This window comes from Galendromus occidentalis, unplaced genomic scaffold (assembly GCF_000255335.2).
Source record: "Galendromus occidentalis unplaced genomic scaffold, Mocc_1.1 scf7180000077488, whole genome shotgun sequence".
Classification (NCBI taxonomy): Eukaryota; Metazoa; Arthropoda; class Arachnida; order Mesostigmata; family Phytoseiidae; genus Galendromus; species Galendromus occidentalis.
Genome location: NW_003805476.1, coordinates 440,754 through 501,701, shown reverse-complemented (window position 1 = coordinate 501,701; position 60,948 = coordinate 440,754). Strand labels below are relative to the sequence as shown.

At 52.1% G+C, this 60,948-nt stretch overlaps 9 protein-coding genes across 9 annotated transcripts; 6 read left to right on the top strand and 3 right to left on the bottom strand.

Annotated features, from left to right (window-relative positions):
• Positions 1-295: 295 nt before the first annotated feature.
• LOC100897932 (keratin-associated protein 19-2) lies at positions 296-798 on the top strand. The gene is made up of 2 exons (XM_018640598.1): positions 296-351; positions 439-798. The coding sequence occupies exons 1-2, from the start codon at positions 337-339 to the stop codon at positions 682-684; spliced, it is 261 nt and encodes an 86-aa protein (XP_018496114.1). The 5' UTR covers positions 296-336; the 3' UTR covers positions 685-798.
• Positions 799-4,799: 4,001 nt separating this feature from the next.
• Positions 4,800-5,764, top strand: LOC108864579 (venom nerve growth factor-like). The gene is made up of 3 exons (XM_018640554.1): positions 4,800-4,808; positions 5,042-5,467; positions 5,600-5,764. Exons 1-3 carry the CDS (start codon positions 4,800-4,802, stop codon positions 5,762-5,764), a joined length of 600 nt encoding a protein of 199 aa, XP_018496070.1.
• Positions 5,765-7,388: 1,624 nt separating this feature from the next.
• LOC100899798 (transmembrane protein 151B) lies at positions 7,389-14,470 on the top strand. Its single transcript, XM_029112256.1, has 8 exons — positions 7,389-7,439; positions 9,841-9,966; positions 10,670-10,882; positions 11,086-11,209; positions 11,304-11,411; positions 11,590-11,751; positions 13,600-13,798; positions 13,906-14,470. Exons 1-8 carry the CDS (start codon positions 7,389-7,391, stop codon positions 14,312-14,314), a joined length of 1,392 nt encoding a protein of 463 aa, XP_028968089.1. The 3' UTR covers positions 14,315-14,470.
• A 2,890-nt stretch (positions 14,471-17,360) lies between these two features.
• On the bottom strand, positions 17,361-19,382 carry LOC100899656 (fatty acyl-CoA reductase 1-like). Its single transcript, XM_003746139.1, has 6 exons — positions 19,320-19,382; positions 19,004-19,225; positions 18,666-18,870; positions 18,336-18,565; positions 17,764-18,228; positions 17,361-17,546 (listed from the first exon to the last, which is right to left on the bottom strand). Exons 1-6 carry the CDS (start codon positions 19,380-19,382, stop codon positions 17,361-17,363), a joined length of 1,371 nt encoding a protein of 456 aa, XP_003746187.1.
• A 1,861-nt stretch (positions 19,383-21,243) lies between these two features.
• On the top strand, positions 21,244-25,522 carry whd (carnitine O-palmitoyltransferase whd). The gene is made up of 6 exons (XM_018640593.1): positions 21,244-21,346; positions 22,412-22,502; positions 22,780-24,484; positions 24,623-24,800; positions 24,916-25,225; positions 25,361-25,522. The coding sequence occupies exons 2-6, from the start codon at positions 22,425-22,427 to the stop codon at positions 25,424-25,426; spliced, it is 2,337 nt and encodes a 778-aa protein (XP_018496109.1). The 5' UTR covers positions 21,244-21,346; positions 22,412-22,424; the 3' UTR covers positions 25,427-25,522.
• A 111-nt stretch (positions 25,523-25,633) lies between these two features.
• Positions 25,634-29,797, bottom strand: Cul4 (cullin 4). The gene is made up of 6 exons (XM_003746040.2): positions 29,379-29,797; positions 28,454-28,629; positions 28,041-28,343; positions 26,639-27,919; positions 26,245-26,517; positions 25,634-26,121 (listed from the first exon to the last, which is right to left on the bottom strand). Exons 1-6 carry the CDS (start codon positions 29,455-29,457, stop codon positions 26,026-26,028), a joined length of 2,208 nt encoding a protein of 735 aa, XP_003746088.1. The 5' UTR covers positions 29,458-29,797; the 3' UTR covers positions 25,634-26,025.
• Positions 29,798-30,960: 1,163 nt separating this feature from the next.
• Positions 30,961-32,138, top strand: Taf9 (TBP-associated factor 9). Its single transcript, XM_003746138.2, has 2 exons — positions 30,961-31,255; positions 31,502-32,138. Exons 1-2 carry the CDS (start codon positions 31,111-31,113, stop codon positions 31,873-31,875), a joined length of 519 nt encoding a protein of 172 aa, XP_003746186.1. The 5' UTR covers positions 30,961-31,110; the 3' UTR covers positions 31,876-32,138.
• Positions 32,139-33,241: 1,103 nt separating this feature from the next.
• On the bottom strand, positions 33,242-35,280 carry PIG-M (Phosphatidylinositol glycan anchor biosynthesis class M). Its single transcript, XM_003746137.2, has 3 exons — positions 35,018-35,280; positions 33,910-34,870; positions 33,242-33,827 (listed from the first exon to the last, which is right to left on the bottom strand). The coding sequence occupies exons 2-3, from the start codon at positions 34,594-34,596 to the stop codon at positions 33,297-33,299; spliced, it is 1,218 nt and encodes a 405-aa protein (XP_003746185.2). The 5' UTR covers positions 34,597-34,870; positions 35,018-35,280; the 3' UTR covers positions 33,242-33,296.
• Positions 35,281-40,725: 5,445 nt separating this feature from the next.
• Positions 40,726-41,523, top strand: LOC100899230 (cAMP-dependent protein kinase catalytic subunit alpha-like). Its single transcript, XM_003746136.1, has one exon. The coding sequence runs from the start codon at positions 40,726-40,728 to the stop codon at positions 41,521-41,523; it is 798 nt and encodes a 265-aa protein (XP_003746184.1).
• Positions 41,524-60,948: the final 19,425 nt, after the last annotated feature.

Below are 60,948 nucleotides of genomic sequence, written 5' to 3'. Positions count from 1 at the left end.
TCTGTTTGTCGGACGGGACCAGAACTTCGTTCCAGCTTCGACGAAAGTCAGAAAAAGCATCGATTCTCGTGTCGTCGTTTCCCACGTGTGTTCTGTCCAGGCAAGTACCGGGGGCGAGCAAACCTCAGCCTTCGGTCCACAGAAAGCACAAGAAGTAAATTGTGTTCGAGAAACTCTGTCGATGTCCAACATCTCCTCCTTCCGGTGACTCAAACAAGAGAGGGTGCGTTGAAAATTGTCGAGGGCCGCCGCCGGACTCCTCGGTATAAATACTCGCTGACCGCTGATCATATTCATCATAGCTAACCAGCTGCTGCATCACCTGATAGACTCGACATGAAGTTCACCGATGTAAGAGCCGCCTCGGAGCCCTTCTGACTCTCGTGCCAGAGTTCTCGTCCTCTGTCCCAGCTCTCGACTAACATAAAAGTGTTTCAGATCTTCGCTGTCTTCTTCGCCGTCTTCTGCATGGCTTCAGCCTCCTACGTAGGCGTAGGCGCTCCCTACGCCGGCTACGGAGTCGGATACGCCGCCTACGGTGTGCCAGTAGCTGCTGGCTACGGAGTGTACGGAGCTTACCCTGCCGCGTATGGCCTTGGCTACGGCGGATACGGCTACGGCTTAGGATACGGCGCCGCCTACCCGGCTGCCTACGGCTACTACGGACTCTTGAAGAAGAAGTGAGGAGTGGACTTGGCCGAAAAAATTGTTTCATTCTCGAGGCGAGCACAAAATAAAGCCATGAACTCATTTTGCGATGTTTCTCAATTCTCGCAAAGTAGATCGAGTTCTCTGTCACGCGATCATTGAGTCTCGAGGTTTCGATTCCGAAATTCCGGATCTATTTCGTTCTCTTCTCCGGCGGAAATTGATCACCAGCTTGAGGTTCCTCTAGAAGATTCCGGCTCGTGACATGACGGAAGGATTCAATCGAACGATTTTTCGCGCGATGATCCTCTCGTCAGAACAGCTCAATGATTGAGGAACAACTCAAGTTGTTGTAGGCTTTCATTCGAAGGGGGTAGGCGAAGCGGCGGGGCACCTGGAGCACAAAGGCTGTAGTGTCCACTGAGATAGACGTCGTTGTTGATTCAGCTTGCGATCTGTTGGGCAGCCTTCAACGATGTCCTGTAAGCCTTTAGAGCTTGATTCGATACTGCTTGCCGGTACAACAAGAAAGACAGGATTCTCCTCTGAAGCGGCTCCCGCGTTGAGTGACTGACTGACTGACTGAGTGACGGAAAGGCCGAATGGTGGGCGGGCGAGCAGTCGGTGGGCCGGTCGGTCGTACGAGCAGGCAGTCCGACTGGGCTTGCATCTCGTGGCAGGAGCACAAACGGAAGTCGAGATGGCGGCGGAGGACAGGCAAAAGGGAGAACAAAACGAGAGTCACGTTCAACCGGGCGTAAAAGCCGGCGCCGCTCTGGAACATCAGAACAGCGGTGACTTCCGCCTCGAGTCCGCGATGCATCCGGTCTGTTTATGTTTATTACAATGCATCAGCCTCCTTCTCATAGTCACTCATCTCACCGCAGTTCTGTTCTCCTGTCCGCTCCCTTCTCCTGCTCCTCTCCTTGATATTTCTGCGGCACCCTTGCCGACCTCACCGTCAAGCGGGAGAGAAGCGCCCGCAATATGAAGTCCGCTTCCGGTAACGTGCCCCCATACATCAACACCTGCGCTGGCATCCTATCGGACAAGCCATGCTTTCCAAAAGATTTCTCCAACGGAGGCAAAAAGTCAATCTCACTCAACAACCGGACGACAGAGCAGTTCGCGCCAGACGACACTCCACAGACGAATCGGGAGCCGCCTCGTCGTGCGAGGAGGGGCGGGTGAGGGGGGGGGGCGGGAATTATGGAGGAGCGAGTTTTCGGATTGAGTTCTCATTCAACGATCGACTCCGATCGCTCTGTATCTCAAGCGCACGCCGCGGCATCGTCCCGGCAGGGCGATCGTCCCGCATTCTATCGCACAGAAGCCGAGCCCCAGGCGACAGGTGATCTCGGGAGGAAGGCTTAAGGAGTGGCTTCGAAAAATTCGAGAAACGGGGAGGAAAGTGGACGGAGACGAACAGGAACGCCCTTGATGGAGTCCTGACGTGCGCTGACACATCACTCGAGCGGGTCTCTCCTCAATTTCGAGCCAATGCGAATACAGAACTGCAAACGAAGGCGCTCTAATGTGTTTGGTCGGTACGCAATCATTCCATTTCAACACTTGCTCCACCTGCTGTTTTAAAGACAGAGTGAGCTGTCCAAATGAACATTGCAATGATTACTTAAGAAACTCTGCACAGGCCGATCGCACGATTCTCTGTCGGTGGAATACGAGTCTCAATCCTCCTCGCGATCACGGGCCGTCGGAGCTGCTCTCCCGTCTCCTGTGGGGCTCGCTTCAGCGAGAGTATTGTAGGACAGGCGAATCGCGTTCGACGCTCTACGAGCGGCGATTCAAGCGGAGTATACGACCGATCGCATTTCATCTGTCCGCTCCAAGCTCTTGTCGGTTCTCATGAGTAGTTCCGAATGAGACAATAATTACCATCGAGGCTCCTGGAAGAAGGGGAAGGACGAAATGGAAAAGACGATCCGGAGAGATATATTTCCTAGCAACACGCTCCTGCGTCGAACTTGTTGAAGGTCGCTAATTCGAGAGTTCCAATCGACATGGGATCTCTCTAAAGTTCGCCTCCACTCCAAACGCTCAAGAGACATTTATCAAAACCATCTGTGGATGACTCCTTGGAGCGTTCCGCTTCTTACTGTCATCACACAATGCCAACCTGCTGAGAAGATGCGGATGTCTTTCGAAGAGTGTAGTGCTTCAGACGGATCGCTTTCAAGGCAAGAGTCAGTCACTCTGGACGCTCGATTAGCGGGAATTCGCGATTGATTCAACTGAGCATTAATTTCTTTGATAATTCTGATCTCGGGAAATTTCATGTCCAAAGCGACGATTCTCCTGGGCGGCGCTCACTGTCGGCATGTTCGATTGCTCGGATGATAACTCGAATCGCTCGCCGCATCTCCTCTCGAGGGAGCAACCTGTCCAGAGCAAAGGTTTACCTAAAAAATCCGCAGAGAATAATGCTTAGTTTGCTTTTCATCCCACGAGTGGAAGCGCAGCATAAAGATGGACTCCAACCGGCAACAATGCAGAGCGCTCTATTTTTGTCCTTGGAATCCTACTGGGAGAAATCCGAGAAAAGAGAAACTTGAGACGGCATTCTTAAAATCGAGAGGCGGACACCGTTTCTTATGTCTCCAGTCGAAAGCATCAACCGTGGGGGCGAGGCTCGTTTCGAGCAAGCGCCGATCCTACGGATTCTTTCCAGAGTCTCAGAAAGTGCAGTTGGCCACCCTGTGATCTCCCAGCTCTCTGATTTCTGCCTCCTCGTCGATTCTTACCGTTTTTTTCTTCTTTCGATCGTTCCGAGGAAAACGAGACGCCCGTTCCGGAGTCTAACAGTTTTCGAAGCTAGGTCAACAGTCATCTTGTCGGCTGGAGCCGAGATTCAATAAAGCGCAGCTCAATATTAAAACATCGTTAGTGCTCCTCGGAGTCAGGTCTCACGGCGACGGACCGATGTGATTAATGTTCTTGTAGTGATGTTGAATCGATCTTGGAGTGAGTTTGCCACAAACTGAAGAGAGAACAGCTCACGACGTTCCACTTTCTTCCTCGTCCCTAGAACGAGTGCTTGTCGAACAGATGGATGAACGTACGAAGCCCCGGGACGCGTTCCTCCTCCATTCTCCGATCACAAGCACGACGAAGTCCATTCTACTCCATTGAATCCAGCGAGCGATTAATTCCGTTTTTCGCATCTGAGTTCAGCCTCAGCTCAACTTGTACTCAAAAACAGAAATCGAGTAGTATTCCGTGACCAGACGTGACCGGGTCATCTTGTCATGGCAGCGGCGGAAACTCTGAAGTTTTTAGGAGCCGTCGTCGAATGTTCGGGGCTGGAATCCGTACTTTTCGCGATGCAGCAATGCATAATTCATGCATCGAGCAACATCGCTCTGTTTGAGTTTCGTGGAGTCTGTCGACGAGTAGGCGGAGTAGAGGAAGCTTGCTAGAAAGGTGGACATGAGGGTAGGTGGTAGTTTGCTTCGTCCAGGGGGGAGCGGGGCTTGTAGTAGTCGTCGTCGTCGTCCTCTGAGTAGGCGCGTGAGTTCGCCCGCGTCCAGCGTAGTGGTTCCATCCGACGTAATCTGTCACTTGCAGGCGGCATAGCGCGCTGCCAGCCTAGTTCAGAAGACGCTCCAAGCAACAAAATCTATGGCTCGTTTTCCATAGGTGCCATGCAGTCGGGCAGCTAGCGAGCACGAGACCGATCACTTCAGAACAGCAGTCTTGCGTGACCTGCCTATTTATCGCGAAGGTACGGGGGGAATCCACCGCAAATAAATTCTTCGAGAAAAAGATAGCGGCGTACTACTGTTGTATCTCTGCGTAATGAGCTTTTTTCCTCCCGATCCCGTCTGCTAGGTCTGAACACCGATTTCCGGGGGAAGAAATCGTCACTCGACTCCCGGAGTTGTGGCCAGCGCTGACCGATCGATCGATTGAGATATCGTTTATTTTTCATCGCGGGCGGTTTCCAAAAATATGTATCAAATTGCTCTCCAAGTTGATAATTAGTCTATTATTTGCGTCCCGTCTCGGGAAAGGTCGAAGTTCTTTCGCAGCCTCCCTCTCTGAACTTCCGAGCTGAGGCAAATTGATCTCGAGGGGTTCAAATCCCTATAAGAGTCGCGGTCGGCTCGACCGAGTCTCAGAGTCTTTCAGCCATGGCAAAGGTGAGACGGACGTCGAGAGGATCCTTCAGTGTATCCGCTCGCATTACGGAATTCTAACGACGCAATTTTAAGGGAGCTGTGCTTTGTTCGGTTGTTACTCTCTTCACGATCTCCTTCGGTCATCGCGTACCCTACGACTTCATTGGAGATGTGAGTTCCGTACGGAGACGAGAGCCCCAATGTTCAAAGCGGCTCGAAAATTTATTGAATGCCGATCATGGACTATCTTCCAGGATTTCGACTTGACCGAAAGGCGCCCCTTCGATGACCAGCTGGCCTCCGTCTACGATCACGATCTGATGAGCATGGACCTCCCCATTCGGAAGGGTCTGGTTCGCTTCGCCATCGAGAAACCTCAGAGGAAAAGGTCGGCTCCACGGTCATCGAGGGTCAGATCTCTCGCGAACTTCGTCCGCAAACGAGCGGACTCCACCAAGTCTCGGGAAGTTTGCCCAAGTTTCTCGGATTGGGTCACTCGGACCGAAGCCGAAGATCCGTACGGCAACCGAGTCACTGTTCTGGAGCACGTGCCCATAAATGGAACCCTGGTACGCCAGTACTTCTACGAGACGTTCTGCCATGGCATCGAGTCAACCGAAGAGAATCCGCGACCTCTGGAGAAAAGCCAACACCGCGAATGCCTAGCCATCGACAAGGGAGTAAGTTCCGACCCGTCCAGGACAGACTGAGCTCCAATAATATTCCTAATTCGAAAATATTTGAAATCTGTCGAACGAGAGAAAAGATTGCCAACTAAGAACCAGAGTGCGAAAAATTCCCCGCGATTTCAGCAGTGGAATTCTCGCTGCCGCGAGAACTACATTTGGACCTATGGAAAGGTGCTGAAGGAGGACGGTAAGCTAGGCTGGAGCGTGATTGCCATCCGCGGATCATGCTCGTGTGGTGTCAGCCGAAAACCTCACAAAGGAGGTAACTCATTCGACGAGTCCGAGTGAGGCTTGGAAACCATGTCAGGGAGGCCACCACGATCAGCCCCGTGCTCTATTCAGTCAGTCTCCTCTCTGGTACCTCTCGATATCGTACGCATGAAGAAGAACGCTGAGGGCCGATTTCGTCCTATATCTAACTCTGACTGCGTGACCGTGCGTCGAGTCAAGATACCCAAGTCGGACATCGAGAGGCGATCCTCGAATTCCACCGAGAGCAACTTAACCATAATAAATGTCGTAAACCTTCTCGCAATTTGGGATCAATTTCTTCATTTCAATCTTGAGAAAAATGAGATTCCAGATTGCCATGCAGTCTCGATCTCCATTCGGTATTGGATTGAATAAATTATGGGGAAAGTGTCGCGGTTCCGCCGGCTGTTCCCGAGAGAACAAGAGAAATAATTGAGGGTATTCGAATTCTTCGTGGACGGATTCAAACTCCGAGGACGTCTCGCGCCGGTTCAAAGACTCTCAGCTGCGTGAAACGTAGTGGAATGCATCCATCCGTCGTGCTGCGAGTTGAATGACCCTCTCTCGCTCAGAACATCGAAATCAAAACACAACCTGTCCCCGGGTATCGCGACAGGCTTCGGTGTTTGTCACCAGTCTGGTCTGTGTCGCCGAGCTTTCCAGGAGCCGAGCGAACACCGAACGCGAGCTCCTCTTTGATGTGACCGCCCGCGCAAAAGAAACGCAGAAATCGCGAGAGGCTGTGGATCAAGTCATCATCTCTTTTGTCAAAGATTGCGTTGCTGTGTGGGAACTCATCACCGCTGCTGTTGCGAGTGCTGTTCCAAATCAAGAGACTCCGAGCTCCTGAGCGTAACTAGTCAGCCCAGACGCTAGTCCGAAGCTGCTCAGAGGAGGAACTACCGAGTGAAGGAATTCCCTCAGACTTCGGCCGCACAGCTCATGACAGTCCTCCGACGGAATCGAGACAGACCAGGATTGATGCCACAGGAGTTCTCCGGGGTTCGTCCCAGCTGATGGGTTCCGCGAATCGCCAGGACTCGCCGTGAACAAGAAACGGAAAAAAGCTCCGGCTCTCCATCGAAAATTACTTCAAGGATGATCATTGACGAAAACTCCGACGTTCGATTCCTCTTCGGTTAAGACCAGTCAGTCTGTGAGATCAACTGCGGGTGTCGAAGCGACGCGTATGCTGGAAGTGGCTGTGATTTGTCAGGCTCAGTCGATGACAGATGTGTGAAGTTGTAATCCTGCTCACCCCGGGGCCATTTCTTTGAAACTATCGAATTCAAAATGAGTGCTCATCTGAGCGACCCAGAACGGGATAAGTTCGGCGTTGTCGAGTAGTAGTGGGTCGATCGAAGTACCCGTAGCGTGCGAATTCGTCAGCTCTCCAAGCAAACGAGTCATCCGGTCGAGTGGTGTCGACCTATGTCCGTTGGGAGATATTCTGTCCGTAATCTTTCGGAAGATCTTTCGTAAGTTATACGCGGACAGCTAGCCTTGCAAGTGCTCCGCTAGGGGGCGCATGATATGTCCTAGGATCGATTGTAAATAGTGGCTCGTTCGTCGTATACGTTGGGTGGTGCCAAAGCTCAGAGAGATGAAATGTTAAGTGGTCCAGGATAGCGGTGGGCCGTGGGCTCCGGGAACGGTGGTGATGGTGAACTCCAGACGGGCCAGCGCGCCCGCTAGCTCCGCACTCAACCAGGTAACCCCCAGCGTTTAGGTAAATTCTTCGGATCCTCCTCTAGGAGAGAGCGGAGAGCAGTCTCTTTTCCTCTGGAGACTGACCTAACGGGAGCTGGGGATCCACGATTACCCTGAGCGACCGAAGTGCCCCTACGACGCGATTAGTCATTCCTACTGACAGTGATCTTGGTGAAAGATAGCGTAACATTCCCGCGTAAACTAAGATTAGTCGCAGTAGCTGTAGTTCCTGAGCCATCGTCGACCTTGTGCAGTCGAATCGACGTAGCGACATCGAAGGAGGCTGAAACTCTTTTTCCTACGTTTAAGTTTTTATATATCGGTGGTCGGCGGCGACCTCAACGAACATGATCAAAACGACAATTTACAATGAAACGGGACGAAGTGTCTCCTTGGCACTGCGCAAAGAGCTCACCGTCGAACAAGCCAAAGCTCAAGCGTTGTCAGAACTATCCAGCCCTACGAATGAAAGCACTCGTAGCAGCATCAAATACGGCCAGCAGTACAAACTGGTTTCTTCGAAATCCGGTCGTTCTCTGAACGACAGCAAACGACTCGAGGACGAAAAGCTCTATCCGAACGATGAGCTCCTTCTCCTCCGGAGATACGCGCAGGAGGATCCCGCTACGGGATGCTCGACGTCTTCGTCTCCGACCGAGCAAGCCGCAGTGAAACAGACGGCGCCCGCAGACGAAGAAAAATTCAAAGCACCGAGTCCCAGTGAAATCGAAGCAGCCACATCGAACGTGCCTCCGGCCGACATCGACCGACCCAACAACGAGCCGCCTCCCAAGGGCGAGCATCGCAAGGAAATTCAACGGATCATGGTCACGCTCGTCGAGTACTCCGAGATCCTACTGAGGGACCATCCGGACGTGAAACCGATTTTCGAAGGTCTACGGGCGAAGATGCAGACGTATCATTTCGCAGGCGAACCGATCGTCGACCCCGCACTCATAAAAAGATTGACAGACATGGGTTTTGAGCACCATTTAGCAAAACGTGCCTTGATTGCCAAAAAATCTTGTCCCGCATCCGCTCTCGAGCTGCTGCTCTCCGGACAACACGACGCACTTTTCGCTAAACCGATCACGGGAAAGAGTTCGAAGGTACCGAAGGCGTTCGCGATGCTCCAATGCTTCCAGGAGTATCGACGCAAAATGTTCAAGGCCAATATGAAGGCTGTGGAAGTTCTCAAGGACATGGGATTCTCGGAAGAAGACGTCCTTGACGCTCTTCGAATCCACTCAAACAACCGGGAAGCTGCCTGTCACTGGCTATTGTCCGATAGGAAAGCCACGCCGGAATATCTCGAGGTCGGCCTTGACCCAGAGGGAGCGATTTACAAGGCCATTGTTGCGAACCCGGTCATACAGCTGGGACTCTGCACTCCAAAGGTTTTGATGGCCCTGTTGCAAGTTCTAGAGAACCCACCGTGTCTGAAATGGTGGATCAATGACGCGGATACCGCTGCCCTACTCAGCCATCTGTTCCGGATCTACCATTCGGAAAAGGCTTCTCTGCACGTACAGTGACCGAGCCGCGACTGTCCTACGTCTCCCCTCCTTAAGGAGCCCCCTTGAGACGGACGTTGGCCGGAAGACGTGGGGAATAAATATTCTAACTCGACCGGGGCCACACAAGCTACTTATCTGCGATATGTTCAATGTAGTATCCGATCGGTGGTGACGGAAGAAGGAACCATAGCTAGCGTCGAGCCGATCAAGAAAATTCATCAATATATGGATACATACGTAAATTGTAAACTCCGAGGCGTGTCACACGCGAGTCGTGAAGACAAATCTCGATTGATGGGCTCGAAGATTTTCACCGTGAACCATCGTCGTTAGAGACGGAAAGAGGAGCAAAGCTTTAGTGCATTTGCGGCGTGATCAGGTTGTCCGAATTTCACAGCTATAGTCCCCAGGTGGCGGCACTGAGAATAAAAATTGTGCAATATTTACAACTCGACTCCGAAAGACCAGTTTTTTCCCCGAATATACGTCGCAAGTAAAGGCTTCAAACTCCAATGAGAACCCTCTGCAATCCCGTCGTGGGGCAAGCGGGATGTGCATTGTATGAAAGGAAAAAGAAGAGGCTACATATTCGGACGGAAGAAAAATAATCCTCTGACACATCAGGGATCCCATGAGGTCCCGACGGTTCGGCGCTCTCGAGTGCTCCGACTGTGATCGGGGAGGGGAGGGAGTCGGCCAGCTGCTCACACCAGACATCGTCCCCACTACACACATACATAGGTTATCTACAGAGGTCCTCGGCTGACAAGACGACCAATTTCGATTCCGGAGGCTCGATCAGAAAGTCTGGATGTTAGTTCGCGCCGTTCGCGGCAGCCAGTCTCTATTTTTAGAAACTTCTATCGAGTTCTCTACTCTTTCCAGTTATCGGCGCCCTCACCCAACGTAATCATCGAAGAAAATGAAGAGGTTCGACCACAGAGACGGAAACTGGCGCAATGTCTCAAAGAAGGAGCTCATATACGATGTCTTCTGTTGACGCTCATTCAGGTCTGTGCATTCAGGTGGCCCTCCTCGCTGCAGAGCAAGCAATACGAATCGTGTCTGCTCCTATCGAAACGGTCCCATCTCCGAGTGCCCTCTTCCCGGGATATTCTCGGGACGCGGTCGACTGGCTGAAATCGCTTTGCTGCGAGAATACCGAGAATTTTCCAGATTCATTAGCCACGTGCGCATCTTACAACGAATCGTTCTATTCGGAGTCCCGAGGAGGTTCTTTGAGACGGGCGGCTAAACACTCGATTACCTGTTTGCCGCGTCTCTCGAGCATCGCCGTGTCGCAATCACCGACCGAGTGAAATCGTCGACCCGATCCAATGTGATCCAGATCACGGGGATGGGGAACGGGGCCTAATCCGAATTCTCAAGCAGCTCGGGCCTATTTTTAGCTTGTTTCGATCCGGACTTTTCCTGCGCGCTTAAGCAGCTCAAGCTATACTCGGGGTATTTGTTGTTGTCGACGGTCTTGGTGGTAGTCGAGAAACTCGGGAACCAGGCGAGCCCGAGGGGGTGACGACAGCAGAGAATCTCTTGATCGTTCTGGAATGCTTGCGTGGAGGGGAATGGAAACTCGCCGGAAAGTTCGGCGTACGAAAGCTTCATCCAGAGAAGATGAATAGCGGCAGCTGCAACAACGAGAACATGGAGAGCATTGTGGTTCGAGGGACGTGGAATGAACTTTTTCCACCCGCAGGTGGCGTGTTTGACTGCAATTCTTTGGTGCCGGCTGTCGGTTGTCAAGAGGTACGTTATCGACTATCGTACAATCCCCATTCGGAGACAGGTGCTTGCCTCACCTTGCGGCGAGGCTCAACTATATCTGCCACTCGCCGTGCTCGTTATCGCTTACATAGCCTACCTCGTCGAGTGCTATCACTGTGCGACTAGATTGCAGCTTTTATACAAGGTTCGTAGAAGTTCTTGAACCCCTTTCCCCCATCCCTGAGCTCTTGGAAGTATTTCTCGACTCCTCCGCCTGGACGGAGCTTATACGTGAATTCGGTAGGGCATTCGCGGCTCCCCCCTGGACAAATACCGTATTATGATGCCCTGTAACGAACTCCCCCCACGAAGTGAGGCGGCTAACTTTAGGTCCCGTTCTGAACTCAGGTGAGCTCAAGCACTGTGTATGCGTACATCAACCAGATGCGGGAAGCTCAGCCGATCATCTGGTGGAAGGCGACCTGTTATCATTATGTTCGTCGAAACCGCCAGGTTATCCGCTACCGGAATGGTAGGTCCTATGTGCCCAACATTAATCGGGCTTGGCGTTCACTCCATCCGTGGAGTCCCGAAGATGTCATACAGTAGAGTGTCGATATTTCCAGGCGAGGCCTACGCGACAAGCCAGTCTTACTACGAGCGAGTTAATACACACACCTGCGGGTCATGTTTCTCCTACCAGGGCGTTCGTGACATCAGTAAAAAACTCGTTGGTAAGCCTTAGACGTTAATAACTTATCACTAATTGCATACCGCGTATCGTGAGCTCGTGTTCAGAAGTGTTTCGACCTCGCTGCCGGTGCGCAAACGTTCTCCCCTCATTAGAGAGCGGGTGGGATAAGGCGGGGTGCGAGAAGGAAGGTAGAATTTGACCTTCGGCTATCCATATAGGTTTGGAGGACCACCCCACTACGAAGATCCGCCTGGGCAAGGGATTCGCGTTCGCCAATCTCAACTCCGCACAGGACTTCGAAGAACAAAGGGCACGCTTCTTCGGGGAGCAGGAGAGGTTGGATGATTACGTCGAAATGCGCGAAGGACTCGATTTAGCAGGTAAGGAGGATCCACATGGCAATGAAGGGGAAGCGCTCTCGCAGGAGAGTATGGAGATTTGTCGAAAAGCCCGTGGACGCATAGGCTCGTCTTGCGCGAACGCTCCTCGCCCGGAGCTGAATTCGGTAGGGCGTTTGCGGCTTTCCCTTCACGCGTTGACTCCTCGTGAGCCGACCGGACGAGACGATTTCCAGGGTTTGTCGTCGAGCTTTCGTGGCAGGATGGGGATTTCCCCTCTTGACGAAGTTCATGCTCAATATCCTCCATCCGATTTCGAGTCAAATAAGAAGTTTATCGGGTGATCAGGTAATACGTCCATGCAGTCTTCTTTCTCTCGAGCCGGATACGAAGGGCTAACCGGCTAGCTATTCCTAAAAGGTTCGTGAAGAGATTGATCCGCGGCTCCGGCCGGGGTCACTTTAACCTCGAGTGCTCGCCGGCACTGTGCGCTACAGGGAACCGGGGAGGGGGAGACTGGAGCATCAAAGAGAGATCCACGCAACACTCCTGAGTCGTTTTAAAGAGTTTTTAAGACGAAACAAGAAACACTATCCAACTTGCTGCCCGGCTGACTGCTAGTCGCTTGCTTTCCTTTGTTCCTTCCCGTAGTGAAGATGACCGGCCTCCTCCTCACTGGGTTCCCTATGAAACGTTCGGTGAGAAGATCCCCACTAGATGATGACTACCTAAAAACTCATGGGGGTTCACAACTTATTGATTAGATCCCGTACAAAAAGTTCGCTGCAACATTCCATCGACTGAAGCGATCGATGTCTTTACGCTCAGCTGGATTTCGAGCAACTCTTCTGGAGTGCTCGTAAGCCTATTAGGACGCTGCGGAGCGTGGGTATCAATCAATAGAAGGGCAACAGAGGATTAGTACGGGATGAAGTGGAAAACGCTCGCGAAAACAGTTCTCAGTCCTCAGTCACGCTTGAGTTGACCGCGAATCAGGGAAGCGCGCACCTGCTCTGACTGGGTTACGTGTATACTCGCAATACCGTATTTTACGGGAGACTTTATTCTCTTAGGACCCTCACGGGCTCTCGAGTTCATCACCGAAATACGGGCGAATTTCCGGCCTGACCCGTCCGAAGAAGGTCGGGGCTCATGGAGCGATGACTTCGCCGAAGAATTCCGTCGGATCCCTCGACTCTGGGCGCGGACCCGAATAAAACGCGCGTTTGGTACCGAATAGCCGTGGGGGAATCGCCTCGGCAAGCTTTTAGGCTGATCACTCCTCAGAGAATTAAGGGGTGTTGTTGTTGTCGAGGCTGCTCCTCGATCCGCCAGCGCCGTTCTCCTCATCCTTCTTGAACGATCCTCCCGGTCCGCGATCCCCCCCGTCGTCCTTGGTCATTTTCCGAGCTCTTCGTTGTCTCTGAATAGAGCGTTCTCAATCAGGCAAAGAGGACGATCAGGCTCCATTGTTGCGTTTCTTTCAAACGGCTCGTACCGGCTCCGAGCAACACGGAGACTTGAAGTCCACTCTTGCATTCTTTTCTTTCTCGTCGTTGCGGCCGTCGTCTGATAAGCAGTGTCGTCGACGGGATGGGCGGCTCGTCCACCGGGGCAACAAAGAGGCTGGTTTGGGGGAAGCCGACCTGGCGGCTGCCTGTCTGCCTGCCAGCCAGTCAGCAGTCAGTAGGTCCGTCCGTCAATCAGTCAGTCAGTCTGCGGGACGGACGACCCAGTCGACGAGCACGCAGGCAGGTCCCGTCCGAGCTCGATTGACAGCAAGCCAGGAGTAGAAAGTTTTCTCGGGAGGCGGAGGCAACACGGAGCGATTTAAAATGAGGACGATGCCGATGAATTGACCCTTTGTATTTCTCCCCCTCTCCTTCTCAGGGTGCAGTTTCGAGGAGTATATCGTAGCTTTCGCAGACAAGCTTCCATGGTATATAAGTCAGACAGGCTTCTGGCTGCTGTCGTTCGTGCTGCTTTCATGGCCTCTGAGACTGTTCATAGAATATCGCACTGCTCACGTTCATGTGCAAATCACCAAACTTTTCGGCGATGCTCATCAGCCTTCACTCTCCTCGACCAGGTGAGAGTGGGACTTGATTTACTCTTCTCGATTCGTCTTCCGATCGGGAAACCGATCAACAGAATCTCCGTTCGTCATCTGATCTGATCCCGCCACCTCTCTTCCAGCAATCCGTCTATGACAACGTGCTTGAACTCGCCCGATACAATCGACAATCACACGCTTGAACCCATGTCGTATTCGGAGGCCCTGCTCTATCGAGAGCTGGGAGACATACAGGACCTAGACAACCAGGATGCGCAGTCGAACGTTAAAACGAATTCGCTCTGCGGCCGGCGCTCTTGGGGAGGCTATTCCAGTCCAGGAGCGACATCGCACGAAATCCTTTTCTACGAGCTCCCTTCACCACCGTCGTATCTGGACGCAATTTCTGCGGAAGGCGGATCCCTACCGCCGGCAGGACCTTTTGGTATTCTGAGAAGGTCTGTGACGGATCGCGATTTGACGAGCCGAGTTTTCGCAGGCTCGAACATCTCAGATAGAAATACAAGGTGGAGCCCCGAGACCCTCCTCTAGCATCAGCCAGGGGCAGACAGGGACCCAACGAGATCTCCTCCACGACGGCGCTCTTGTGATACTTCTGATATACAACACTCGTTTCACCAATAGTTTTCCTTCTGCTACTCATCGCATCATCAGCATCGCTCATATCCCTATTGGACATACCGGGAGAAGCGGGTAAATGGGAGCTGGAAGCTTCGGTCGTCATAATGCCGTTCTTCCTTCGCTGATATCGCCGCCAAGAGGAGAGGGTGTCCTGCTGGGGAGGAAGTTCATTCCTTCCTCGTTGGATTCTGACCATAGGGCAGGACGAGCTCTCTTGCACGCGTTGCGATCGCTTGCCACGGACTTTGATTCACGCACTCAATCACCAGGTGGAGCTTCGGAGCTCATCGTGCATCGCACATCAGCAGCTAACGCCACGGATATCAAATCCTGGGGAATTACAGACGCACCGATTCCCGACTGAACTCGATGTTCGCCTCGTGATACGAAACAGGACGAATCAACCGGTCATGAATCTATTGACGACTTCCTTCAAATCGGAAGTGTCTCGTCTCAGAGAGGCGAGTGAATGCTTCTGGAGTCTAAAATGCGTTGTAAATTCTCAAATCTGTGCTTGCTTCTGATAACGACCCCACCCGGTCGAAGCCGGAGCCAGCCCATTAATTTCGGATCATCCAGCACCCTTTCTTCTACTCTTTCATAGTTCTGATCTGAGGGCAGATCAATGTGTTGAGATCGGCTGACTTGTTCCGTCACCGGAAATGTCGGTTTCGAGGGAGAGAACGGGATCTTGCGTACAATTTCTTGAGAGTGCTCCCATCCCCGAGTGTGTATAAAATGTTTGTTGAAGCTTTGTCAATCTGTAAACAGTCGGATAGACAGACGAATGCGCGCGGCTCCAAGCGCAAAGCCTGAAACATCAAGTACCTTTAGTGAATCCGCCCAAGCACGATATCCTTCCTTTCGTAGGGTAGGGAACAGTGAGCTTTTACGGAGAGGACTTGATGCGGAGAAACCCGAGAGACTTTAGCTCATGTATCAAAACCAATCAGTAGCGGGGCAGGTCGCGGAGATTGTTTGGGCAGCGGGAATGTGGTAAGGATTCGAAATGATTAGAAAAGGTTTGAATGATCTGTCACGGAAGCTTTGCCGAATCATTGATAGGAGTTCTTCCATGAAGTTCTATGAGAGCGCTTCGTATGCAGTTGAATGGCTTCGAGGACCGTATTGAATTTCCTCAAGCATCGGTCCTACCTGGAAATCCTCAAGAGCAGAGACGAATACACTTGCTTCGAATCCCATCTGATTCTAGTCGGATCATTACACTCGATTCCCGAAAAAGCGGAACTCCCCAAATCTAGTCAGCGCAAGAGCATAGTGCGATTGGAGGCTAGACAGAAAATCGATATTCCAGCATCGATGGAATAGCGTCGATCACTTCGGTGCTTGAAGACAGGATCCAATCGGAAATCTTCGTCCGAGCGAGTCATTCGGGCAGGTGGAAAATATCAGCTCGTTGTAATCGATCTTATCGCGAAGGAGAAGTCCGAAGATAATTTCTTTAACTCGATGTTGATTTCAAATTCTGACACGCTGGATTGCGTGGTACAGCCCTCAGCGCGCTTCCGATGTCGCACTGTTAAGCGTTGCAAGTGTTTATTCGTGTTGAATTGACCGTTAGATCGGCTGAAGGCGAACGAAAGCAGAACCGTGGAGACGGCGAAAATGAATATATCCTCAAATAAAGCCTTACGTATTCCAGGAGAGCACTCGCACCTTTTCTCCTCGACTTTCCCCCCAGCTCTCCAGGCTATTCTTCGTGCTCTCGAATATTCAACTAATATATAAAGTAAATTGTTTTTGGCTTTGTTCCCCTCGATGCGCGTCCAAACCGCTGGACCGATTGTCTGGAAACTTGCGCAGTCTGAGAGTTACATCGAGGAGACGGACATAGGCATACCAAAAACCGCCAAGAAAGAAAGATGAAATTGATACTAAGCTTTTTCCGCATTTCGAACAAACATCGTCGTTTTGTTTGGACTGGCGGGTGACTCGAGCAGTCATTGAATCATAATTCTCATCATATCTATATCCTCATACGAACGGGAGGAGAAGCTGGAGAATGACGGGATGAAGAAACGCGGGAAAACAAACGAACGGGCTTTCAAACCGGAAAAGCAATGAGAAAGAGAAGGCAAAAAAAGACGGCACAAGGTTCAAAACGGGAGAAACGGGAGAAGGAACGAAAGGGACAGGGAAAAACTGGAGAAGGGTCGGGGGAAAACTGGAGAAGGGTCGGGGGAAAACTGGAGAAGGGTCGGGGAGCAACTGGAAAAGAAATGGGCCAAGGGACGCCCACAGAAACTGAATGGTACAAGGGAATATGAATGGAGAATTTGACGCGGACACGGGCGGAACGACACGTCCTAAGGAACGGAACAAGGGACGGGAAAAGGAAAGGGAAAGGGGGCGGAATAAATAATGGGAAGAATGACGGGGGAAAACGAGATACGGAACGAGGGAGTAAACAAGAGGAAGGATGCAGGAATGGACGGCACAAGATCAAAAATTTTCCATTGAATCATGGTGTCAATGCTCTCATACGAACGCCGAAAGGAACGGGAGACGGTACGGGGAAAGAGACGGGGAGGGAGACTGGGGAAGCAACGGACAAAGGGACGCCAGCAAAGACGGGAAGGTAGACGGGGAAATCAATGAATTTGACGCGGATACGGACGGAACAACGAAAAATCCACACTCTATCATAACACCAATATTTTCATCATCATGCGCATCATTCACTTCACTCAACCCATTCCATGCGGCAGCAACGCGCCGCTGGGCCCGGCCAGTTCACATCTAATCGTAGGGAGGCTCGCATAAATAATCCCGAATCGGGAACACCTCCCTTGATCACCCCGGTATCTGGCTCGCATCGAAATCATTATAGCGACTGGAGATGGTCGAAATTCCTTCTATTGATGGCTGAAGTCCTAGTAGTGTGTAGGAGGAATGGCTGATGCGATGGCCTTCAGCATTCCTTCGAGTCAGTTTCCTACAGTTTCGTCGTTGCCGGGTCCTGGACACCATTCGTCGTTGCCGCTCGATTGTTCCCATCCGAAATTGACATTTCCGTGTTCCTCCTCCGAGCTTTGCGGTCTTCAGCGAACCGCCACAGACAGAGGGCGCTATCTTGCAGGAATGTTGGCCAATCGATTGCCGACAGGTCCGTATTGAATATCTGCAAATGTATCCCATTGTGTCGAGACAGTCCAGTTGTTGAGCTCGTCTTTGGCGGATATTGATCAGAAGTACGTGATTTAGCCGAGAGCCCGGCAAAGAGCCAGGCGACCATGGATCGAAGTTTTCGACCCAACCCGCTCTCACTTCGCGCCTAGCAACGTATCGATATTACTCGGATAATTTTTCTCGCTAGTCCTCGAAGAAGAAAAACTCACATGTCTCTCGTGGGGTGGTATTTCTTCGCTGAGCTCGCGAACATTCTTGTACTCGAAGAAGATAGTTGTCGAAGTGAAATACTCAACCATGGCACATCTGACTTTCCCACGCAATACCTTGCGTAGGGGTCGGTCCGGATTCCTCGTGAGGATATTGAAGAACTGTTTCAGGAGCGCAGGAATAAGGAATAGGAAGATGAAGATCAGCTCTGAGCGGATGCGACTCGAGGTGAGCCGGAGCTTGCGCGACGGCACCTGATGCTCCAAGGCGCTGTTGATAGCGCGGCCGATTGTAGCCATGGAAGGTGCTGTTCGACTGTCCGAGCAATTGTATACAAGGTTCTCCGGTCGTACATTGCGTCGCCAAGCCGCTCCCAGAACGACGTTCGCACACACATCCACGGGAGCAACGGCCATCGGACTATTCATTGCTGCATGCAAGGGAAGGTTTCGACCGATCTCGCTCTAAGATGAAAACAGTCGGATGAAACCTTCACGACAAGATTTATCATGCATCATGAGATCATAATGTGAGTCGATACTCTCCAAGATATTTGACACGAATCACTTACCAGAAGAATGAGCGAGTTGAAACCGTTGAAATTGTCCACCCAACCGCGTGAAGGGGCTGCGAGAGAGCCTACGATGGTAGGAGGTCTGACGATCACATGTGGCAGACCCGATGACGCCACAAGGGCTTCGGCATGCTGTTTCGAGAACGTATAAGTATTCGGATGTCCACGCAAATTCCATTTCGAAAGCGATGCGGGGTCGGTTTCATAGGCACGCAAGAGATTCTCAACTGAAATCCGATGATAGTAATCGTAATCGAGTAGTTTCCGAGGGAGAGTAGTTCGACTGCCATCAAAAGCGCCCGGAGCTTGCCATTGGGGTCCACTTACGTGAAACGAATATGTGTCTGTACACTTTCTCCTGCACGACCGCCAAAGGGCAGTTGGAGTAAGCGGTCGAGACGTATACGAAGCAATTCAGTCGAGGCCACGACTTCGCCAGGAGCAGTGCTTCGAGAGTGCTGATCAGATTCAGCTCGACAACAGATCGTAGCGAATGCTCAAATCTGACTGAAGCGGCATTGTTGATATAGACCTGCACGGTATCGAATTCTCAAGGTCAGTCTGATCTGATATTTTCTCTCCTTGTCAAGTGTGTCTTATTCAGAATAGAGGAATCAAAGGAGGGCCCGCGTCGCAATCCCTGTTATAAGTACGTAGCACCGTACAGAAACTTCACTTCGGAGATATGCCTCGTCGACGTGACTGAGACCGAGTCTCGGTTTCGATATGTCTCCTTCCAAAACCACAATGCGCGAATCGACGGTTCTCTGGAAGGGGTCCTCTGCGAACAGCGCCTCGATTCTGGAGTGAGGTGTTTGACCCTCGCGCGGCCGCACGATCAGGAAAACTTTGCGAACCTTGGTCTTCAAAAGTTGGTGGAGGATGATCTGCCGGGGAGGATAGTCTCATTCCACTTCCCTCATCACAGATCACAGAATCAGGAAGGAGATATTTCGTCAGATGGCTCACCCCCAGACTCACTTTTCCCAAGAATCCAGTTGCTCCCGTAAGCAGAATTTTTTGTTCCGTGTAGTAATCTTGCATGTTTCTCGCTCTACGGGAACTGCTTGAGCCGTTTATCCTTCCGAAACAGTAATTGAACGATTTCGGGACGAAGGCGGATGGAACTCCCTCTCCACGATTGCTTCCTGTGGACGCGCATGTGTTATTAGCAGTCGCTCTATGCTTTTATCACCCTAGAGCTTTGAGCATCTTCGTTAACAACAAGTGCTCCCCGATCTTGAAGGTCAGCTTAACCCTCTGGTCTGATCCGAGAACTTCCTGCGGTAACGAGATCTGCCTACAACGATGATGACTAGACCAGACAGATTGATGATGAAGACGTCCCCTCCCTGAGGATTGAGCTAAACTCACAGATGCAGCTCCCAGAACACCATACCACATACAGGGAGAACATAAGGTCGATCAAGTCGACGACACGTACTGCCATGAAAGCTCAAAAGGTGATGGCCCCGTAGATCGACGGTGCCCGAGGGCTACCGTTGTTCACATCTGGGCTCATGCGGAACTTTCATCGGAAGTTGCTCGAGCTGCAGAACTGCTGAGCTCGCATTAGTCGCTTACATCATTAAAATTGACACCAATGTCGACAGTGTCGCGTCCAGCAGTTGTCATCAGACCTGATCATAGCTGCGTAGGCAAGGTCTAAACTCTTACAGTAGATGCCCCTGAGAAACCCGGCAGGTAGTGTCAGAGACACCGCGGTATACATAGGCTTGGAACGTCTCCTGTGTTCGATAGCGTAGGAAACCCATCTCGATGATTCAGATCTGGATTGCCGTTCAATTCCAATGAACTCGGCTCCGTTTGATGTGAGCGAGGCCCTTTATTTTGGCGGGAATCAAGCTTTTCTATATGGCAAACCGGATGATGGGATCGGGAGGCGACTCTTCTGGTGCTATGATATATTCATCATACATATCTAGCCGGGGCCGGCGGCGCGTTGCTGTCGCATGGAGGAGGTCTCCTGAAGTGAATGATGCTGAGAACGAAGCGAAATCGAACGGCGCTCCCCACGCTGCTTCGGCTTCAGGAATCTTGCCGCAGCGATGGGATACGCCTAGAAATATATATGTTTTCGTACCTCTTCACGGGGCGGCAGATCCGGCGCTTTTTCCCATATGTATGCCCCAGACTATCACGGAATTCATGCAAGGTTCTTCGGCCGTGAATTCCGTCGTTCAACATTGAAACCAGATCATGATAATTTGAATGATTACTCTACTAGATCTCAACTGCGAACCAGATTTCGCTACACGGAGACGAAGCTTCTGGAAGTTACCCTCAGCCACTTTTGAGGCGTTTCACAACAAAGCTGTGACTCATGGATCCGGACTTCGTTTCACCCCGACGCCCCAGCCTCCCTCATGATCTCATACCTTCCCGGGATTCTCACCACCCTGAACATTCAATATTATGCGGTGCTTCCATCAAAAGTTGGCTTGTTGATCTAGTACCGCAGTGATAGGGTTCCACGAGAATGAGCGACTGAGGTGATATATCTGAACTCTGAGCACTAAGCCAGTCGCCCAGCGCGTTAATCCCGCTCACATAGAATCCCGGGGGCAACGAGAAGTCTTTTGCACCCTCTGAGGAATTCGCTCTTCCGTCTTGATTCCAGAGCCCCCGGTACGAGCTGAGGGCTGACCGCCCGACTAGGTCGCCTCCAAATCCGTCTGTCGCTGCCTTTTGATGCCGTCTGGCAATGTCTCTGACGACTGCGCCATGAAGCGAGAAAACGAGAAAGACACTGCAAGCGTAGACAGTGCGAGTTTCAGGCCAGCAGAGTCGACCACCGTCCCGGTAGTGTTCTCCAAGAATACCCTTTCCGGGTACTTCTCTCCGCTTTGTGGTGACGGGTCCTCCGCCTGGGCAGCGAGAAAGCGAGCGGTGATGGTGAACTGAACCCAAGAACATTAACCAGGGCAATCTCGGAACTTGTCCCATAGTCCCAGAGTGAAACAAGTTGGAGAGACTACCATCTTAAGGTGAGGGCAGCAGAGGCGAACTCGAGCCGCGCAGGGGACTTGAGGATTCTACTCCGGGCTCTTACCGCGCGGTAACAAATTCGAGCAACAGTACCGACTACGTCATGGGTGGAGGACGAGCGACGCACATTGAACGGGGAATAAGCGTGAAATCAAACCAAGTCGAAAAACCAAACTCTACGCTCAGAATGCTCAGAGGGGGTCGGAGACGTACCCGTCGAGAACACCCACCTTGCTTCCGGACATGCATTGTTCTTTGGAGTGAATCTCGGCGCACCTTGACCCTCGGACTGGTCCAACCTTTGCACCGACGCATGCATTAAGACCGCTTTCCGAAAGAGGAAAAAGGAGTTTTGGGGCGTGCGATCCTTTTGGACACCTTTCAACCCATAATCGCAAAGCCTTCCTTCAGCACACTTTACCGCTTCGCGGCGTGACCATTCCTGAACACTGCCGCCGCAAACATGGAAGCTCGAGAACATGATCTCCTAAAAAAAAAATTCCCTGGTTCACGGAAGCGTTCTCATAATGAGCACCGGTTGCTCTCCATTTTGTCAACAATGACGTGTTCTAAGCAACTATAATTAGACACTTTCATATAGAACAGGAATCGATCCTCCTCCCCGCGGCAGCGCCTTGAAGGGAACACGATCGAGTGATCTCGGGAACGACCTGTTCAATCCGGGAACCGTAATATCAACACACAATGATCTATGGGGATTCCTTAGCCGCGCGTGTGTGTCTCAAGTGTTCTACCTACCGAGATGACGTCGAGAGAGTCGACGCACTTAAAGCTGGCAGAAGGGCCCCTTCTAAATAGATCCTGTAGACTCTCGTGTCGAAGAGTCATGCCACGTGCATTCTAAACTCATTCTTCCCGGTCATTGTCCACTCTCGGCGAACGGAGTATATGAAATGGGGATTCACTTTTATCGTTGCGTTCGATGCGACAGGCTCCAGGATTCGATTTCGATTCCGTTCACTAGGATCCTGACTGACCTCAGCGTTGTGCAACGCTCCCCGTGAACCTTCAACTCGGGTCAAGTTCGCCGCACTTACTTTCAGGTGATCCTCCATTATGGCGGAGGCCCATTCGGCCGTCGCCTTCAACTTTTCTGTCACTCACGAGGGAGTCTCGATAGACTATGACTGGGAGGTAAGCAATGCAGAACACTTACCCATCCGTGCCATTCCCTGTCGACCGGAACCTCTTGATCTTACTTACTTAGTCTGAGGCACAAGTGGAATTAACGAATCATTCGGTCGAAGTCTGCAGAGCTGGTTCGAATTTATTGCTCGCAGACGTGACTTAGAAAGTCACTGTCTTGGCTTCCGAACAAAACGTTCAGCGAGACCGATCCTAAAAATTAAAGCCAGACATGGAAATTCTCAAATTGTTCGGCAGAGAAGTTCTGAGTTGGCCTTTCTTGCAGCTCTTCTCGATTTTGTGTAAAGCCGGAGTCCGGTCGTGGAAGAAGAGCATCTCCCGACTCGTCAACAACATACGCAACGGGCTCTACCCAGCTTCTCACCGTTCTCTGGTTCTGGTCTGGACTGTGCTGTACGGCGGGGAACTGTCGAAACCAGGCTTCGATTTCTCGTTCGGTGCGAGCAGTCGAGTGGAAGGCTTCGTTCCGCAACACCTCGCCGAGATCCATCCGCAGCTACCGCGATGTCTCGCAGTTTTCGTCACCGGCGTCGGAATGTGGAGCTGTCTGTCGGTATTCCGACGCTACATGCTCAAAGCTCTGTTCAGCTACAAGGGCTGGATGCTCGAGAGTCGAGGGAAGAATAGCAAGGTCTCACTAGCAACCCGCCTGTGGTTCGTGGCGGTGAGGATTTTCGAAGGATCGTCGCCTTTGCTGTACTCGTATCAGTCGTGTTTGCCGAGTTTGCCCTTGCCATCCGTAGCGGATACGATGCAACGCTACCTCCGCTCTGTCAGGGCGCTCTGCAACGACGAGGAGTTCGAGCGATTGACGAAACTCGCGCAGGAATTCCAAGCGGGTCCCGGCCGGCGATTCCAGCGCTACCTGTGGTTCAAATCCTGGTGGGCACCGAACTACGTGACCGACTGGTGGGAGGAGTTCATCTATCTGAGGGGCCGCAGCGCGATTATGGTGAACTCGAACTTTTACGCGGCGGACGCCATCCTCATGAAGGTCACCACGAATCAATGCGCTAGAGCAGCGAATTTGATCCACGCCGCGTTTTTGTTCAGGCGTATGATCGACTTCCAGACCCTGAAACCCATACTTCTGCAGGGCGTGATCCCGCTGTGTTCGGCTCAGTACGCGAGACTGTTCAACACGACTCGTGTGCCCGGGGTAGAAACCGACCGCATCCGCCATTCGCACGATTCGACCCATATCGCGGTTTACCACAAAGGTCGTTACTTCAAGATAATCACGCATTACAGAGGACGTCTGCTGTACCCTCCGGAGCTGCAAAGACAGCTCGAACAAGTGGTGGTCGATGACAGCAAACCGTCGTCAGCCGAACTCTACCTCGGTGCTCTGACGGCTACCGACCGGGTGACGTGGGCCGTCGCGCGGAAAGAATACTTCCGTCGCGGGATCAATAAACCGTCCCTCGACGCGATCGAGAGAGCTGCGTTCGTGGTCATTCTCGACGACGAAGACCTCGTCTACGATGAAAAGGATCCCGACAAACTCGATCATTACGCTCAAATGCTTCTCCATGGCAAGGGATTCGACAGATGGTACGACAAATCGTTCAACATGATCATCGGGAGGAACGCGCGTGCGGGAATCAACGTGGAACACTCGTGGGCCGACGCTCCCGTGGCGGGCCACTGTTGGGAGTACTGCATTTACACGGATCATGCGAGATTGGGCTACGACGAAGATGGCAATACCAAAGGATACAACGAGTTCAACAGTAGAGAGCTTTCGATCAAGGAGTTGCCGAGACCGATTCGATTGAAATGGGATATCAACGACGATTGTCAGAACGTTATTTTCAAGGCCAAAGCCGATGCGGATAAAATTCTTTCGGATGTCGATCTTCACGTTGAGCGATTCGCCGAATACGGTAAACGAATCATCAAAAAGTGCCGAGTGTCTCCGGATGCGTATCTTCAGATGGCTCTCCAACTCGCTTATTTCCGTGACCAAGGTGAGCTCATATCAGGGTTCCTTTGCGGGCGGGGGGGGGAGGAGATCCGGAGATCCGGAATTTTTTGGTTTGCCCGCGGTTCCCGTCCGCCCCCGGGCTGAGTGGGACCAGCTAGTTCCTAATAATTCTTCGGTCCAGGGAAATTCAATCTGACGTACGAAGCATCCATGACACGTCTCTTCCGCGACGGCCGTACCGAGACCGTTCGACCCTGCACCATGGAGTCTTGTGAGTGGGTGAGGAGCATGTTGGATGAGAAGGCAACGAAAGAAGAGAAGAAGCAGAAGCTCGTAGACGCTTGTAATACCCACCAGATGTGAGTCTATCGAATTTTTGTCGTCTATCCTCCGTGCACTCGATTTGGAGATTTCGAGAAAAAACCGAATATCGATGAATATCAACGATTGGCGAGTATTTTGTCGATTTCGCAGGGGCTACCAGAATGCCATGTGCGGCAAGGGAATCGACCGACACATGTTTTGTCTCTACGTCATCTCGAAGTATCTTGAGATAGATTCCCCGTTCTTGAAAGAAGTGCTCTGCGAGCCCTGGCGTCTCTCCACGTCTCAAACTCCTATCAACCAGACTGGCTTCTTAAATCTGGACGATCATCCTGAATGGATCGCTGCGGGAGGGGGGTTCGGACCAGTGGCCGACGACGGGTATGGCGTTAGTTACCTGATCGCTGGCGAAGATAACTTCTTCTTCCACGTGAGCTCCAAACGGAGCTGCCCTCAGACGGTAGGTTTCGATTATGGTCGATTCGAGCGACGCGACGTTGCGTCTACCGTATCCGAGGGATTTGGATTCCTTGCGGTTGTTCAGCGAGGATCTACGCAACGAGAGCTCAAATATAAAGCAGATCGATATTTACAGGACTCGACCCGCTTCTCGAAGAATATTTCTCAAGCCTTGCTGGAGATGCGGGATATTATCGTCTGAGTCCAATGTCCTGACCTCGTCCCTACGTATAAGCCTCGCAGGATTTAGTTTCTTGAGTTTTAATAGCGCAGAATTGTACATAGAGATTCAGCTGATCGATAAAGGTATCATCCCGTCGGTCGGGAGATTGCTCATAAATACCGCGTTCTGACTTGCAGAGAATTCGTGCACGAAATCCAACGATCGCCGCCCCATGGAGAGAGAATATCCTTATTTTTTTTATTCATAAGTTCTCAATGGTAATTTCACACTCCACCAAATCTCCATCAGTCAGCCCTCTCGACAATGCTTCGTGATGGTATTTACAGGCCAGAAAAAAGACCCAGGTCGGAAATTAAGATTTTTCCGCACGGGATGATTCGCAATGGGGACGATGATTGAAAGTTATTAGTGTTCGCCGTCGCTGCGGTCCGCGAGCGGTCCCTCGCGATCATCACGACGGAGGCTCACACTGTCATCGATTTCCTTGTGTACAAAACAACTGAACAAGCGTTCGGAGAGTTCAGCGAAAGCATACAGTCTCCGCAGTATCACATCCATTGAAATTTCGGTCGTCTTCCACTCGTCGTCGGACTATTCCACCACCGTTATGAGCCGTATCAAGCAACGTAGTGGTATTTGCTGCTACTTTCCCGATCGCGTTCCAAATAATCTCTTTCGATCAGACATTCGATCCGCTTCTTCAAGTCGCCGGCCTGGAAGACGGAAGGGTCCATGAGCCGAGGACTGATAAGCGCCGAAAGCTACTGAGCTTCCTCATCGTAATTATCATCCCTCCTCGCAATCTGGGGCTTCGATACCGAAACGGACCAACTCACCTTCACGGGGAACTTCAGCTGCTCGAAGAGCTCGCCCAATAAAGTCGTGTGTACCATGCACTTGCGCGTTTTCATGATTCGTACGATAGCTGCGTCGATCTGATACTGTCGATCCTGGAAGACCCTTTCATGAGTTGAGCTCTGTTCTTCCTTGGTTTCCTTCATCTGGACCTGATTGATCTTTATCCGGAAGAGGACGTTCTTGAATTCGCTGTTGTAGGTGAACTTGTCTCCGTCTTCGACGTCTCGACTGCGCGGGATCTTGAGAAGGACCTGCCCCCAGAAAAGCAATACTCAATTAACGTCATTTCCACACTGAATATCAGCTCGAGCTCATAGCAGCCGCACAATAATCCATCAGACGAGCAAAAATAAGGAGAAATATGATTCTTACCCGGGCTTTACCGCACGCGAGACTTTGAAGGGTTCTCTTCAACTCTTCGTCCTCGATATTGGTCGTTTGCTTAAGTTCTTGCAAGGAAAGTTCGTTGTGTTCGTTGAACGGAAGGAGACACAATGCTTGATACTGGGACACCTGTAGCTCTTTGGCTCCTTCGGGAAAACTCGCTTTGAGTACGCAATGACCGAGATTATGCTGCCATTGAAGTTTCCGCCCGTTGTGCTTGCTGATGTAGTAGGCTTTGAATACTTCTTGAGCCTCGACCATGAATGGAGGCAGAATCACGTCTTCCACCGGTGGGTACGAGGGCCAATAACCCATTGTCAATACGTAGGCTGTCATGTCGATGGGGCTTTGATGCTTGAAATTCATCATCAGCTCCTTGCTGAGCTCCATGTCCTTGAACATTCCCTCGAGTTTTCCGGTGAAGCCAGCACCGCATTCTTCCTTTAGTTTCGTCAGCATCGACTTTTCGGCGTCTACGGAGGCAGACTTGCCCACAAGGAGACGCTTGGCCAGATCTTTTTTGTAAAATGCCTCGAAAACGTCTTTTCCGTGAATAAATCGGAACAACACCATGATTTTCCCTAGTATTAATTCGAGCTCGTCCTCCGTAGCCTCCTTGTTGCCTGATCGGAGTTTCGAATCGACGAATTTAGCTATGAGCTCGGCGGGTTTGTTCGGCCGCTGGTTTATGAAAGTCTCGAAGGCCTCTTTCAGGCTGTTCGCAAACTTTTCGTTCGCCGCAAAACACTCTATTAGGACGCGGTCCATCTGCTCCTTGAATTCTAGCAATTCCTGGACCATGGTCTTGTCTTTTTCGGGATCCGTGATGATGACTTTGCCGCGTTTCTTGATGTACATATTGAATTGCGTGCACAACAAGCTGAGTCCCGTCTTCACTCGATTAAATAGATTATACAACAATTTCAGCTCGTTATACCGATTCTCGTCCAGCAGCTGGTCCAGACCCTTCTGTAGAATGGTGGGGAGATGTAGACCCAGCAACTGCTCCTCGACGGCGTGAATGACAGGTTTACGGGTTGTGTGGTCTAGATAGAATTCAGATCGTTCCTTCTCTTCTTCTAAGCGTCTGTTCACGTGGAAGAGGTAGTCGGCGATTGTGTGCCCGCTATCGTCTCTCATCCAGCAATTTCCCTCTTCTCCGTACAAATTCTTTGTTTCCTCGATGAAACGGTCTTCGAGATGATCCCCATAGAGATGAAGATCCGAGAGCATGCGGAGTAAGCTTTTCACCAAACTCCTATCGATGACCTATATGGGAAAGGGGAGAGACAAATTAGATCGATCATCGTCCGCCCACGCTTCCGAAACACCCTAGGACCCTAGGGTAGACCCGGTCCAGTTCAGAAATCTCCAACGGCCGCGAACGCACCATCTCTCCCTTTCGTTCGTGCTCTATGAGCATCAGGATTCCGTCAATTGTTCGTTGTCGGACATCGACGTGCGTGATCATGTAGTGTTTCCTGAAAATATCCAGCCCCACATCCCACAATGAGGGAACCGTGGAATTCTGCAGGGCGTACGTTCTATCCAGGAACAGATAAATGGCTCGAATCATTGTCAATTGCTGACAATGGGTTTTCCAGGTTTTGTCCATCGATCTCAGGAAGTCGATGTGATCTTGAGTTTTGGCTAGGAAATTCACGGTGCTGGCAGCCACATGAGCTTCGATTATCTGCGGTGTAAACAAGAGCATGTCGTATAGCGATGGCACATCAGACCGTTTTTTTTCGGTCAAATGACACATGGATCAGGTCGACCTTCCGATTCTCGATCAGAACTCACGTTTTGTAGTTCAAAATAGACTTTCTCGGCGTTCCCATGAGCACACAGGTTTTCTACGAAGGAATAGAGCACCTCCTGAGAGCATTCGATCCTTTTCGAGGTGAGCACAGCGTCCACTGCCTCCGCCAGACGGGACCAAGCGTCATTTTGGTAAGTGATCGGCAATACGGGTTTCTCTGCGGAATAAATCAGGATTAAGGACATGTCACTCCGCTCTTCGTGTTCAGTAGGATAGATATTTAAGCAGGGGGCTGCAGAGAAATACCAAAATGAGAAGGGTCACATGGTTCGGGTGAGCTATCGAAGAGCAGCGAGTCTTGAGTGGCTCAGCCCCGAATGCGTATATTGCGATCAAAAAACACCGAGATGTACAGAAACAGCCCGGAGATTCGATAGAAATGAGAATGGTGCGCATGTAGCACACTGCACATGGCCGAACAAGTCGGGGGTTGCCGAGCTACCTCGAGGGGGCAACCGACTCCACAAGGTCGCATGAGAGGATACTCGTGTCATCTCGAGAATCAACCACCCATCTCAGATCGATGAGTTCCCGACTTCGATTGTGAGGATCTGAAGGATCAAAGATTTAAGCTCGATTCAGAAATCGCAGATACATTGCGAGACTCTCGAGCCTTTTCCCGCGAGTCGCTAATTCCGACGAACATCCTCAAGAAGATGATTGACCCCGACACGAGGATTGTGAGTGACCATTCCAAAATCTGGGGACGATTCGCTTGGGCATCGTTGGAGAGTTGTGCTCGTGAACGGAAAGCGCGGAGAAATGACAGCAAGCTCCTGAGCACCCGCAGCCTCTGAACCCTAGGGATTTGATGAGCTCCACTACATTTGAAGGATAGAGAAGATGTTTGGTAGATCCATAGGATAATTCGTTCGAGAGACCAACGTTTCCGACGGAAATACTTACCAAAGTTCTTCAGTACGAGCTTCTTCACTCCGACTGGTTTGTTCGTACTTGTTCGCAGCATTTTCGGCTTCACATCCATACTCCGGGAGCGGCACAATATCGAGGCGGCCCCGTCGGCCAAATTTGGCGGTTGTAATGAGCGATAACTGTCAGTACACAGAGCTTCAAGTCGGTTTCTTTATCTCACCCCCCGTACCTGTTCAATGAGAACCCTTAAGCAAGCCCTGGCACTGGGCGCTGCGGCGGCTACTTTTCCCACACACCGACAACAGCAGCAGCAGCAGTAGATCAACTCGATCTCAACGGGAGAAGCCTAGCTTTTTCAAATAATTGCTTAATTCTACGGTCAAATCCGAGGATTTTATTTTCCACCGTCGGAATGCCGTCCTATAGTCTACGCTCGCGGGATCATCTTCCATGAGGCGAATTGCGTCGTCTGAAGCGTAGAGCCCCTTCCCGGCGAAGCATGCGAGGCGAGGATATTCAAAAGACGCTCCACTCAAGATGGTACCAGAAGCTTCTATCGGAAACAAACAATATGGCCGTGGTGGTTTTTATTTCGACGCCGGAGCTCCGCTAATTGAAAACGTACACGCGGGCAGATCTGACGCCGTTGGAACTTTTGGGAGCTCTCGACGGCGGGAATCGGGATGAACCCGATTTATGAACGTTGATATCCGTTGTCGGAATGGTGATTTCGAGACGATGATGTAGCCGATCTTTGCTGAATCTCCGACCGGAAGCGGGCGGTTTCTCGACGTTCATCCACGGCTCGACGTTTTCCGTGTCCTCGCGTAGTGCCCCTCGAGAAAACGACGTTGGATGAGGCTGCTTATCGGAACCCTTTTCTCCCCTTTGGGCTTCCCTCCAAGATTTGGCATCTGCGTCGCCTGGGTAGGAACAGCTGTGAAACTCGAGAGTGGATCAGTTTCCGATTCGAGTTGGATTTCATTCGGCTCCCTGTTTTGCTTGGGACTACAGCGAGCTAGAGGGAAGGCTATCTCTTCCGCGGAAAGCTCAGACCTGTCTCCCTCGTTCGCATTCATACGACGGTCGAGTCTCGGACACTTGCAGCGTGGCAGATCGTTCTGAGTGAATAATGTTGTATAGCACGGAGCTCGAACCAGACGAGACGCCGTGGACATTGGTCACGAAACGAATGGGATCCGTTCCCGACATGATATTGAGACTTTCCGGCGGCAAGAAAGAACTTCCCTTCTGCAGAAAATAAGATACCGGTTCTCATACAAAGGCGGTGTCGTTTACATCATCAGACTCCAGGCGATGTCCGGGGACACTTGTCAACCCATTCCCTGAGAAAGTGCTGCTCGGCGTCCGGACCCTGGAATTCCACAACACTAGAGCCGATATTGCTATTCGCGGGCGTCGTCGCCGTCCTTTAGGGGCTTATCTACATGAATTGACGGAATCGTTGCAGTAGACTCCATGAATCTGGTCGTTCCGTCATACCTCAGGCGCCTGCCTGTGAAGGCGGGAGTTTCGGAAGGGATTGAAGCTTCTATCCCGTTCTCGCCGGCAACGGAGCGCATACACCGGTAGCTCGAAGTAAACATGGCGCCGCTCGAGTGTTGTTGATAGCTGCTGCTATTAGAAAACAACACAGCGACGACTGAGCTCGGTGTTTGAGCGGCGGCCGATTGAAACTAGTGGAATTAAATTGCTTCTACATGTTATTTACTTAGTTTTGTACGAGTATAAGCACGGCTTCAACATGAGCGGTGGCGCAGGGAGTTCTGGTCTCAACAATCCTCGGAGTGCCCCTAAGGATGCGCACGTCATGATTGCTCTCCTCAGAGAGATGGGTATCTCAGACTACGAACCGAGGGTTTTGGATCACATGCTAGACTTCACATACAGTGAGTATCGTCTCCTTGGATTAGTGACCGACCTCATCGGGCTTCGATATAGGGGTATATTCCGATAAGCACAGGGGGCGCGTCACTCGATTGAATTAAGCGCGCTCTTCTGACCGCCGATCGTCCCCCTCCCGGGGAACACCTAATCGTGTTTCCGCGTATACGGTCGATGTCGTTCGCGGTGCTCCTGGATATCATCTCAATCTACGATGTTTCCCCAGAGTCAGATTCCCCTTCCCTTTCCAGAATATGTCACGAACGTGCTGGAAGAAGCGCGGGCTTACAGTTCTCACTCGAAAAAGCGAAACATCGACATCGACGACGTGCGGTTAGCGATTCAACTCTTGAGTGAGAAGTCGTTCACAAATCCACCTGCGCGAGACAGCCTTCTGGAGATCGCTCGAGCGAAAAACTCGCATCCACTGCCCATGATCAAGAGCACCACCGGAGCTCGTCTGCCTCCTGATCGGTACACTCTGACATCTACAAACTATCGTTGCAAAACAAAGCCTAAACCCCCTCCACAAAAGATCATCCAAACCGGCGGACAGCAGAATATGGAGAAGAGTTTGCGACGATTGGTATCCACAGAGCAAGAAGAGCAGAAGAAAAGGATTTGAGCCCCATCGATACAAAGAGCGTTCTGTTGTATTTTGAGCGGAAGGATTGACCTCTGTCGAGTTCATTGACTAAAGCAGTGTGCCCCACACGTTCCTCCTCGAGTCTAACGATAAGTTTATCTGTCGAATTGGCTGCGTGCTCCATCGAGAATTCGAGATTGAGGAACTCTCGCGAGTTCCGATCGAATCAGAGTCTCCGACTGATAATAATGGAGGAATTCCTGGAATCGTGCGATTTTCTTAAAAAGCTCCAGCTATACACTATTCCCATGTACAAACATTCTCGCATCCTCCACCATTGGACCTCGCCTTATTCGTGACATCTAGTCTTTTTCTCTGGCGAATAAATAATCAAGGAGGGGGCCCCAGCTACCGAAGCCGCTTCTCTTCAGAAAGCAAGATGAAGAGAAGGAGATAGACTGGATGCTCGAAACGTATTCCGTCAACATTCGCTTCGCGCCTCCTCCGCTCGCGGATAATAATCGGTATCAGTCGTCTCGGACATTTCGTCTCGGTAGCCTCCCAGAGGGAGATTAATGGAGAGCCTCGATTTTCGTACTGAGAGCGTGATGACCACGGAGGAAGTCGAGTTCAAATTCAAACGCCTACTGTCCGAATAATGTCCACATGTCAGGATCCACGAGAGGAGGCATCGATTGAATGAGCTTTGTCCAAGACTCCATGACGCACCGGGAATATCCCTCGCCCTGTCTGTGAGGCGTAGGTCCTTCTCAGGGAGCTCTGCAATGGAAAGTTCCCATATTTGGTTGCCAGGAGAGGTCATCCGTCCAGACTACAGGGTGTTTCAAAATCAGCAGGTTGCTCATTCGGAGAGGAGCTATTCTGAAGCTCTGCTTTGCATGACGGGGAACAGGCGACGATCTCCACCCTCCCGGCAAGATTCGCAATATCCAATGTAGAATTTTGAAAGAAACAGGAGCAAGAACTCTTCAAATACCCATGCTGTCCGTCTCGGAAAAACCCTGAGTTCACTCTCGATTCGCGATGCTGCCTTGGAAACATGTTTGTGAATCTTCCCCGTTGATTCTGGAAAGGACTTTATCGAGAGAGTTTACGAAATGATGTGCATTGTTATCATCAGGCTCGGCTGTAAATATATGTAAATATCACCCAAAAGTTATTAGTACTCATTGCTTACCTAAACATCGATTACAAACTCAGAGATTCGCCCGAGAGTTGAGCGAATAAAGAGACCATTAGAAGCAACCCCTGTTCATTATTTCTTCCGACGATTCGATGTTTTTTCGTGATCCCCGATTCATCCCCAGAGACACAAACAAGGTTGAGGAAGGAAATCGACAGCCGATCTTTAGAGTCATTCTCCTCCATTCACAAGCTGCGTGTCTTCATAGTTGCGCGATATTGGATTCTTTTGGTTTAGGCTTTCACAATGTTCTGTTTCACTTCCGCTTTTTCCGAACCTCTAGCGAAGCTTTGACATCGAACCGACTCGTTATGACATACAGGAGAGCTGAGTGCGATAACAAGTAGATGACACCAGCGACGAAGACATTGAGCAAATTGTCGCGCTGTTCAAACTCGTAATAGTAGGCTTGAACGAGCCACAAGAGCTGAGCCCCGATCCAAGCGAGGAAAATGAACACCCAAGCCAACATTCTGAAGGGCAATCGATGAAGGATGAGCGGTAGGAGGCAGAGGTACCATGTGAAGTACTGTGAGGTTGCCACTTTGTTGAAGAGTACGAAGCAGCAAGTTTGCACGAACAGCGCGAATGGCAGGTGATAGGCAGCGTAACGGAACGCACACCTCACCACGAGAATCATCTGGAGAACTGTCAGGGCAATCGATAGGACCCGCTTCATCATTTCTGAGTTTTCCGTGGGGTTTTCTGTGAGTAGCCGTAGGGGGTAGAAGATCGGCGAGAAATTATGCTGAATATCCTCTCGCGTCAGATGGTACAGGAACGTTTCCTGAGGGTGGAAATGCATATCAACTAATCCGTCCACACCATCTATGATTAAAATCGATTCTCGTAAGAAATTGTTGACCTACGTGTAGAAATTGGTGACCGAAGAGCCAGTAGAAGTAAGCTGTGGGAACTCCGAAGCCGAGCAAGGCCCCAAGTCCGAAACGGAGGCGCGCGGCGTTTGGCATGATCATGTCTTTCAGTCCGCTCGCAGAGGAGTACTTATTGGCCCAAATGTAGAAGGCGAGGCCGTAGATGACTGTGTACATTTTCATGTGGACCGAAAAGCCCCAAGCCAGACCACAGAGAAGATAACTCCGCTTTAGAGCCAGGAACAGCGACAAATGCACAAGACAGCACTGAATCGGCTCGAAGCTCCCCCTCGATGAAATCGCGAGCGTGAATGGATTGAGCAGCCACACCATGGCCGCTAGTTCAGCGTTGGTTCCGCGTCGGGCTTTGTCGAAGGAGACCATCGTGTAAATCAACCAGCCCGCCAGGACATCAGCTAGACAAAGCAGGATTTTCCCGCATATCGGATGGTACAATATATTGGGCGTCATGATGTAGGCAACAAGGGGCGTGTAGCGATAGGTGTCCCGATCGTACGGGGAGCCTCCATTGACCGCATGCTCAGCTCCGTCCGTGAAAACGTGGTAATCGACATCGGTGTATTTGACCTCGAAATTCGCATCATGGTATTCCGCGTAGAGACACAGTAGGATGCGCGAAGCGATCGCAACGAGGAATACACTCAGGAGTTTCGGCATCATGCTCGGGATTCTTTATGCTCAGGACTAGAAATCAAATTCTGGAATAATCTCCGTCGATCTCGTTGCCGCCAGATGTCTCCGAGTGGCCAACGGTGTCGGAGTCAACTTCTCGGGAGCCTCGATTACAGGCTTGTGTCGGTCTTTTGGAGTTTCTGTTTCAACTGCTGGTCTTTCAGGAACCCGGTACAGCAGCCGCTCTTCTCTTCCCACTTCTCACAGCACTTATCCATGTTGGCGAAAAATTTAAGACATGCCTCCTCTTTGAAGTTGTGCGCTGCAATCCGAAAAATCAGAGATCGGATTAGAAGCGATCCCAGGTCTGCAAATAAGGAGTAAAACAGCGAACCGACAAATAGAAGGAAAGGAGGATGTCGAACTGCGGCGAAAGTATCACGAAATCACTTGCTGGTCAACCACTCACTTCAGACACCCAAACCAATGTACCAATGCAAGCGGAGTATGGAGTCGGATAATTGGCTTCATAAAGCACTCGCGCGATATCGTGTTCACAGGTCTACGGTAATTCCTTTGTCGTAGAACTCAGTCACCCTCAGCCTCATTAAGATGAGCTTACCCTGCAGGCACTTCTGAATCGCGCAGGCTTCTTTCTGGCACGGGTCTCCCAGAGTCATCTAAATTTAGAATAGGCTTCTCCTCAGCAGCGACACACCACGAATACCTGTTCGAAGCCAATGACAATGACAAGACAGGGCACCGAGCATCGTCCGCGATGGTACTGTGTAGATCTCTTTTCATAAATCCACTGACGAGCGGCTCAGACGGACTACTCGTCGATCTAAACGGTCCGCAGGCATTGACGCCATGCCTCACAGAACGGAAACGCTTACCTTTTTCGGAGGATCAGTTCCCGAGAACCAGCGTCGATATTCGGAAAAATCGAATGTTGGTGGTGGAAATTTGTCCCGTCGAACTTCTGTTTGCATATAGAGCAGACGACGTCGCTGTCAGCTGAGCGATTCAGAGGCAGATTCTGTGGTGCGTATGCGACGCCAGAATCTGGAGCTTTTGAGTTGACATTGTGAACTTGATTCGGACTGTTTCGAATACAGTGAGTTCGCCAAAGCTCTAAGTAAGTTAGGAATGGTGCGAAGAGAAGCATTGAAGTTTTAGAGATCGAGCGGGGCACCGACGACGAGAGCCCGTCATCCCCTGATTGCGATTCTCGAGGGTCATCGTCAGCCGTAATTTAGCTTGGACATCTCATCCCATGAGCCTAAATATCGCTGCGTTCAACGCTCGACGTAGACACGCTCTCCAAGGCGTAAAGGGATATCGTCGGATGGACGAAATGGTGGATGGAACTCGCGACGCAGCTCCATGAAGACTCCGCTCGGATCAATAGAATATTTCCGAAGTTGGGCTTCCGCTCTCTCGCATCGCTGTCGGAATGACGCTTAGTTCTCCGCTGTTTCCAGATGAGTCTGCTGAATGCATTGTTTGGCTCTAAGCCGAAGAAGGAGAGGTCGGGCTCCACGACGTCTCTGCCACCAGTACCGCCGCCTCGAACGAAGGTTGACCACGATTTCGTTTTGCTCCAAGACTCAGACTTCAAGAAATCTCCTCAGCATCCGCCATATCCGAATCTTGGGAATCTCCACATCGGTCAAAGTAACGGTAAGCTCAATCGACGCTTCGAGGGCAGCCCGGCCCCGCAACAAATTTCATGATGGTAAATCGATCAGTGGTGTGCCTAGGACGCTCGAATCTCGCGTACCTTCAGCAGTCGATCCAAATTTTCGCAGGGAATCCCGGCAGACCTTCGCACATGGACACATTAGACAGAGTACCTTTCAAGCTCGGAGATAAAATCAGCAGTTCACGAGGAGATGTCCAATCACGAGCCCTCGATAGATTACTCAATGAAATAGGTCACAGATTGGAGCAGTACCAATATGACTTCGAGGTGGAGAACAGCGTTCTCAGCGCTCGATGGGATTGATCTGGCTCAGTGTCGTCTTTCTCGAAATACCCGCCCAGAACTACGTTGACTCTGCCGGCCCGAGCGTTTCAGGGCTGCTTGTTCCATAAGAAAGATGTATATTTTCCCAGCGAGGAACGTACAGTGCAATTAAAGAATGTTCGTAACTTAAAGAGAGCCTCTTTTTCGAGATTCAGGAGTTTCAGCCACCCTAACAGCTGTTCACGGAGCAGTGGTTTCCTCCGAGTCCAACGACCAGCCCTCAATAAATCGGAGGATTGAGGTCCGCTCCGAGGCCAATCGTTATTCACATTATTGACACGAAACATATGCTCTCTGTCGCTCTGGGATCTTAATGTTGCGAGTTGCGATTAGATATCCGGCATGCAATCCTTTCGACTCAGACTCTTCGGAAGCGTACAACGCTGATAGTGCATACGGATGTGGACGGAGAATGGGGAGGGGGGTGGGGTCGGGCTACGACAACATGATCCCGCTACGAAGCGAAATTCGGAGTCGAATAGGCTCGAAATGAATCACGGTATGGATCAGGAAATAACCGTACGATCAGAGGGTGCTCGACGCGGAAACTTGCTGCGTTCATTCCCTAAGGGAACGCGCCTCCATAGGCGACTCGACTCTATGAATCGGTTCGCTTCCGTAGTCGGTAACGAAGAATATTCTGGACTCTGTCCAGCGCATCAGCAAGAGACGCGGTGCATCGGAGGCTGCGCAAGCGTGCCGATGTCCTAGGGACTGCTCGAAGCTGATGAGATGAGAATCCATTAGATATTCAATTAAGAGAGGCGTCTCGATGAACGCGCCCCATTGAGTTCGCCTGGCAGTCTCCTCTCTCCGATGACGTCCTGGAATCATCTCGTTTGCTTCTGGGCCCGATAAAGACAGAGTAAGATACAGGCCAACAGTATGGGGAAACCATTCATGCTTTGAATCAGCTCCAACCTTTTGAGGACGCGGAACTACGCTCGAACTCACATTGAATCACCATCGAACCAACATGCGGTGCCTTCTCAATCGGATTGCCCGAATTCAGGCGAGAGAGAGAGAGCGGGAGGGGACGATTCGGAGAGAAAGGAGCTAAGGGAACAATGAAATCGGCGCCGGTCCCCCGGGCGACACCTAGGCGGCTGGGGCTCCTCCCGTATCGGGTCGATAGAAGATGATTGAAACCATCGAGTCCATCTCGAAGATACATATTCGAATTCCTCGAACATTGAGCGACCTTTTATTCCTCGATGAAGAATGAAGATGAGCTGATATGATGCAGTGTTTCGTCTGCATAATTACCAGACTAGTCGCACGGGATCTGGCCGCAGAGTCATAGGTCAAAGCTCTGATTGCGGCAGGAGGAGCGAAGCTCCAGCTCTGTCTCCAACCCACTCCTGTTGGATCGTAAAAACTAGGCCGGGCCGCAAGGACGTCGCATCGTCACCAAATATTCTCTGACTCCTATCGATTTGCCAAACGATCTCTCCCCCTGCGGAAGCGAGGAAAATGTGTGAAGGTCAGTTAGGCGGGGCTGGCAAATAGACACTCGGAGAAAGAGCCAGACGGGTCTACGGAGCCGCGAACTCGAGTGAAGGCCATGGGAACCGATTTCCCATTCGGGCCATCCTGACCATCGAGCAGACGACACCCGGGATCGGTTCTACACGACAGCCGCCTCGGCCGAAAGCCGATTGACTGAAAGTCTCGACCTCCGTGTCAGAGATGGCACGTGAATCGTGCCTCGCCGACCGTCCCGAATCCACCGAGATCGAAATACAGAAGCGGGTACAGTCTTTCCAAGTAGTGCTGAGTTGACTCGTGCCGTCATGATGCAATCCACCCGCGAAGAACCGTGGAGTGACCACGATCGGGTGGCTCCATTAGCGTCTGACTCTGGAGATTGGATTCGCCACGGTCAACTTCTGCTCCCCCTCATTGGAGTCGAAAATTACCACTGACGATCGATTGGCTCTCCCCGAGTGCGATTGCGTTCCCCAATGTTCTCTTACTCACTCAGTCAGTCACTCTCATCCAAGTTTTCGTCCCGAGAAATCTGTGACGATGGAGCTGAGTGCGAATTCACGAGTCAGGTGAACCGAGCGGCTAATCGAGAGATATCACCGGATCTCAGCAAACTCTACCTCCTAGGCCCGATCGAAGTCGCGGTCTTTGAGTTTCATCCTAGTCAGTTCCGTGAACTTTTCCTCGCTAGAGCTCTGCGGTGGGAGTGAGCGTCTGCGGAGAAAGCTGCATGGGAAGCCTCCGTCCGGGAGGAGATCGATGGGAACTCCCGCTGACGTCGGGGGTTCGCACAGAATTTTTTTTTCGGGAGGGGGGAGGGTAACTCGAGATCCGGAGGGGGCCTGACGACCGAAATGATGACGCTTCTCCTCGGGTTCCATAGTCTAGCCTTACGGGCAAAGGATTCTGGCCGACGTGAAACCGTTTTTCCCACGTCGAATCTCCAGAGAAACCATGCGGGCGCTATCTTGAGCAGTTGCACACACATGAGCGATCTCGGGAGAGGCCCCACCCTACCCGCGATCGAGGCTCAAAAGATTGAATATAAAGAGAGATCAAATAAATGGATACCAAATTAAATTATCAATGTTTCTCGAAAGCCTCCGCTTACGGGACTCACACACTCAGTGGACGACTCTGCTCTATGTCCGGTCGATGAGGACAATCCATCGATCATAGAGCGCATAGTGAATGGAAGCTTCTCCTGGTTCGACGGCGCCTCAAGGTATACGAAGAGCTACTAGCCTCCCTCCTCGACTGACCGAAGGAACTCTTGACTCGAACGAGGTCACAAGGAAGCCACCCGCGAAGAGCGATTCCGATGACTGACTGGGCTCGTGAGAATTGAATCCATGCCGAGAGCGCGACTTCTACGGACTCTCTCATTGAAAATCATGTCGGGAGTGAATGGGTACCCGCTTTACGGCGCGCCCTGCGGCGTCCCACGTGGAATTGACGGAGCACTCGAGCGAGTAGATCCGAGTCGGCGGCGTTCGCACATAATTGCGGAGCTTCCATGTATGTATCTCCTTCTAGAGAAGCGGTTCCCAACCTTTTTGGCTCCGCGGCTCCCTAGCGAACCCAGAATTCCCCCGCGGCTCCCAGGATACCCAGTGCCCACGCGGCTCCGGCGGCTCCTACCTACTCTCCCTTCTTTTTCCCCTAAAAGGACCATTCGCAGCTCAATTCCGGCAACTGAGGCGGATGCAGCGGACTCTTCCGAGTATGAGAAATCAGAGCGAGATATTCACTGAGAAGACAACTTCATTTCATTTGCTTATGGTTTCCTTCCACAATCCTCAAGATCTCGGCTACCAACATCACAAGTCGTCGAGAACCCGGCACGTCACAAGGATTCGACGTAGAACCCGGCACGTCACAAGGATTCGACGTAGAGCCCGGTACCGACGCAGAAGTGATCTTTCAGTGAGATGGTTGCTCCTGTTTGTCTCTCATGAGCTTTTCTAGACGCGGTGTAAGATGACTTTCTGCCAGTCGAAAAGCTGAGTGAACATCGAGTCTGTTACGGTATTTCGTCTTGATGACCGCCAGCGAGGAGAATGATTTCTCACACACTTAACCGTGGCAGATGAAGTCGATCCGTTTCGGAACCTTCTCTCGGAATTGACAAACCCTGACGGCCCGGACCTACACCAGAAATTCGTCAGCGGCTCCCCCAGAAAAGTCCAGCGGCTCCCCCAGAAAAGTCCTGGGAGCCGCGGCTACCAGGTTCGGCGGCTCCCCGAGAAATGTCCCGCGGCTCCCTTAGGAGCCGCGGTTCCCAGGTTGGGAACCGCTGTTCTAGAGGGACGATATCGGCAGTCGGGAATGAATATTCAAATCACTGAGCTAGTCGCTCGATCCGGTAGCCAGATGAACTCAGTGTTTGGATCTCCGGATATCTCGCATAAATAGTCGCGTCTCCAAATCCAAGTCGATTCTTTCGGACAACGATGAGCTCAGCATTTTCAGCCGCACTGAAGTGCGCTACAGATTTGCTCGCCGTCAGTACCCCGGAAGTCTATGAACGGTTTCTCCAAGCAGCTCCAAGAGGGTTTCAGACTCGATACGCGGTCGACGGCTGTCTTAGAGCGTCCCCAGATGACTTCACGTACTCGTCCAGAGTCGGTCGCGGCTGTTTCGGAACAATCTACCTGGTCATGCATCGCAACGGCAGAATATTCGCGATGAAGGACCAGAGGTGCGCTGCAGTGGATGACAGAGCTGTGAAGGAAAGAAGAATTTCTCATGCTCTCGACTCCCCTTTCCTTGTGAAAACCTATTACGCATTCGAAAAAGATCTCAGCTACTATACTATCATGGACTACGCGGAGTGGGGTAGTTTGAAAGAACACGCTCAGACAATTCGGGATTTCAAGTCCGAAGAGCTTCTCAAGCTAATATCGGCACAGGTCGTCTTAGCGTTGGAGTACATGCACGCTTGCTTTTGCGTCCACATGGATCTGAAACTGAACGATATCCTTCTGTTCTGCGACGGATACGTGAAAGTCGGTGATTTCGGTGTCGCTCAAGCTCTCGGAGACGTGATCTTCGATTTCGCGGGCAAACGAGGGAACATCGACCAGCAAACATCGAGAACTTTGATTGCCCAAAAGGTTGCCATGGATTGGTGGGCTCTCGGCTCGCTCATCAACGAGCTGTTGCCCGACTCTGGGGGTTTGCCTGCCGGGCACTATCCGAAACCTGCCGGAAATGATGTGACCGACCTCTTGCGTAAGCTGCACGAGGCGAGCATTTTAGAACGCATTGGAGTGATGAAGGGCGGCTCGAAAGATGTCAAGGATCACGCCTGGTTCAAGGATGTGGACTTCATGGAAGTCTACCAGAAAAAAATTCCAATGCGAGAGAAATTACCGCCGAATCTGGAGCGACGGGACTTGATTCGTACAGCGAAATTCACCTCGAACTTCCCGACTACAGATTATTTCGAAATCTAATCTTTGAGCGAGCGATCACTGAACCGTACCGGATGAGAACCCGAGAAATGAGGGGGAGAAAGAAAATAAAAAAACTGATACGGCTTCTCTTGGTAGATGGAACCGACTTAATTTAAACGGAATAGCGATTTGGGACAAACAATCGGAAAAACCAAACAACACCGAACTATGCAGGGATTCCGATCGGTGACGAGAGCGCAGTGGCCCTTGTCTCCCTTAGAGCGGGATGTTGTGGTGGAATCAGCGCTTGATACTTACCACAGAATTGCGTGGGCAAAGATGTACCTAGTTGCCCCGGGAATCAATATCCCTGTCTTCATGAGGAACTACCCGTGAGGGCGCTCCACGCTCAGTAGAGCTGTGATGACATAATTGTGGCGAGTCTTTCCATTTGTTGAAAAAATTAATGATAACTGGAGAAACACGAAAATGTTGCGGAAAGCATGTGTATAAGCAGCTCGGGAAGTAGGTATATCTCGACCTCACCGAGGTGATTGCGCATCGATTGGAAAAATTTTGAAGCCTCTTCGGAGAAGGAAAGCGCCACTAATTGGCTCGGTGACGGACAGTCAGACATGGCGATCTTACTCAATAACGGGATACCTCACTCAGATTTGGAAAAGAGCCCCGACGCGACTGATCGGGAACTTTCCAATAAGCAGCCCCGAAACTTTTTCTGGCGAAGAACCTATTTTGGTCTATCGCACCGTCTTCAGACGCGATGTCGACCTTAAGCTTAGATGCACCGAAAGGGCTTGCGAGTGCATCGGTGAATGTCCCAGAATCCATTCGATCAGAGCTCTCTCGAAATTTTGGATTCTTTCAAATGATCCACCTTGATTCCTATCAGAGAATTTCAGCTGGATGCCAAAAGAAGGATACGGCTAAGTGAGATTTCTACCCGAAAAAGCCTCGTGACGTTCACTTGCAGCAGAGTGAGTGCATTCGATTTCCCCACGAATGCTTCCTTTCCTCTCCTTTTCCTCTCCCCCGATTTTTCGAGATTCATCTCGTCCAGAACGACACACTGAATAACTCGATTTCGGAAACAGGATTCCGTCGCGGATCGGATCGAAACCTGAAGCGGGCCGGATAGGGTCCGCGGGACGTCACTTGAACATCCCCACCGAAGAGCGATCATTGCATATCTAGTTGGCACCTGAGCTCAGCTCGGACAGCGTCGCGGCAACCGAATCCTCTCTCCTGGAATGCAAGACCGATGATACTCATCCATTTTTACCCACAATTGGTCCTCGCGGCATCTGCAAAGTTCGCGGTAGAATACCTGCAAGAGCTCACCGTGGCTCTACAATGATGTCGTTCAACTCGGTGTAGCACTACTCGCATCCGGCGAGTTCCTTTTTCGTTCCATGGACCGACAGCAGACTCTCCTGATTCCCGCGAGCCGTTATGCTCCGAGACGCTCTTACTGACCGGATTCTTCCCATATCTATCCTTCAATCCTTTTTCATTACCTTCTCGTCAATGGGGTATTGTTGCTACCTAGGCCCCGGTTTTTGTGCATTCCGAGTGTCTTGCTCAAATCTAAAAGCGGTGAACAGCTTCCCGGACAGTCTGCGAGCACAAGCAATTCACATGAGATTGAGCGCAGTTGCTCGAGGGGGCTGTGAACTTTAATCTCATTCGCCATGAGTTGCCTCCCCTTACCCTCCTCGGTTTACGGATCCGAAGCGGCCCAATCTGTTCGGGCGCGCTCCATCGGGTCGCTGTCAATGGGAGCGGCCATACTCATCGAAGAAGTCGAGCAGTCTCATTCGGAGCTCAAAATCGGGCACAAGATCAGTCGGATGGGGTCGCGGTCGGTATGAGCGACGCAGATAACATTAATGAATCGACAAACTCGGGCTGAATACTTGAGAGGAACTCCTGGCCTTGCCCGTTCGGAAAGCTCGCAAGATACATTTTCTCGGGCTCATCGTCAATATTGGAGATTTCAAGGCGCCTATATCCCCCCGCGAGTCTCCTGCCGCGCGAAGAACCCACAAGACTCGTGCCCCCCGGGTTGTCGCGGAACGGCTCGCGCATTGACCGGCTTCCGAATTCGCCGTCCCCGGTCAGCCACATCCAGGAAGGGTTTATCGCGCAGCAACTCCGCAGATCTGCAGAGTCTCTCTTGCCAGCTCCGAATATTATCTCGAAGTCCAATCCAGCGGGGAAGGAAACGAGACCGGGGTCGTCCACTGTTTACCTCTCTACTTTTGACCTGGAGTTCGAGGGTTATCCCACTCAGCCTTGTTAATCCTCGCTCCTGATCTCGAGCGCTGATAATTCAAGGCAGTTCTGCCGAGAGACAGATTGCTGCCCGAAAACTCCAGCTCGGAAAGCGTCGACACTCGTCAGGATTCTGCCGAGAACTCAATTTTGAGCGCGTAGAGATCACGAGTCGACAGGCGTCTATTCCCATCTGGAAAAATCAGATCAGCAAACGAGCCCCACCGATCGGATGGGTAGGTGTTGGAGAGGAACAAGTGTCCAGTCAGGTGGTGACTATGTATCATGTCCCGAGATGTAGTCGAACCGAAGGCGGAGATGTTTCCGAACTGAAAACTCAATGGGGCAAAGCGCTGGAGGTACCCAATTGAAATTTTATCAAATCGAAATATTCATGCGACCTTTTCCTCATGACGGGAACCATCATTCGTCCAGCCAGACGGCTTATCCGACTGCTAGCCTGATCGCCCCTTGAACAGATTCTCCCCGGAAAATTCCGAAGTCGGCGAACGCCTTCGGGGAGATCGCCAAACTAGAAATTCACCAGCTAACGGCGCGCTGTCTACAGTCGAACGGCAGAAAGACGGTCGGAGGAGAATCGGAATGAAATTCTCTGCGGAGCCGGTGGAGTGTTTGCATCCGGTTTCTGAGAGTTCGCGAAGAGTGAGTGCTCGATAGCCAGTCACCTGGAAGACCCTGCTATGCACTCCGAGAGTCGGCTTGGCTCGCGAGAGCAAACACGGCTCTCGACGGCGACGACAGCAACAACGACAACGAGTTGTGCAGGATCAGGAACTAGAGAAAAGGACCGACCGACTCAATAAGAATTTCCATTTCAACAGAGCACACAAGATTCGCGTTCACTGTCGCTCGTGTCTAGGTTCGAGCTCCGGGGCCTCGCCGGATTCGGATCGAGCGCTGATTGCTCGGAACGGCGCAGTATTCTGCAGCTCGAAAAACTGAAGAAGCGAAAATTCTCGAGAGCGTCACATCTGAACTCATTTTCCGATACTGCTTCCGGGAGCTGTTCGGATGCCGAAATCAATGTCCCCCGATGAGGAATAATGAATAGAAACTGATGATCCAGATTGCGGAGGAACGAGCTCGCGATACATGTGTGAGGGTGACTCTCCCTGAGAATGACTAGATAACTGCTGTCTACAATGCTCGCGGAGCCTATAGCAACGGTGAGGAATAAGGCACACGAACTCGATGCGATACAAGGGTGACACATACGTATTCTGATCGGGAAATCACGTCCCGTACTCCTTTTCTACGGACCGTCTGGGGAAGCATGAAATCTCGTCGCTCCCCCTCCCAAGGAGTTTAAGAATTTCTCCTGGAACTTGCGGAAAGACCATCATCCGGGTCGTTTCTCGTCATCGGGAACATCGAGGAGCTTGATCGCCCCTCTCTACAACAATGTCGCTCCGAGTCTGGAAACTCGATTCGACCGTAGGCTCCATCCGGGCGCCGCACTCCACTATATCGTTGAGTGCAACGTGACCAGAGTTTTCGAATATCACTCGAGAAGAATTCCTTCCGAGGGAGAAGTGAGAGTTGATTTCCCGAGCCTTGAGAACGGATGTCGAAACAGAACTAATGACGAAGAAAAGGTCGCGTCGGGCATAGAAGCTTCTGCGACTGCCGTCGAATACTCTCACAGATGAAACAAACTCACACAAGCATACGCAGCCAGTTACAGATGCCGAATCAGCATCATTTCCGAGTCATTTGTTCCGAACGGCCGCCATCGGGACATTCTCAGCGGTGACGACGACGACGCCGACGTCTCAGGGCTTGGGCACGTGTGGGAAGGGAGAACACGGGGTCGGGACGAGACCATGAAAGCAAGACGAGAGAACCAAAGTGACAGAGATAAAAGCCGCGCAGGACCGATGAGAGTTTCGGAAGCCGCTGGAATTCAACATTCTCCCTCCGGAAGAAGCTCGAGGCCGGAGACCCGCGAAGCGAGTCCAGATTTGTATCAATTCCACGACGGTCAAGGCTCCGGCGGAGCACAACGTCATTCCGCGAATAGTGTCGACATGGCTGGCGATGAGGTTACGCGCCGAGCACTCGCTAGAATATTTGACTCATCCGGAGCAATATTGGGCGAGACTCCGCTCGGAAACACCTCTGCGAAATGGTCGACGGCGAGTCTCGACCGATGGTCAGGCCATTATTTACTCGATGGTGTCAATTATATCGACGAGCATGCGTGAACACGGTATCGCGCAGACTCACTCTCAACTTCGCCGATGGCCTGGAAAAATATTGTTTCCTTGGCTGGGATCAGGTTGGCGATAAAAAGAGAGAGATTTCGATTATTGCACTTCGGACCTCGATATCCTTTCCTTTCCATGGAAAAATGTCGCAGCGGAGCAGTACTGCGAGAAGACTCGTTCTCAAAAACCACCTTGAACGTGAATTCTCCTCCCCGAGTCGAGCAGAAACAACCGAGGCGCGAACCCCTGCCCGAGTCCTGTCCGGACGCTAGCCCCTCTTAATCTGTCCTCGGTAAATAACCCCTTAGAGGAGCGTATGCGGACTGCTGCTGCCGCTTTGGAGTCTGAACTCCACCTGGTCGGGAATCAACAGGGCGGTGTCGAGCACGTGGGGAAGCGCGCCGACGACAACGAGTGGTTGGACGACCATCTGAAGGGTGATTAAAACGAGTTAAATATTCACTCATTTCACCCTTAGCTCGCTCTCAAAAGACCGCACCGCAGCGGTGGGATCAGCGACGGCGGTGCCGCCGGTGTAAGCTCTAGCGGTCGTCGGTCAGGAGACTACGCATCTCACCGTAACTCTTGCAGTCATCTCGCCGTCTACTTGACCTGTTCACCCGCTCGTTCGTCTGTCGCTGCCGTGCTGGGATCTCGCCGAGAAAGAGGGACGTTCCTCATCACTCAACTCCGAGCGAGACACTTATGAGACCAGCACGTGTCAGGTCTCTGCGGCACGGAAGAGTGGTGTTTAATTCTATTCTTAAAGTCGACAATCGTGGCCTGAAGGGATGATCACTATAGTTGACTCACACAGATGCCTGAGGAATTCCATTGCCGCATTCGCCCCCTCTACCGCATGGTCTAATTTCCACAAGGTACAGCCAACTCGGTCTTCCAGGGTTCGGACGAGCTCCCCGTTTCCGGCGGAGCATGGTCGTCCCCATCGCACAGCAGTAGATTATTATCGGACAGCGAAGGATGCGATGTTTGTTCCCCGAGGACGAAGGGTCAACATTAAACGACGGCTGAGATGTTTGCTTATTTGCGATGAATTCGGTTTAAACAACGCCCAGTCGTCCAATGAGTCGTGATGCTAGCGAGTGCTGGCTGCTTTAATAGATTTGATCACGACTTTGTGCGAACTCCTCCCTCCTCGAAAAAGCGAGCTCCTGCCGGAGCCTTTCGCGCCTCTTCGTCTCTTCGTCTGTTTGCTGTGTTCGGTTTCTCTATAGCTTCAGTTTCGGTGACTTGCCGGAGTATTTTTGTCTCAGTCAGTTTCTTGATACGCCGGTATGCGGATGCTTCCTGTTTTTGTCTTGCTGGTTGTTCCGATGTCGTCCCGCAATCTTCTTCCGAAAAACGGTCATCGAGCGCTGTCGGCAGCAACGGAATCTTCGTGAAGAGAAGCCCCCGGATTCCTCCAGGCCTGGAATGCCACTGGTTCGCTGCCGGTCCGTCCGTCCGTTCCTTCCTATGTCTGTCTGTACGTCCGTCCGTCCGTCCGTCATTCGGTCTGCCGTTCGACCGGGAAACGCGCGGGCCGACTTCTGCTACTCGGCCATCTGTGATCATCAGCAGAGAGTGATATTATTTAGAAGGGAGCAGAGAAGAAGACGACGACGACGATGACGTCGGCGACTGCGAGAAGGGGAAGAAGAGGAAGCTCAAGAATTTTTGTGTGTCGCGACCGACGAAGTAGCGCGGCAGGGAGGGAACGTGGACGTACGGACGAACAGTTTGGTGGCCGCCTCCAGCAGCACGCAGCAGCGGACAGCAAGATGGCGACGAAGAAGACCGACAAACGGACCCACACACGAGATCGGGGGAGAAACTGTCTCTCTTTCTATCTGTGTGTCTCCCGCTTCGGTCGCCTGTCCGGCTGTTCGCCGGTCGGTCGGAGAGACGGACGGATGGACGAGCGGACGGACGGACGGTCGGTCGATTATTTGGTCGCAGCAAAAATGTTCCTCATCTGGCTTTGATGCCCCGGTGGCAAAGTTCGCGGAATTCCTTTTTATTTGACGTCGACGACGACGTCGGGGCCGTCCTGGCCTTGCTCTTCGTTCGCTCTCCTTATCTCCTCTGACTGCAGCATCGGCGGCGGTAGTTCCCTGCCACCCGGTCCAGATCCGCTTGGAAAAAACTGAAAGGAGTGAGAGTTGAGTGCAGAGGGAAGATCCGTATTCGACGGTGCTGGTGATGACCCCAGAGCCAGCGTGGACAGGGACAACGATGGCCTCCATTCCGTATCGTGACCACTGTCTCGGTCACGGCGCGGCGTTTGAAAGTCTTTCCCCCGTTGTTCCACTGGGCGAAGAATGTACTTCCGCGTTTCGGAGTGGATCTCTCGATGTACATGTCCAGTCAGGAGAATTATCGCTCGATCAGAAGAAGCCCAGGATTAGGGAGGACACGAGATCCGCGGGACGTAGCGTGGGAAATCGCGATGGGTTCCGAGGGGCCGCGAGAGGGAGTGCAAAGGGCCGATGCGAGAAGCGGCCGTTGGGCTGGCTTGCTCGCTCGCTCGCTAAGTCTATCGTCATTGCTGTTCGTACGTCGAGCGTAACGATCTATAAAGCTCGGTTGGTCCTCCTTCGTCCGCTCCATTTAGCGAGAGAACGGGTGCTCGCCACCATCGCAGCAGCTACCGTTGGCAATGCCAACGATGGTTTGCTTGCTTGCTTTCTTGCTTCTTTCCTTGTGGGTTTGATGTCGGGCCCGGAAGCCTCGTTCGACATGCGGGGAACGGCGGAGGAGCGGCGGGCGAGGGAAGGTGGGGGTGCCCAAGGGTATGTTATGTACCCGCAGCCTCCTGGCTCTCGGTCCCCCTTTTCCCTTTTCCGACTTCAGACGCCAAACGAACTGATCTATTCCGCCGCTAGCTTGCGACCAACGGTCTGTGCTCAGAGGAGCCGGGGGCTGGGAGTCCGGCACGGGGTCCAATGAGAACCCCTGGCGAGCTATAAAAATGTACTCGCATCTCGAGAAACTCTAACCCCCTACACTCTTTCTTATTCTTTTTTGCTCGGGCTTTTTTTGTCCGAGCTTTCCTAGCTGGTCTGTCTTGTTTGGTATTCGGCCAATTTGTTTAGGCTGTCGAGACCGTTCGCTCCGGCTCCGCTCTTTTTGGATCCCGTTACGTCTCTTAGGCCCAGCCCCCTTGACTAGCGGTCGAGCTACTAGCAGCTGAGTGGGACCGTTGGATGGATGGACCGACTGACCGTCGAGCCGACCGACCGACCGAACGAACGAGCGAGCTGACCCTTCATTCGGCTACGACGACCCCCACCACCTCATCGCCATCCTTGAGCTTCATTGGACGGCATGAAAGGGACGGAAATGCGGGGGAATTCGTTCCGGGGTCGTCGAGTCGGGGGCACGAGTCAAGCGATGCGGCGATTTACATTTGAAAACCCAAACGACGAAGAGAAATGTGATTTTTTCTCTCTGTAATCTCCCCTAAGGCTTCGGCTCCGAACGGGAAACGGATTTTCCTGCTCGGAGTCATCGCTCCGCGAGCTCTGCACAGCAATGAGCCAGCTGGGAAAGCGCTCTGCGAAGTGAATGCATCTCATTTTTATTGCAACAACCATTTATGTGGGACTCGGTCCCGGATAACTCAATGATCTGGCCAGCATACGGTGCGGAAGGAGGTCAATGCCGCCACATTGCGCGACGACAACTTTATCGCATCAGATTAGACGAGAAAAAGAAGCAGGGCGTGAAGGTCACCGACGCGGACCCGAAGTCGGCGGACGCGTCGTCCTAATTCGATTCCGGGGAGCAAGCTTTGAATACCACTCGCGCTGAGAACTGCTCCCCGGCGCTCCGAACTCCTCTCGAGGCATGGATTCGAATTGTCTGATCTCGAGGTTCGCGGTCCTCGGTCTCAGCGGAAAATCCCTTCTCCGATGCGGAGCTCTTGAGAGCTCCGTCCGATGCTCGGGGACTGAAAAACTCCAAGCCCCCGATACTCAAGACCTCGAACTCGACGAGAGGCGCCGAGAAGAACAACTGCATAAGGGAACGACAAAAAGACTCGAGCTCGTCAATAGACCCTTCATTAGTGAGCTTGAATTGACCTCAATCCATCTGCGCGAAGCTTTCGCGTCTCTTCCGTTGTGGCCGTCGCAGCCTCGTCTTCCTCGCTGTGAGCTCGGTCGGTCGGTCGCTCGCCTGCTCGCCAGCCCGTCCGTCCGTCCGCGTGCCCCGGTGTGTGCGTGCGGCGTGGTTCCGTGCCAAACGGGCAACCGAAAGAGTGAATGCGAGAGGAAACGATCGAGACAGCAAGACGGAGAGAGAAGCCGAACGCCAGCCACCGCCGTCGCCGCTGCTGGCGTCGTCGTCGGTGTCCTCGTCGAAAAAGGATTGCTCCTTTGTGAGGGCGCTGGGTGGAGACTCTCGTCGATGCATCCATTAACCCGTCGAGTGTGTGTATGCGCGCGTATTCACGCCCTGTATTCTCAAACCCCTTTCCCCCGGCTCCTCTCGCTTAATCCGCACGGCAGCCACGGCAATAGCAGCAGCAGCAGCAGCAGCGAGCCTCCGCTGTCTCCGATAAGGGGGAGTCCGCAAGGACACCACGCTCTCTTGTATTCGACCTCTCCGGCTTTTCCTCGCCGTCCTCGCATCCCGTTGGACGGCCTGCTTCCGACATCTTCGAGCAAATGAGTGGAACTCCGTTCCGCTGCTGCGGCGGCGGTCATGCGACCGGAGGTCACTGGCTGGAAGTCAAGGCGAGAAAAAAGAGTGACTGAGCCGTTTCTGAATTTTTTGTCTACACTCTAATGAACGGAACTGTTTTGTTTATGTCGGCTCGCCCCGATCCGCCTGCGTCGGGGGAAAGATTGCGATAAGTGAAGAGAGTCATGAGCGACGCGTGACGGGAAAAGAAACACGGGGAATAGGGGGGCGGGGGACGCCAGGACGAGAATCTTGCAGGGAGAACCTGGGAAAACGTGAGAGGGCGGAACCAAGGAATACGCTGGGTTGACCGGGGGCAGAGGAATCCACGGGAGAGGGGGACAACAGCGACCGGAGGCACCACATGAGGGGAGGAGGTGCCCACTAGAAGCAAACTAGAGAAGGGGCGGAGGGACACCGCGGAGAGAGAGAGGATGAACTGAGAAGAACGTAAAAGGGGAGGATCCATGGAGAATGCTTGGGAGAAGAAGCGACTAGGCAGTGAAAGGAGAGGCTTTGGTCTCTTTTTCTCTGTTTGCTCGGTCTGGCGTGCTGCGAAGCGTACCGAGAGCAGCGGCAGCACCACCAGCAGCGAGCCGAGAATCTATCCAGACTGGGACGACGACGGCAACATCAACAACGACGACCACGACGAAGACGACCATCTTGCCTCATCTATCAACATCAAGCAACGTCCAAAGCTTCATTCGCAATGCTGATATCAGCTGCTTTTTGGCTAACGGGGGCCAAGCAGTTGGCAGGAGGCTGATTTTCTCTCCGGTGGCTGGCCGGCCGGCCGGCTGGTTGGCTGGCTGGCTCGCTGGTCTCCTTGCTCGCCTGGTTAATGCTTACTTGGACGGAGCTCGTTGCGTGCTCGCTCGCTGCCTGCCATCAAATTTGGTGCACAATCAGTCGCTTCTCATGTGCTCCACTCTGCTTGCGATTATTCGAATGTACTTCAATATTTATTCAGTTAGAAGGGTGAAGATCGTCGGAGCCCCGGAGCTCTCCCCGCTGCTGGATCTTGCGTCTCGGCTGATGACACGATGAGACAGAGTTATTGAGCCCGTTATTTTTCCCTCCTGAATGTAATGCATACACGAAGGTCGCCCCGGTTCCACCCGGATTAGCGTTGGAGTCTGATGGGGAAGAAAAACTCCGCTGGAATCAGCTATCTGATGCGATCATCCCATCATCTGCGTGATCTCTCGCAAGCTGGCGAAATCGAGTGCTGGAAAATTTGGGACCCGAACCCGATTCGCTTCCCCGAGATACGTCCTCCAGTTATATGATATGCCCATGGAAGTCTCTCCGTCCTCGCAGTCTTCTGCTTTCCCTCGCTCGCTATTTCCCTCGGCAGTTCCTCTCCTTCCGTCTCGGAGCACTCTCGACCTCTTTCGGTGTCCGAAGTCGATACGAAGCTGGAGCGAAGCTGGAGCGAAGAGCAACGCTTGATCAAAAAAGAGGGCGTCTTGCTATGGTGGCTTAGACCGATAAGAAAGGCACAATAACCTTTTCTATGCCGCATACAGGTCCCAGAAGGAGATATTTCTCTTAGCACTAAATTTTCTTTACAGCTTTGCTTGCCGCCCAACCAGCCAGCCAGCTGACTGCTCGGATGGGGACCTACATAGATCCCTGGTCGTCGGCAGGAGGCAAGCTTCTGCTGTCGCTGGAATCTCACCGCCCATGAAGCGGGAGCCGCTCATTTTTATAGGCGCGAGCCATGCTCCTACATCGACGACCAGTTTCCTTGATACGCATTTCACTATCAACTATCGACTGAGCCCATTCAGCCGCTCGGGCTCTCTCACACACTCACTCGGACATGCGGGTCCGGGTTCTCAATAACATTTTACGAATGCGTCTTTCAAGCTTCAAGCAGCGACCGTTGACACTTCGCAATCTATTGGAAGCGTATCACAGTGTCCGATAGGCTGCTGCCATACGGCCCCGGTATATACGCTCCGGGACATTACTCGATCAACGGCGCCTCTTTATAGGTGTCATGAGCCATAATCCCCCGGAGGGCTCGGTTAAACTTGACTTCGACCGACGCCGACGTCGAAGGGAGAGGATTTCGTCTGGAGGAAAGTTGAATTCCTTGCGGACGTGGCGTGAACGGAATTCCGAACTACGGACGCGAGCTGAACTTTCCAAATGAAGTTCCTCTCAGCCCCGATCGGGTCGCCCTCCTCACTCCGGCGCTCATTGTCAGATTGTATGCAGTCGCGGCGACTTCGCGCAGAGCCCGTTGAGCACGCCGAGTGGTCGAGCGCGCGACAGCTAAGGCGCGTAGGTCATCAATCTTGGCGCTGCTTCTGACAGTAGCTCGATAGACAGGCGAATTTCGTACGATAATGAGCCGGATCGCCGGCTGGGAAAAGAAGAATTCTTATTCTCCATGGTGGGCGTCTCGGGGGACTGAGGCTCATGGTTCCGACCCGAATGGCTCGGGAGCATCGTCGATTCACAGAGTGACATTCAAATGATGACTTCTTCAGTTTTCCGCCGGGCTCCGAGCATACCCTCGACTCCGGGGCGGCGAATCGTTCTCATTCGCTCCTCATCCTCTCCTGTCAGTCCGTCATTCAGTCCGTCAGTCATACTTCACTCTGCGCAGGTCGCTGAAGCGGGCCTCAGTTTAGTCGTTGGATGGCAGGGCGTCGCACGAAAACGAAGTTAGCCGTTCGCTCGCTATATGTGCGGGTTCAAGAGAGTGTTAGCGGGTGAGTTTGTGCGCGAACCCAAGGCCTCAGGACTCTGGCTTCAGGAGCCCCTTCACGAACAGAACTTTCTTTATCGATAGAAAAGGAGTTGGTCCGTTAGGTGGCCCAGCAACCGTGCTTGAGCCCCTGTGTCCCGTACTGAGGGTCTCGTACCCTGCGCAGCCATATCCAACTTTGGCTTTGTTAGTTTGCAAGCGAGTCTAGCGACCAGCTGAGTGCTCGCCTTTCTGCGTTCCGGCTTCCATTGTGGCTGGTCGCCCTGCCTTCCTGCGTGAACACAATGCAGGCAACTCTCGTCGTTCTACCTTTTGTCCACATGTTTTTTCTCTTAATAAATATTTAGCTCCTACGAATTTATCTCTGGAGGAGCCGCCGGTAATCTCCGTGAAGAAGCAACCGGGAGCATCTTGCGCGCGATTCTCACGGGATACCATATGGGAGATTTTCAGATTTCGAGTCTTTTTTCGTTACACGAGGAGAGGCGTATGGTAACTCACGAGACAAATCGAGCGCAAATGTTCCAGCAAGAAGCTTCTATACAATTTTAGAGAAGAGGAGGTTTCGACAAGAGATCCTGAAACGTGGATAAGCACGAAGTTCCCGTTGATTAATGAGTGCCGGAGCGGGGACAGATATGTTCGTAGAATGATTATTTTGAAAGAATGAACAGAGAATTTCTGAGTGTTTTATGTAGACTAGACTATATTCAGAGATATTCCATGGCATAAAGAGTCTTCGTCGTTCGAGGTGACACCTGAAGATGAAAAATACAAAGGTTCGCTAGCCGAGGATCAGAATCCGTCGTCCTCGCATGGGCCGAGGAGCGGTTGTCGGGTTCGGAGAGACGGCTGCCGGAAGCAGAACCGTCGTGGTGGTCGATGCGAATCTTCAAGCTATACGCCCGCCGCGATGTACCGTCATCTTGTTCTCTCCTTGCTCTTTTCAGTCTAATCACCTATATCTCAATGGCCTTCCCCGAGACACATGCGCTTGACCACATATACATATTCGGTACGCAATGGGCGAGGATCAGACCTCTCGGGAGGCATTTTTCTCTACTCGTCTGCTTTCGGCCTCACCGCAGGACTGTTCGAAAGCCTGCTGAGCTAGGTCCAGGTGGCAGGATCGGTCGGCGAAGGCCCGAGCTCCCGTTTCGGTGTTCGCCCGAAGAAAATAGGGGTTCCCACGTGACCTTGGAGGACACCGTTTGGAAACTGCAGGGGATACCATGGAAGTTGCTACGAAGATCTTTGGAAAACATCGTCCTTTGAGTAGCCAGCTGTCGGATTCCAACCTGCCAGTCGTGTCGCGATACGACGCCAACGTTGCTCCACGAAGTCAAAGTGTTGGCTACGAATCTGAAGGTGACGTGCACACCGCTCTGGACACTTCCGTCGCGGCGGTCGGGATATCTCCCATTTATCGACTACTTTCGAGCTCGATTCGCCCTAGATGCGCAGTCTCCGCCATTTTGACGGGTTTCCTTGAATTGTTCTTCTATGCCGAGCGGGATTTGCATCCATGCCAGACCTTTGTTACATCGGAAAAGACCATTGACTTCCTGGAGACGAAATCGGAATCGTGAGCGACTTGCACAGCTTCTCGGAATCATTTGAGAGTCGCAGAAACAACAACCACAAAGCGTGTGACCGACGCAGTAACAATGAGTGCTTGGAGCAGAGAGCGCCCGCCCCTACGGGAGACAGTCAAAGCAGTTAGTTTGCGCCGCCGCAGCCGTCTGTATCTGGTGCGAGAGCTCTGGTTCGGAGTTGTTTTCTAATTTGAACGAAGACGAGGAATGTCTGTGTATCATTCTGCGGACGTGCTACTCGTTCTAGGCTGGTGTGTCGTGATCGTCGTCCACAGGCTATCGGGGGGAATAAGCAAGACATCTTACTCTGCGAAATTCCCAATGCGACGCAGCTTTCGCTTCATCCGTATTCGGATCACTCGAGGAAAAATTGAGTCGAACAACAGTGTCGGACGAAAACCTTCGTCTCGGGATGAGGGCGACGCTTCTGCCCGGGTCGAATGATACGGAGCGAGTGAGACGTGGGAATGGACGGTACGATCGAGGGGTGGAAGCTCCCCGAGAGAATGCTCGTATGCAGAGGTCGGTTTGATTTCCCTAAAGGCTTGCCATCATCGTTGTCCGACCCCGATGACTGAGTGACTGGCTGGCTGGATGGCTTGCTTACCGGCTCCATACGAGCAAGAGGGCCTATAAGAGAGGGAAGGGAATGAGAGGAGCGTGCCGGGTGCAAGTCGAGCTCTGCCTGTTGAGAGAAGGACCAGGGACATTGCCCAACTCCTTCCCCTGGCTGAATCGGCGGCGGACGCGTCATCGAGTGGAGCGTTTTCGTTCGCCCGTCCGACCGATAGTCCGACAGTATGTCTAAGTACCTACGACCTGAGGGAATCTCCTGTATGCTAATCGAATGATTGATACTCTCACAGCTCGCCAGCTGCCCCTTCGTGAGAACGGGTCAGGTCTCATGACTTGAAGGATTTCTGTGCTTGAATGTCTCGCGAATCCCTGGCCTGAGCCGTTGATCCGTCCTGCGAGCTTCAAGTCCCCGCCTTGGCGTGGCCACGTACTTTGAATGGACGGATTGCCTTGAATCGTAAATAAGCTAAATCCTGATTCTCTCGTCTTTCACAGGCCGCTGCTGCTGCCGCTGTTGTTGTCGTGGTTGTCCGTCTCTTACTCAACCAGCTACTCAGGAGCGTTTTCCGGATTCCGATATGTCAGAGCGTGCATCCCATTAGCTCATTTCTAAAGACATGTCAAGTCATTGTTGCTGCCGCCGCGCTCCCATCCGTACCACTGCCGCTCCCACTGTCGACGAGTTCGCCACTCCCACGAGCGCTTCGGTGCAACGCCTGGGAATATCCTGCGGCGGGACGGCGACAGCGAAGGTCGCTACAGGAGAACTGGGTTCCGCGGCAGCGGAAGAGTTCACGATCTCTTGGGGCCCGTAAAGTCTTCGGGTGTCAAACTTTAAACATTCGCTGGCTTCGTGACGAATGGCTCGAGTCGGCCACCCTTGGGACATTTGCGACAGCAAGCAAGCAAACCCATCTTCTGATCCGTCTCTTTCGATAAGAGCCAAGCAGCAGCTGGAGAGGGTTCCGTCACTTCGTTTCTTTGAAGTTCTATTGCCCGTACATTTCGTTCCCCCATCCACCCCGCTTCCCGGCCGACACCTACAACTGAGATCTTTCTTCCATTCCGAGTTCCTAAGCGATACTCGGCTTCCACATGCAATACTCGAACCGATTTGGCGTTCCGGAAACACGTGGAGTAGGACACCGTCATCCTGGTTCCATTCATGGAAAATCGAACTCCGCTACCCGGATGGATGCTTATTCATTCGGCAGAAAGTATACGGCTCTGGTTCGCCCTCCGCTGGGCCTCACGCGACGAAATGAAACAATCGCTTAATTCCGGAAAGGGACTGTTTCGAAAGTTTCGCGGAAGTCGTATCAATCTCCCCGCCGTTAGGCTCAGACTCGACGGACCCCGGAGAGACTGTTTGTTAAGCGAATTCGATATTGGGGACGATGTTTGCTGTTTATTCCACCGGGGCCGGATGGTCGTCGCAGTCGGAATCAGACTGCGATGGGAAGCTCAAGAGGGGAAGGGGCTCTTGGAGCGCGGCGCGGGTGGATTTCGAGCAGGGCTCGCTGGAGAACGCGGTCGGAAGCGGGCGGGCGGAGAGAAGCTACCTTCTTGGTTCCTTCAGTCTGCGCTTGCCGCAGGCCTGTCGCAGGATTTCTGATCGGTTCTACGGGGATTAGGCGGCCAAAATAAAATGTATATTTTCTTTGGTTCATTTGCCAGGATATGACACTCGGAGCAATGAGCTCTAATGTCAACATTCGCACACTTGTACGGACCTGTGGGAGCACGGAACGTTTCCAATGCCCGCCCCCCTCCCCCACTGCCTGAGGGAGCGCTATCGCGTTGGACAGATTGCGCTCCTCACGAGCAAACAGCGGTTGCGGGGCGCGAAATTCGTGCCAGGACGTTCCCGTCATTCCGCGGATTGATCCAGGTCTCTCCGGATGAGATAGTCGATTCCAGCCCGAAATATTTCGATGAAGGACGATGCGACTGAGCACCAGTCTGACCTCGCCTACAGATTTCACATCCAGGAAGCTTCGCGTAGAGAATCTCAAACAGTGAAATTCTGGAACAAATATTTTTTCCTGGGATGAGGAAGATCTTTTTGAGCAAAAATCGACTGATCCGGGCCGCCGATCTCTTCCCAGGGTTCCGATGAGACCTTCCCGGTCATTATTTTCAGGCGACGACGCTGATCTACGGAACTGGACCGAGAGGATCGATGCTCTGGAGATTCGACAAATCCAGTCCTCCGCTTCGGGGAGGAAAAGGAACAGAGGAGTAATCTCTATTCCGTGCCCAACTCATTTTTCTAATCTAACGAGCTCCCACTAGCCAGTCGACGGACGTTCGGTCAGTTGCCGGGGTAGAGTGGCAGCTGGTCCGCCCGCCGAATGAATCGTATGGCTTGCAATGTGGGGCGAAGCTTCCAATCACCAAGTTTTCCTCGTTGCCCAGCATTCTCTATCAGGGATTTCGCGGAGTCGCTGCTTTATACGTCTTCCAAAGTTTAGCGGTCTCTCCATGCTGCAGGCTTGGCTCCGCAGCCTAACACCTTCGATCTGCGAGCATTATAAAATAGCATACCAGGCCATAATCTAATCTCCTTTGGACTGTGATGACGAGCCTCGTCCCCGGACTCGGCTTGGCCCATCATTCGCATCTGACGCTTACGGAAACCTCGCGTGAGGTCAAGACTCCGGAATAAATTCCGCGGTGAATCATTGTTGGAGTAGCAAAAAATTTGGGAGCGGCGGGCTAGTGAGCGCAAGTGGTTTCTCGCCTTCGAGAAACCCCTCATTCGACGAACTTACGTCTCCGGCAGTCGGAGCTCGTGGAGTGTCCGTCGACGAGCGCATGAGAGGACCTTGAGTCGATCGTTGGTCCATCTCGTCGAGCTTCCATCGTTCGTTACATCTGATGGCAACAAAGAAGGATGGCGATCCTCAGCTGTTTTGCAAGACCTTCATTAGAGCTCGTTCCTTATTTGTGGTACAGCGGAGCTGTAGGGGCATGTAAAGGATGGAGCAGCACTGGCCAACCGCGTACGACATAGAGGAAGCCATTGGCCGAACACCGCCGTACGGTTCGACCACGGCCACAGAAACCGGGCAACCGACCTGAGCTTAATCCAAATTCCGGCTCAGAGCTTCAATGCTCAAAGTACTCTCGTTGCTCCTCACTTCCTCGCAAGCGGCTGACCCCACAGCGGCTGTAGCCATTCTCCCGCTTGAGCTGTTCACAGCTGCATGGATGCCTGATGACGCTCCGTAGAGGAACGCGTGGATCAGGTCGAGTACGTGGCGAGTCGTTCAGAAGTTTGATTTGCGAAGCATGCCCAAAAAGACTCCTCCTTCCCTTCTGTTTCAGTCGTGGACAGCTCCTTTGAGAACGTCGTCAACGTCGACCCCGCTTCGCCCCGAGCTTGTCTCGAAGCGTCGCCCTCACTTAGTGACAGCGCTACGTAGCACCACCACTAACAGCAGCAGCAGCGGCAAACAAGCAAGCAAGTGACCAAAGGAATTTTCCGCATCGCTGAGGTTCTGCTTGAATAACACGAACCCCCCCCTCCTTCTCTCCCACCGGAGACACCCTTCTAGACGGACGCTCTTAGCTGTTCTCGCTCGTCTTTTCGGTGCTTGCTTTGATATCTCGCTCGCCTCCCCCGAGGACCGTCTTACCCACAACAGGCAATAGAAAAGGAGAGTCGGCCCCACTCCGGCCCCGCTCATTCTTGCCGCGCGTGCCCGCCAAGGCGAGCCACTCGCGAGTGGTCCGTCCGGCGAACTTCCTTGCTTGCTTGCTTACCGAATGGATTGTATGGTTGGCGAGGGAGCAAAGTCCATGCCCCCTACCCCTTCCCCCCCGTGTTTCCCGAAGACCGCCGCTGCCTTCACAAAGAGAGCTGCTTTGCTCGTCCCCCACTTTGGCCGCTCCTACGAGACATTCCTTATTATCATGTATATCATCCGCAGGCGCCGGGCCCGCTAGTGGCCGTAGGGACAGTGCTCGGCGGTCGCTTTTTCCCATGAAGTCGTCTTCCCTCGTTCTTTGACTCAGCATGATGATGACGACGATGACGGCGGCGACGACGACCGCTCAGTCGACGACGACATCATGAGTTGACGGAATGAAAAAGAAGACAGGTTTTGTTCGAGACTCCTCCGTATCATTCTAAGACACTTTGCCCGGCGCTGTCTCGCTCCGCGAGCTTAGCTCGGAGACTTGGGTCTAGGGCACGTTCCTGCTTGCTGGATATTGCGTCCGACATAATTGAAATAGAGAGTTTCGATAGATCATGGATGATCCCCTGCTCTCGTGGGAAGGGAGCTCCGGACCCCGGAGGTCAGGAGCCGTCGGTGTGACGTAAGATTGTCCTTTCTGTCGCTCTCTTCTGGAAGTCATTGGAATCGCCCCTGCATCGATATCTCTTTCGAATCGGCCACATCCGCAAATGCGTGGGTTTTATCACCACCAGTCGTTCCGTTTTGCTGAACGCCTTCACAGGAGTCGCGTACTTGGTCTGGCTCGTCAATGATGTCGGAGTAATGGATTAAGTTCTAGATCAGGACCTCGTCCATCCATTTCCCCGCTTGCACTTCCGTGCGTCATTGAAGCGAGTTGCGAGGCGTTGGCTGACTCTCCGAACGAGAGTTCACCCACTGAATAAATAATATATTCGACTCCGTTGACACCGTACCTCTATTTGATGGTAGCCGTGTTCTTGTATTTTTTCCCTGAGGCCTTATTTTTACTTAGAAGCGACCGAGGAGTAAGGAATGGTGAACCAATCGAAGAAGGCCTCCCACTTGGTCTGACACGGACGGATGGATGAGCAGAACATCCGAAGAGTAAAAGGAGGAGCTCAGAACAGCCTTCAGAGAGAAGCTGAGAAAAACGCTGGAGGAGGGACCAAGAATATAGCCGGAGCAAATGCCTAGGAGGACATCAAGAAGGAAAAGTACCCCCGTAGAGGATACCGGTCAGCTTTAATGCATTATGGCCACTTCAGTTAAATGTATTCGTACTGATGCTTTACACTCTTGCTAAATACTATTGGTTTATTAGGCTAGAATTCATTGAAGTACGCCGCTCTCTCGAGGAGCAGAATCTTCGACCGTCTCGCTGCGTCAGTCGGTAAGAAGGATCTCATATCCCTGATAGTATAATGATGTTCCAAAAGGCGTCTACGTCTCACAAAAACATTCCGATGAAGGTTTGCAGTGAAGCCAAGCCTTCACCTCGATGACACACTCATGATAATCGAGTGGCAATCGCCACTCGCGGCTGATGGATAGCGAGACCACCAGCGAAGAGCGAAACGTTAGAAAAGCAAATAGCAAGGGGATGACCGCGAGGGTGAACACGAATTTCATTAGTGCGACTGAAGACGTAAATAGACACCTTCATCTAACGGAAGCAG

Bases quoted from the DNA above. Each gene is read 5' to 3' on its own strand.
- LOC108864579 (XM_018640554.1), top strand. The intron at 5,468-5,599 runs GTAAGTTCCGAC...CCGCGATTTCAG, and splicing joins GCCTAGCCATCGACAAGGGA to CAGTGGAATTCTCGCTGCCG.
- LOC100899798 (XM_029112256.1), top strand. From the start codon at position 7,389: ATGGTGAACTCCAGACGGGCCAGCGCGCCCGCTAGCTCCGCACTCAAC. The intron at 7,440-9,840 runs GTAACCCCCAGC...TACTCTTTCCAG, and splicing joins CTAGCTCCGCACTCAACCAG to TTATCGGCGCCCTCACCCAA. The intron at 11,412-11,589 runs GTAAGCCTTAGA...CTATCCATATAG, and splicing joins CATCAGTAAAAAACTCGTTG to GTTTGGAGGACCACCCCACT.
- LOC100899656 (XM_003746139.1), bottom strand. From the start codon at position 19,382: ATGCAAGATTACTACACGGAACAAAAAATTCTGCTTACGGGAGCAACT. The intron at 18,871-19,003 runs GTACGGTGCTAC...GATACCGTGCAG, and splicing joins ATCTCCGAAGTGAAGTTTCT to GTCTATATCAACAATGCCGC. The intron at 17,547-17,763 runs GTGAGTTTTTCT...ATACATTTGCAG, and splicing joins TACCACCCCACGAGAGACAT to ATATTCAATACGGACCTGTC.
- whd (XM_018640593.1), top strand. From the start codon at position 22,425: ATGGCGGAGGCCCATTCGGCCGTCGCCTTCAACTTTTCTGTCACTCAC. The intron at 22,503-22,779 runs GTAAGCAATGCA...CCTTTCTTGCAG, and splicing joins CGATAGACTATGACTGGGAG to CTCTTCTCGATTTTGTGTAA. The intron at 24,485-24,622 runs GTGAGCTCATAT...TCTTCGGTCCAG, and splicing joins CGCTTATTTCCGTGACCAAG to GGAAATTCAATCTGACGTAC.
- Cul4 (XM_003746040.2), bottom strand. From the start codon at position 29,457: ATGGATGTGAAGCCGAAAATGCTGCGAACAAGTACGAACAAACCAGTC. The intron at 27,920-28,040 runs GTGCGTTCGCGG...TTTCCCATATAG, and splicing joins ACGAACGAAAGGGAGAGATG to GTCATCGATAGGAGTTTGGT. The intron at 26,518-26,638 runs GTAAGAATCATA...TTCTGGGGGCAG, and splicing joins TCGCGTGCGGTAAAGCCCGG to GTCCTTCTCAAGATCCCGCG.
- Taf9 (XM_003746138.2), top strand. From the start codon at position 31,111: ATGAGCGGTGGCGCAGGGAGTTCTGGTCTCAACAATCCTCGGAGTGCC. The intron at 31,256-31,501 runs GTGAGTATCGTC...TTCCCTTTCCAG, and splicing joins CATGCTAGACTTCACATACA to AATATGTCACGAACGTGCTG.
- PIG-M (XM_003746137.2), bottom strand. From the start codon at position 34,596: ATGATGCCGAAACTCCTGAGTGTATTCCTCGTTGCGATCGCTTCGCGC. The intron at 33,828-33,909 runs GTAGGTCAACAA...TTCCACCCTCAG, and splicing joins TCGGTCACCAATTTCTACAC to GAAACGTTCCTGTACCATCT.
- LOC100899230 (XM_003746136.1), top strand. From the start codon at position 40,726: ATGCATCGCAACGGCAGAATATTCGCGATGAAGGACCAGAGGTGCGCT.